At 43.3% G+C, this 69,607-nt stretch overlaps 3 protein-coding genes across 10 annotated transcripts in view; 1 reads left to right on the top strand and 2 right to left on the bottom strand.

Moving 5' to 3' along the window:
* Nucleotides 1-5,469: 5,469 nt before the first annotated feature.
* STK26 (serine/threonine kinase 26) lies at nt 5,470-42,685 on the top strand. Of its 2 annotated transcripts, none has more exons than XM_039572268.1 (12): nt 5,470-5,725; nt 5,923-6,047; nt 20,697-20,927; nt 33,346-33,402; nt 35,074-35,182; nt 35,274-35,431; nt 37,890-38,075; nt 38,729-38,877; nt 39,517-39,610; nt 40,088-40,150; nt 40,241-40,377; nt 40,785-42,685. In XM_039572268.1, exons 1-12 carry the CDS (start codon nt 5,722-5,724, stop codon nt 40,807-40,809), a joined length of 1,338 nt encoding a protein of 445 aa, XP_039428202.1. In that variant the 5' UTR covers nt 5,470-5,721; the 3' UTR covers nt 40,810-42,685. The 2 variants fall into 2 exon arrangements, with proteins under 2 accessions (XP_039428202.1, XP_039428201.1); XM_039572267.1 differs by having other exon boundaries at nt 5,557-5,817.
* Nucleotides 42,686-45,405: 2,720 nt separating this feature from the next.
* Nucleotides 45,406-60,746, bottom strand: FRMD7 (FERM domain containing 7). 6 transcript variants are annotated; one of them, XM_019287748.1, is made up of 12 exons: nt 57,137-60,746; nt 53,051-53,155; nt 52,661-52,703; nt 51,371-51,404; nt 50,617-50,714; nt 50,374-50,488; nt 50,033-50,180; nt 48,795-48,890; nt 48,346-48,509; nt 48,052-48,120; nt 47,880-47,955; nt 45,406-47,713 (listed from the first exon to the last, which is right to left on the bottom strand). In XM_019287748.1, the coding sequence occupies exons 1-12, from the start codon at nt 57,191-57,193 to the stop codon at nt 46,679-46,681; spliced, it is 2,040 nt and encodes a 679-aa protein (XP_019143293.1). In that variant the 5' UTR covers nt 57,194-60,746; the 3' UTR covers nt 45,406-46,678. The 6 variants fall into 6 exon arrangements, with proteins under 6 accessions (XP_019143293.1, XP_010400971.1, XP_019143290.1 ...); XM_010402669.2 differs by having other exon boundaries at nt 51,371-51,449; XM_019287749.1 differs by lacking the exon at nt 57,137-60,746 and having other exon boundaries at nt 46,937-47,081; nt 47,185-47,713; nt 51,371-51,449; nt 53,051-57,126.
* A 6,657-nt stretch (nt 60,747-67,403) lies between these two features.
* RAP2C (RAP2C, member of RAS oncogene family) overlaps nt 67,404-69,607 on the bottom strand; it is a 10,869-nt gene continuing 8,665 nt past the window's right edge. For both annotated transcript variants that reach the window (XM_039572010.1, XM_019287797.2), the window contains one exon: nt 67,404-69,607. This exon is cut by the window's right edge and continues 295 nt beyond it. The gene's annotated coding sequence lies outside the window, so the exon portion shown is untranslated.

Below are 69,607 nucleotides of genomic sequence, written 5' to 3' on the forward strand. Positions count from 1 at the left end.
GCAAGCTTTGCTGAAATTCTGGTTTCCTGCTATGGGGGGAAATTAGAGCAGGGAAGAATTATTTAAAATTACAAAATATATTTGCAAACAGGGGGAAGAATGTATGAGAACAATCATTTGAGAACAATGTTCTCTGATATTAAACTAGTGAATTGGATATAATTACGTATAAATACATATATGTGTGTCTCCGTGTGTGTGTATTTAGAGATGTTTGGTTTATTTTAGAGATGGAAGTGTAAATAGAGTATATTTGTAATAAAGAGGTCAGAAACAAAACACTAGCCCCATCTCACTTACCTTGCAATCTTGGAAGCACAGGACTATCCTACAGAAGATCATCTTCTTTAAGCCAAATATTGTATTGAAATAAAAAGTTAACTGGCACAAGGATTTTTTGTGTTGAAGGTGGAAAGGTTGCCCTTGAACTTGTGAACAGTCCATTCAATTTATCATAAACCTTAAGAACATAGTGACTCAACATTCACCAGACTGGTACAATACACATGCACTATCAGCTTAGTACCCTCACAAAGACAACTCACTGATTTTTTTCCTGGTTATGGAAAATTAAAGATTATGTCAATGCAAAATTTGTGTGCTACAAACTCATCTAGTACCATGGGCACCGTGTCTACCGGTCCTGTTAACAAGTAGCTCTGCCTACCATTGCAAGGCAGTTCCTCCCATCTCAGCCGAGTACTTTGACCAAATTTTAACCCTCCAGGCTGAAACTTCCGCATGGAACAGGCCAATCATGCAAGGACAAAGCCCATCCATCACAGTAGCTCATCTCTGGCTGGAGCCAGTGGAAGGGGCTCAGGGAAGTAGCTAAGAATGGAGTGAGCAGGGGCAGTGCTTGCACTTGCCTGAAGGGATTTGCTGCACACCTACTTCCTCAACCAGAGGTGCTGGTTTTATAAACAGTATTTCACAATGTTAGGGTTTTTTTTTTCCTTCCATTAAACTGTCCAGTCATTTTTGGCCTGTAGCAAATAGTCCACCAGCTTAACTATACCCTGTGTGAAGAAGTGCATTCTTTTGTTTGTTTTGAACTTGGCATCTACTTGTTTGATTTAATGATCTTTCGTCCTTACATTGAAGGAGATGGTGAACCAGCATCCTTCACCCACCTTTTCCATCCTAGGCATTTACCTCAGCCTGATTATTTTCCTTAAAAGTACAGGAAGTGTCAATTAAAAAATAGTTCAGCCATTTCTAAGAGGAAGATTGCAAGAAGATGTATAATTTTGCCCTGCTAAGAAATATCATTTTGCTCCCTTGCTTCTGAGGGAGGACGTGGACTGTGGTGAAGGCATCATCCTTGTGTGAAGGATGTGCCATTGTTGTCTCTGGAGAAATTGGATGTTTTTGCTATATCACTTGAAAATCTCCATTTTTTAACACTTAGTTGGCACTGGCAGACTTGGGCAGCTGAATTATCTAAATAATCCATTTGTGCTGGAGGAGCCCTGTGCACCTGGTATCCTACAGAACAACTGAGCTGCCTCCTCTGGGGGAACCCAGAGCTACAGAGGCTGTGGGGAAGGTGGGATACTGAGAATACTAGAGAATGAGGGGAGACAAGATGTATTCTGGGCATGGGAATGAAGGTGGTGAGCAGAAGTGAATGTACTATGGTACTGATTCTAGTCCAGCTGTAAGGCTCTATAACTTTAAATTATTTATTGGATACAGAGATATCAAAGTTCTAATAAGGGATTGACAAGGACTGCATTTATCTCCCATGTTAGTGAGTATCAGCAGCTTCTAGTGGCAGTGCTGGAAATTCTGAAGGTCCTAAATAAGTTGCCTTGAAGACAAAGTGATTTCCCTAATGCCCGTGAAACAGAGACTGATTTATGTCAAAGAATTGAGAAATTATATCCTTACAAAAGCATTTTAATTCTTCCTTTTACATCCCTGATGTTCTCATTAATAAAATAAATGTGGTTCTTTTTTTTCCCCAATCCCAATCAACTTTTAACTTCCACAATATCTTTGGCAAGTTGTTTCAGATTTAAAAGCATGAAAGTCATTGGAAGTTACCATTTTGGGATGCTGTATTCCACTTTTATGGGATAACCCTTTAGCTGTGCTGCTTGTATTGAGAGAAAGGTGCCAGGCAGGACAATTGTGGGTACCTTTAAATGCATTGCATGGGATTGTCACCACAAGCCGAGGTCAGTGCAACACCAGCCAGTGGAACTTTGCAAAGGCACTGAAGGGTTTGGAATACCCAGATCCATCCTGATACATAGAAGCTGGGCATTATATTTTCTAGAGAGATGTGTGAGTTTGCATCAGCTCTGCTAGAACCAGATCAGACACCTGTTCCCTTCCTCCCCCCAGCACATCACTATGAGGAGTCCCTGGAGTCTGTAAAATGCAGTATTTTTCTGCTTAGCACTCTAAGTAATTTCATTTTATTCATTTATGTTTGAAAGTTTGAAAGACATTTCTACCACTTTTTGTGGTAGGTATAAAGCAACTAACGTGGTGCAGGTACTCTCCAAAAGCTCCATGGTTTTGATAGCTCCCTGCAGTCTTCTGATGTAAAAACAGTTTTATTTTCACACCAGCAACGCAAAAATAGTAGTTTAAAAACATGAAACAGTTGAAGGTCTGACTTGGGTCACATTGCCACTGTAAGGCCTTGAGAGCTGTCCTACGTGAATTATAGACACATTCTAGGTCTTGGAAAACAGCAGCACCAGGTATTTAAACAGCAAGCTGGGAGGGAGCATGGAAGGTCTTTCATAGAGCAGTATCAGCAACTGACCACCTGTCTTTCTTAATGCACAAACTAGAATTTGCTAATTACAGAGGGGCATACAATATTACAGCCCTTTTCTTAGATGTTATGGTGCCAGTCTACCTCGCTTCACAGCCTGGCTCAATTATTCAGTCATTGCATGACCAGCTGATTACTTAAGATTCCCTGATATTTTCCTCCCTGGCTTTGCTCACCATGTCATTCCTGGGCTTTCTGACCTGCCTTTTCACAGGATGTTTTTCTCTGTGTTTTTGTCACTGCAGTTCCTTTGGCCAACCAGCCGTGGGTGGGAGACAGTTACAGATATAATTACTGGGGAGAATACCTTATCACATGCTTCACAGTTGTCCTGCAAGAGCAGAAGCAGAACTCTCTTAAATAAATCTGTTACAGTCCCTTTCATGTTACATTAAGCTGCATGCAAGTCAGAAATGTATAAAAGGCCAAAAGTCTCAGTATATGGCCCCAAAATAGGAAGAATGGATTGGCAATTCGTATTCTCTGGTACAAAGTAAACAGGGAGAAAATATGTGAGGGAGAGTATAACTTCAAGACAAGGCTGAGACAAACAGCAGGAATCTGGAGAGAAAAATCAAGGTGATAGATGGATAGAAAGAGAAAAGCAAAGCCTCAGAACCAGAAGAGGAGCAGCAGGTCTGCAATGCAGCAGCAGTATGAAATAAAAATCCTCCTATTTTATTTGTCAGGATTTTTTCAGGGCTCATGTTCTAAAGATTATTAAAAGGTAGAAGGAGAAGTGATTTAAATATGTTTGAGCAGAATCAGAAGTACCATGAGTGAATATTCATTCACTTATTTGCTGAACCGCTGTACATAATTAAGAAAGCTTTTTGTCAGTAGAAATCCCCATTTCTTCCCAGAGGTTTATAATAGAAAACATGTTTGAATTTAAGTATATGGTATAAACTTTCAGAAAAGTTCACCTTAAACATTCCACACATTAAAATGAACTCCAGGCATTTTACTTAGATGTAAAACTAGCACACAGAAGCCTTTTAAAGTCATGCTATTTTTTTAAAAAAGGTGCAGAAGAAAGTAAATATTTTAGCAACAGTAAAGGCTTAACAAACTGGCAAGTTGGAAAAAAAATATTCCACCATAATCCACAAGCTCGTCCTTTACAAACATTACCATTTGTTTTTTGGTTTAAACCACAGTGAGTTAAGGATGGAAAGACTGCCTAACTTTGAAATTCTTGGCTTCAGCCTATTTTAACACAACCTTACCTTAAACAGAGGTGTTTTGTGTTCCTTGCCACAGTGCAACATTCTTCTGAGTCCTAAGGGAGGGAGACCGCCTGCTGTCACATCCTTTCTGAAGAGACCCACCCTCTCAGCAGGATAGCTCTGGTATGGCCAGCAATCCAACACCTCCAGCTTACCTTACTTTTTATTGGCTTTTAGACCTAGAAACCTATGAACTTGAGGGAAGTCCTTGCATACCCATGAAGATATTTGTGATGGATCCATGTGATTTCTATAGTCTTGCTCAGAGGGCTGCAGGGAAAACCAGTGCCATAAAAGATGTCAGTTTGAGCTTTGCTTGAGTAACTGGCAAAACTTTCCTGTACAGGAACATGAATCACACATGCGAATAGGTGACTCATGCATGAATGGGGAAAAGTCACTTCAAAACACTGTTATTTTCCCCTCTTCAGGCCCTGGTAGAATGTTGGGGGCAGCCCACCTCATCAGAAAAGCAGGTACTGGTGAGGGACAGAGGTGTCTGTTGGGAGAGCCCTGCAGCAGCCAGTGCAGGGTGGGGAGAGCTGGCCAAGGAAGGGGGAACACTACTGGTGAGCCAACCACCCTGAACTGGGAGCTGAACCTCCAAAGATGAACTGGGCCTGCCCTCAACACCTCCACCAAAGCTGGCTGCCAGAAGCACCCCTGGAACAAGAAGACATCGCCACTTTTGTCACAAAAGCAAGTAAACCCCATCAAATATCCCCTCAGTTATTTGCACCCTGTTACTACCCTGTGTCTCCAGGGTGCAGGACACAGGGATACAGGGGTGATGGGGTGTTGGGGGCACCGGGGCCAGGGAGAAACTGCTGTGACTGTGCAGGAGGGACCCCATGATAGCACCCGAGGGGTCGGCATTACCACTGGTGAGGCCACACCTAGAGTGCTGTGTCCAGTTCTGGGTCCTTCAATTCAGAAAGGACATTGAGGTGCTGGAGCAGGTACAGAGAAGAGCAACAGAACTGGTGAACCATCTAGAGCACAAGTCCGATGAGGAGCCCGTGAGGGAACCGGGGGTGTTTGGCCTGGAGAAAGGACACTCAGGGGGGACCTTATTGCTCTGTGCAACTCCCTGACAGGAAGGTGTAGCCTAGGTGGGTGTAGGGCTCTTCCCTCGGGGAACCAGCGACAGGACAAGGGGACAGAATCTTAGCTGTGCCAGGGGGGATTTAGGTTGGACATTAGAAATAATTTCTTCACAGAAGGGGTGATTAGACATTGGAACAGGCTGCCCAGGGAGGTGGTAGAGTCACCGTCCCGTAAAGGAAAGGTTGAACGTAGCATTCAGTGCCATGGTCGGGTCCACAAGGTGGTGTTGGGCCATAGGTTGAACTCGATGACCTCACAAGTCTTTTCCAACCTATTTGTTGGTGATTCTGTGACAGCGCGGGCCCCCACAACCCCGAGCCCAGGGTGTGCTGACGCTGAGCGGTCTCCGTTATCCCTCCCTCCGCCGTGCCCAGGCCTGGCCCGCCCGAGGAGGCGGGCACTGTGACGCCGTGGCCGTGGGGCGGCTCCGCCCCGCGAGGCCGGAGCCGAGAAGGAAGCAGTTGCTGCACAGCAGCAGCCGCCTGCAGCCGGAGCCCGATATGGCGCTCTGAGCTAGCCCCGGCCGCGCCGAGAGCCGCCACCCCGGGGTCCCCGAGCAACCGCCCCCGCGTCGGGACCGGGGAGCGGGGCATGGGTAGGGCCGCTGCGGGGAGCCCGGCGGGCAGGGGACAGTGGCGCTAGCGACCCCCGCCCGCCCTTCGCGCAGCGCAGCCCCGCGGCCGCGAGGTGAGGAGCCGGCGGCGGGCGGGGGCCGGCGGGCAGGGCGGGGAGGGAAGGAGGGAGCGCGGCCCGCGCTGAAGCCGCCGCCTTCCCACCGCTTTGTCCTTCCAGGCCCCGCCGCCGCCGCCGCCCAAGAGAAAGAGGCCGAGATCGGGGAGCAGCGGGCGGCGCCCGCCCGGCCGCCGCAGCCCGCCATGGCCCACTCGCCCGTGGCGGTGCAAGTGCCCGGCATGCAGGTGAGCTTCGCGCCGGGCCCAAAATGGAGGCGACGGGCCCGGCCCTAGGCCCGGCTCCGGAAGCGGCGCTTGCGGCCCGCACCGGGCGGAGCCGCCGCCGGGGCACGGGGGGCTACGGGTGGGCGAAGCCGAGCGGTACCGCGAGGAGGTCGCGTTCGGCCTGGAGGGAGGCCGGACCGCTCGCCTCGCCGAGGGAGGCAAGGAGGGAAGCAGGGGCTGCTCCGAGGTAACGGGAGGCTTCGGGGGCCGCGTACCTGTACCCCGGCGGGGGAGAAGAGATTCTCCTCCCTCCCTGGCCCCTTTGTTCAGGGATGGCCGCGCCGCATCCAGGAGCACGTAAGAGCCTCTAAAACTGATTAAAGGCGAAGTGAAGTTAATCGCAGGGTGTGTGGGTGCGCTGTAAATGACATACCAGGCACGCTGGCAGGCCGACCTGCTGCAGGACTTCCCCACCAACCTGCCGTTGGGCTTGTAGTGCAGCTTCCCGGAGAACCTTGGGATTCATCTGCCAGGTCTGGTGGGGACAGAGCGCTGGGGAACATCGTCTGTCAGCAACCTGCAGCTCTCCTCGCCTGGGAATGAGGCCTGGTGTCATTTTTGTCATTTGTCTTACCTGCTTAGAAAACAAACAAGTTGATGTGTTAATGGCTTCCATAGGAAAGATGGAATACCTCTGACTCTTCATTCTACTCCACTGGACAATCTGATACAAGTTTGGCCAGAGATCTTTATCAACATAAAGGAGCTTAGAACCCATCTCATTTCACTGTTCATTTTTGCTTGTCAGATACTGGCAGCCCCTTCAGTGTTTCGAGCATTCTCTTAACTTCTGGGATAGTCATACCTGTATAACATGGGAGGTTTTTTCACTTCAGATAACACAGAAATATTTATTATACATCTCCATGTATGTGAGAGATACAGTAGAGAGTTCAGGAGGCTTCAGAACAGAAAGCTAACATATCTCATGGTCAGGTAACTTTATGACTTCTAGAAAGTGTAGAATTGATGTATAAATGGTATTTGTATATTAATTTAGGCCAGTTACAGTGCTATGGTTTAGTTTAACTTTCTCATTTCTAATAATTTTTAGGTTTTCTGAAATCTGTTAAATTATGGTCTCTCACTGACTGACTTTCTGTTTCTATAAGAGGACACAAGCCACATCTTCTCAGCCTACTTGTTCCATTGTGTCAGAGTAATGGTTGTATTAGAACATCCTAAAGAATTTTTGTGATAAAAGATTTAAAGGCTTTAGCTTGAGCCTCTTTATTTACATCCTCTGGGCTTTCTAGTGTGTTTGTATTTGGGAAACTTCTGTTTCAACATTCTAGTTTGACAATTTCCTATTTTTATATCTGCTTAATGTATTGCTGTCCTGTTTTCCATAACTGCTGTCACAAAAGGGCCTTGAAATTATTTAAGGTTCTGTTTTTCCATTGTTATACCAATAAACTTTATCTTGATAGTGTTCTTATCCCCACTAGTATTGTTATTAGTGTAACCCACAGCCCTTAACATATATCAGTATGTTAAAAACATTTTTAAAAACTATTAGATAGGTACAGATGCATAGAATTAAACCACAATTTTTTTTCCTTTGTGACTTTTTTTTAAATGAAGATGATTAGACAAGTCCTGAAACCTTTAGAATACAAAGAAATAGAATTTGGTGTGATATTAATCTGCTCATCCTTCTTCTAGAAGAGTCATAATACAGAGTGTTTTAATTTTAAAAAAACCCTAAAACTGATGCAACAACAGTGTGGCAGTCTGAGGCAGAAGAGTTCCTTCCTTTGGGTTTTTTTAACCTATCTGGACTGTTCAGTTGGGATCATCTAAGTGATGGTAAAAGCATCCCTGCTTCTGCTCAGTGTTAAAGTAAATGTGTGGTGGTTGATTAAGAAGGAACAGGTTCTTCTGTGATGGAAGATCTAATAGTTATGTTAAAATTATGACTGTGGGAAAGTGCCTGTAATGTGAAACCTCGTTTTGTAATCTGTTGAGGGAAGGTTTTATTGAATATAACAGTTGGAAATGGAATTTGTCAGAGAATGTCACAAGTTTGAAGTTTTCAGCTTTATTGTCACCTTATGCTTTCCCTTACATTTCATTATACAAAAAGTATCAAGAAAAATCCAGAAATAAACATGTTATGTAATTTGCATACTCCAAAAACATGGCTTAATGAAGAGTCAGGTCCCCTTTAAAAAAACCTCAAATATGGAAAATTACAGAAAGTCACACAGAGTTATTTTGGTGGACTTGGAGCCTGACTTTATTCCCCTGGCAGCAGTGGCAGACCCAGAGGTAGTATTATCAGTTGCCCTTATGAGCAGTTACAGAGCCATTTGTTTATGTAGTGGTTACATTCTGTTTAACCTGTCTTGTGTCCCTAACAAAATGAAATTTTATACCTAACAATTCTTGCCTCTGCAAATAACTTCTTAAACACATGCATTTTCCTTGCTCCTTTGGAAAGGCTTCACTTGATCCAGTTGTACAGTGTTAACTTACCCAGCTACTGAAATCAAAGTGCTCAGTGTATGTATAAAATGAGTGGTCTGAAGATGAACATGATACCCCAAGTTATGGCATTTTACACAGAATCCAAGATGAGATAGAAAATGGAAAGGATGGTGAGCACAGTTAAGGTGTCCTGGTTATAGGAAGCATAGTTTGCAGTGAGCTTGATTGTCAGGTTTGAGGTTTTATTCAGTAATGTCGCAGTAACTTTGTTCCTTGGGATAGAAATAAAACTTGCTCTTTGTCTGGAATGCTTTGGGGATCTCACAGGGAGAAACCTGTTCACCAGCACTATCTTCAAGGAATCCAGCTGAACTCCTACGGAACATTTCTGGATACAGCTTCTGAGATGTTGCTGTCTGTGTCTTTGCCAGCCCAGGTGCTGAAAACAGCTGGAGTGAAGGTGGTGTTGGACCCCGTATTATTAGTCCTACACAAGTGCTTTTATATTGCCCAGCAGGCAGAGTACATAGTTCAGACCGTTGTTTGTTTCAAGTGATCGGAACATTTCAAGTATGTCCGTCATTTCAGATTGATGTGTTTCTGATGAACTTATGTTCTTGGCAGCATCTCACACAATGCTCCAAAACTCTTTACAGATAAAAGAGGTTGGAAACTGTTCACCTGCAAGTGAGTAACAATTAACCTTCCTAAGTTGGATAGGGTGGCTACTTTTCAATATGTCAGCATTTAAATTTTGTAAACTAGTCTGTAAACTTGATGGAGCATCACTCAACTAATAAATGCCTTTTGTAGCTGGTAGAGTTTAAATGTATAAACTTGCCCTTTTCCTATTCTAATTTGTCATGCAAACCCTTAAGTCTGTGAAATATTAATTTATTAACTGATGGAAGTGTTGTTTCTTCTCATTTGCATTTTTTGTTAGTATGTGTGTCTTTGGAACCTGGTTTGGGGGTTTATGTCCCGTTATCTCTGCTATCCTACTCATCTAAACACTTTCTTTTCTCATGGCTTTGTTTGTATCTCCTGATCCTGTATGACAGTAGTTTTGAGCACAGCCAGAAAGGTTGTTTAGACCTGCTCTCCATCTGTTTTTATTAGCATTCACTATCTTGCAATAAAGAGCCTAACTTCCTCTAAAAGTGGAGCAGCCAGGAGCACGTGACGTATCAGCCAGTGTACTCTTGATTCACAACTGAAGGATTGCTTGATGAAATGAAAACTTGGATGTCAAGGTGAGCTTTGCTCTCTGTGCTGCTGGTTAAGAGTGGCTGTAGGGTGCTGCTCACTGAATGGCCTGAGCGTGGAAGCTGGAGAGTCCCTCCCTGCAGGCTGCTCAGGGGCAGATCAGTTACTGCCTAGTTGGATGGGTGGAGAAAGATTAAAGGATAGGTACCGTTTAATTTTGTAAATGGTCTTTTTCATAGCCCTAGTAAAAACCCCACATTTTCTCTTAACTTAGTGCACATCTAGAAGTGTGTGGTACCTAAAGCTAGTCGGGAAGTGTGTCAGATTTCTAGTAAACCTTATGCATTGAAGTTAAAAAAATATGGCTTCTGTTAAAAGCAACCAGTCTGTTACTGTAAAATACTTAAATGTTTAGTAGGTGCGTGTTAGAGGAACTTAAACCTTTGAAGAAAGATCCATTCAAAGTTCTTTTAATTTATTCCTCTGCTAGGACCTGAGCTGTATCCAGATGCTTCTGCAGTGAATTTGAAAAGGCTTTAAACTTTTATTATTTAGCAACATGTCTTACTGAAGGGAAACTGGAAAGTCTAGCACTCACGGGACACTGGGAGACTTCCCTCAGTGCCTAGAAAACTGGTTTCTTTTGATTAAGTTGATGTGGACTGTGATGTTTTTTCCAGTTTCAGTTCCTTGATTGGTACTTTGAGCCACAGTGCAGGTAGACTGCAGGAAGACAATATTTTAAGCCTTAAGGAGAGCATGCCTTATTGCTGCTTGAGGCAGATCTGCTTTAAAGTATTTGTGGAATTCAACACTGCAGTTGTTCCTTTCCTGGTTGTGTAGGACCTACAAGCTATATTGTATCTAGTAGTAGCTTGCTGAATCAGCTCAGGCTTTATTAGCTGAACGTGGTTCTTCCGTCTTATGCCTTGTGGTAAGTTACTCTGGTGACAGGAAAAGTAGGGCTCAGTCATCCTTGTACTGTCTTACTGCTGTCAAAGGAGTAGACAGAGCTCTGAAAAGTATTTGGAACATGGGAGCTGTGCAGGTATAATCATCTGGAATTCAGCAGATGCTTTTACCAGGGTTAAAAGCAAAAGTCCAGTGCTATAGTAGTATTTTTTGTGCATATTTTACAATTCTATAGACACATTATGTGCTTTGACTTGGAATTCAGAGGCAAATCAGCTGAAACTGGAGAGAGCACGTAAACCAACGCACCTTAATCTGTGTGCTGTTTTGTACCATCATACACTGTCAATGTTGAGCAGAGAATAATATTCCCCCAAAGATAAAAACATGACATCTGAAAAGAGAGTTCTGACTTCTAAAATTATAGAATTGTTATTTTATTCTGATTTTAACACTTAAAATATTTGCACTGGCTGTTTTTGAACTCCAGTGTCTCAGCTGTACAGGTCCTGATGAAAGTTGTGTCTTGCTTTTCTCCTTTTTCTCCAAAAGGAGAATGTATAGCAAGCAATAGCTCAGGAATATATTGCAATTTTTTATTTAGGTGCTTGTTTTGAGAGGAGGAATGTTTCTTTATATACAGAAACTTGGTGGCACCCCAGGAAGAGTATATATGAGTGTGCCTCTGCAACAGCATTTGTCCTATGAGACCTGTGAAATGTATTAGTGAAGATAGGCAAGAGTAGTAGCCTCAGTTTTCAGTCACCTCTAAAAGTGAAAGGATGAATTTTAAAACCAGTAGTAAAAGTACCACTTGTTTGCTCTTTAAGTGACTGTCTTCAGATTTAGAAGTCATGAAATTTCATTTATTCTTAGGGACATTTCATCTTTCATTTATTCTTAAGGGACTGAATTTAATAACTGACAAAAGGGTTCAGGAATGGGTTTTGGGAAGATGAGGTTGGAGATGAACAGTACAAAGTTGGTTTTGAAATGCTTCTGTGACAAATATTTTTTGTCATGCTGTAGTGTCTGCGTGTATGTTGTCTTTGAAGAAATAAAGAGTTGGTGAGGTATCTATCATGTCAGGAGTCACTGTTCCAAATCCTGCTATTTCTTTCTTACAATAATTGGAAATCAAATTCCTTCCTAATACTGCCTCACTGGTATTCACTCTAAAGAACTGTCATTTGTTCTTTAAATTTAAACCTTCTTGCAGTTCTTCTGGAACATGTCTGTTCTGCTGATTAGATGAGGATCACTGAGCACACTCCTTAGCTCTGAAGGAGAAGCTTAAATCTCCTGGGAAGGGTGCCCACCTGGTGATACTGAAATCTCCTCTGCCAGAGAATTGGTAGTCAAATAAATTTGTCAAAAAGAACTGAATCAGAGAAACTATTAATACAGGTGCTGACAAGGTAGCAGTAGCTTGCTGGTCTCATTCTTCCTCATACTTTGTGTATGTGTTTTTGCAGGGATGGGCTATATTGATTAGGTCCGTAGCTTGGGAAAGAGAATGGCTTCAACTTAGTTCGTTCTTCATAAGGAAAACTTTGAAGAGTTGCACAGAACTGCAGTTTTTGAAATTGTGTTGCTAATATCTGGATTTGAATGATCTTGATTGAGGCAGCATATCTGAAAAAGCTTTGTGACAAAGTCTGTCATGGTTCTGCGTGAATTCTCTGGGCATTGATGAAGGAAAAATGAATGAGAAATGTGCAGAAATCTACAGGTTTCACACTTGAGCTTAGGAAGGGGAAGTCTGAGAGCCCAGAGTGGCTTCACTGTTTACATGAACCAGAATTCAAGAACCATGTGTTCAGTCCTGGAGAATGGTTTTTTTTCCTGTTTCCCTCTGCTCCCCATCTTTTGCAGGCTTTCCTCTCAGCGGAGTACTGTTACATGTTCCGAGTATCTGAATAATGTTGACTGGGGGAGGATCAGAGGGTGTGCATGCTTTGCAAGATGTCAAGTTGTGTTTCAATGGAAGCTTCTGTGTTGGGAGCTGAATGCAGAATAATAAAAACACTGTACAGCTTGAAGTGACCATGAGCGTTGTAGCATGCCTAAATGTAAAACACAATAAAAAAGATTGAATTTCTACTGATGGAGATCAGTTAAAAACATAGAGAATTATGAGGGGACCAAAATGTTCTTGCTGTTGATCTCTCACCTAGGAAAGTGTCATCTGGCAGCTGGTCATAGCAAGAACATTGTTACATTCCTGCACAGCTTTATTCTAGTCTAGCTGGCAAGAAGAATCTGATTCCTTTTTTTTTTTTACAGGGTGTTTCTTTTCCTCCCCTCCTCCTTCCCCTTTCGTTTTATGTAATGAGATGCTTTGCCATGCTATGAATGAGCTGCAAAGTAATTGAAAAAGGAGTTTCCTGAAACTGGCAGGTTGGTTCTGGCAGCAGAGATGTCTTGCTTTCTTTGTAGCTCATTTTGGGGCTGTATTTCTGGTTTTTCATTGTCTGCTTTTTGTAACTTCAGGTCCAGTATCATTGATATGATCAAGGGCCAGTGTTCAAGAAGAGAGTACAGCTTTCAAGCTTGTGGTCCTCTAGCCTTGGGGAGAAGACAGAAACCTAGGATTCTAGTAGACTGGTGTGTTTGCCTTCCTTTCTCCAAATGGTCCCTCACCAAATTAAAGGAATGGCGATACCCTCTAAGTGTGGGGTCCCACTTAAGGTTTATTGCAGGCAGTCACTATGCCTGAAGACTTCAGTTACCTGTGGTAACTAAAGTTGTGGCCTGCTCTTCAGCCCACCCACACTGTGGTTTGGAGCCATCCTTTTTCAACTAGCGTGTTTGTGCCTCACTTTAATTTTGTTTAGACTGAAAATAAGTAATGACTTCTTCACTGGAGAGATTTAGCAAAAGTACTAACGTGTTATACTTGAGGTCTTTTTACTACTTTTTAGTTTATGAACTGGCAAGTTTAAAACCTGGATTTTGTTGTTTAAAACCTTATCTTTGTTCTAGCTGGCTTATAGTATGATTCTAATCTTATTTACAGGCAGAAAATCTGTGTATCAAGTCCTAACTTTACACAGAAGAAATGCTAAAATGGCTTCTAGAGTGAGAAGGCCTGTCAAATTTATGTAGGAGTTGCCACTTAGCTGTATTTAAATATTAGGAAAATTGTTGAAATGCTGTAATGATATAGTTTATTGCTGGCAGAGTTCTGACGTGGTTATTCCTTGAAATAGGTGTGGCAAAAATAAAAAAAAAAAAAGTTTGTGTACTGATAAGCAGGCTGGTGCTGAAAGGAAAGGCACACTGCTAAAAGTAGGCTGCAGCCCATAAATGGTTATTTTTCCATATTCCTGTTAGATGTGGCCTTTGAGATCTCTCTGCAGAGTGGGTTTTTCAAAGCAGTTCTTAAAATGGAGAGGTTACAAGTGTTCTTTAATGAGAAATTGCAGTAGTCCTTTATGTTCTGACTTCTAATTCAGGTTCATTCATTGAGGTGGGTTAGTTACTCATTTAGCTGTCACTTATACTGTACTGTTCAACAGAGAAGATGAAACTTGTTGTGAAAGATCAGTTTGTTGAACTGTTAACAAATGCAGAGCAGAGTTAGTTGGAACACTGGGACATCACAGAACCTGTTGATTTCTTGAACTGATTTCTTTCTCCATTTCAGGATGTCCATACTTCTAGCTAGAAAACATTCTAGCCACTCACATCTTTCTCAAATCGAAGTAAAGACTCAATCATGTAATTTTTGTGTCCCTCCCCCTGCCTTAATTTCTCTGAATTTTTTAATAGGCTATGCTCCTCAGACATGTGAACAGACTGGAGATCATGCAACTATATGCAGTGGTTTGAGGACTTTTTAAAAATATGCTAGGTAGTTAAAAGGTATTGATACACAGAATAGAAATCAAGTGTGACTCCGTTTGAAGTGTAGGATGTCAGTTATAGAGAAACTCACTGTCATGAGAAATTTCTCAGTTTCCTTTCCTCAGTGCAGAGTACTCTTTATAAATAATTGGTGTAAATTTTTTTAATTGCAAAGAGCTAATCTTTGGGACATATGGTATTAGTCTTTTTTTGTGCTTATTTACACTTTTTCCTAAGCTGCTTTATGTTGTGTGAAAAAAAAGCTAAGAACAGAGGAAGTGAGTTCAGTGGTTTCCATTTTCAGCAGCTTGCATCTGCCACAGGTCAGAGATGGTTTGAATATGAAGGTAATTCTTTCCTTAAAAATCTGACAATAGGTGGATTTGAATGCTGATTTTAGAGTTTTGATAGTCATATACATTTTCAAGCAGCTCACCCTATGGCTAACTTGATAAAAACAAAGCCACTTATGTTTTTGCTTACTATTTTTGCTTTTATATGAAGTTTTCCAGGTTATCACTAAAAATGGCAGTGAGTCTTGGCCTTGTCAGATAAGAGAGATGTTTCATAAAGGGTGTAACAGAAGTCAGGTCCCTTTTAAGGACAGTGAAACCCAGATCTAGTTTTTACTACCCACTGAGTAGAAAAGCTTCTAGATAATGTAAAAGTTTGATAAAATCAAATTATTTTGTTGTTAAAATAATTTTCTCTGCATATGTATCATACAGTTCCAGTAAATATAATCAAATCCTGGTATCTGAGTCTTGAACAGGACTGCAGGGCAGCATTAGAGTTTATTTGCATGCCAAAGTAGCTGAAAACAGAAGTGTGTGTGTTCAAGATGGAGAAAAAGAGATGTCTAGAGGTTCCACCCTTGTCTTGAATGTCAGCAGGTTCATTTTTTCTTATTCTTTGTAAGTAATAATGAATCTGCACCTGTGCCTTCATTAACTTCAATCTACTTAAATTTTTATGTATACACACACCCCCACCACCTATGGCACTGTTTCTGTGAGTAACTTTCCTTATGCAGGTAAAATATGAAAATATATGTAATTTATGTAAATAAATATTGTTATATGATTTAACATGCATGATGTATAATGTGTGTGCATATATATATAATATCTGAAACTACATGCAGATACTCTATGGAAAGAGATAAGAAGAATGTATCTGTCGATTAAGACATTACTCTTAAGAATTTCTGTAGCCTATCAGGTTTGTCTTTCTTACTCCCTCTTAATTTTATTTTTGGGGGGTCTGAACAGAAGAAAAATTTAAGAGGTTCTTTATTATCTGAGAATATGTAAATGCCTGCAAATGGAATTGCTTGAAAATACAGTCTTTTAAACACAGGTAAATCTGATGGCTTCCAAAGCTACCAGGACCTGTTAGGGTGCCATAGTAGTGGGTGCTCGAAAAACATGAGTAAACACTCTGTGGTCTTCTCTTACCAACCTTTTATAAAATCATTTAAACTAATTATTTTATCTTTATTTAATGCTTATTTGGGTAATGTCTCCCAGTGTAGGTGAGCTGTTCTGTAGCACTGCTACAATTCTAAGGGAACTTCTGTTCCAGATAAAGCCTGGGAGATGCTTGAAAGTCCTGTTAGTGTAACAGCATTTCTCAGGTTTTAGAAATACTGTTAAGACAAGAGGATGTATGTTCTCACGTTGACAGACTACTTAGAAGAAATCTCACAAGACTGTTAAAATACTTGCTTTAGGAATCCTAGAGGATGTTAGGTGATTGATTTTGTTAGAATCAAGGCATTAGTTCAGTCTGTCCAAGATTCTTTCAAGTTTTGCTTTTTCATTCAATTGTATTCAGTACCTTTGAATGAAATTCATTAATATGCATTTTCAGAAGACCTGTTTCTGTCAAAGAGCTGTCCCGCACCAACAGATTCAGACAAAGCCTGACACACTGTTTCTTCTAATTTGGTCTATTAGATGTCTGTATAATCTTGGAAGTTACATATTCAGTATGTTTTAAGTTTCTTTTAAAGGAAGAATTCAGAATTTGAAGAACAGGTACATGACAGGGTCAGAAGCAGAAAGGTGAATCATCAAGTCAGTGTTGTAGCAGAACACAGCCAGGACATTCCTTCAGAAACACATGTTTATTGGAATCAAAGGAAAGTGCTTATATAAGCCAGATTGGCACAATACTTGATGCAACATCTGGCAAAAATTACGTTTTAAAAAAAAAAAGTATGCTGGCAAAAATTATGCTATAGTGTTTTTTATTTGGGGCTTCTGGGCGGGTGGTCAGACTGGATGACTTCCTCTCTTTGGAGCCAGATTGTGTGACTTTCTGTGTGCACATACATATGTGTATAAACAGATACAGTGATGGCACAAGGTTGGATAAGAGAGTTTTCCTGAAGGCTCCAGGCTGTGCGGTTGTACTGGGCTGGTGAAGTGGCATACTTGGAAGCAGTGCAGAGGGCTTGTCTTGTCACACTCATGCTGGTGCTTTTAGTCACAATGGTGAGAACGGAGCTGGCATGTGAATGTGCCTGTGCTTGTCATACTTGTTGCTGCTTTTGTCTATAGAACCAGGCTTAGGGAGGGGAAGAGCAAGACATTCTCTGCCTGATTTGTGCACTTACAAGGTGTTATCTTTGGAGAGGTGATGATGGAGTCCATATACTGTCTATTGTGTTGTTACCATCTGCTGCCCAACAGATATGACTTCCCATGGAAACCAGTATTTATTTTTAAAAAAGTTATTCATGCAGGCATCTTTTAAAGCTTTTTTCCATTTCAGTGAAAGATCTGTGAAAAAACAAGGAATAACAATGGGTGGTTTTGCTCAGGAGTGTTAATAGTGTTAAAATTCTCAATTTGTACCATATTAGAAGCTTAGCTGACAGCTGTGTTGCAGAAATTTACTGGTATGTATTGAGGGTGTGTATACACACATATACGCTTCTGTTTATATAAAATACATCTTCATCCTTTTCTGTACATTTGTTTACAGAGCAGTCTTTTAAAGTTTTGTTTTGTTTTCATCAGTTATAGAAAAACATTCCTGTAGAACAATAGGCTGAAAGACAAGGAAATTAAGAAACGTAAAAGCAAATATGTTTCAAAATGCAGTCTTTGTACTATGGCCATGTTTTAAATTATGTAGTTTTACAAGTTTGAAGTCATTCCATAGGACATTATCTCAATACTAGCTGTAGTTGGTCAGAAATATTTGTCTTTATCCTGGAGTGTCCTACAGTGCTTTGTCAGCCTCGGTGAGTAGCAGAAGCTGTAAAGCTGACTTTGCTTGCTGTGAGTGGATTTTCTGAGAATAGAAAGATGTGACTGTTTCCTCAAGTAGTCTCTCACAGTTTGTTCTCCTCTGATGCCCCTCTGTTCCACCTCCTCCTCCCAGAGATGTACATGGAGTTCTGCAGCATTGGGAAGTCCATCCATGACTGATCTCTCCCTGTACTCCAGCACTCACACATAAGGTACAAAAGCATCAGGAGTTGTTGGAAGATGAAATAGCCTTTAAAGCTCTGATTCATCTGAAGTAGCTCGGGGGAGAAAATTTGTAGGCCTGGTTTGTTCTGTTGATGGTGGTTGAGTGGGTGTATAGGATGGAGTGATGTGCTTTTCTGCTGAGGAGCCCAGAGGAGTTTTCTGTTTAACCATGCAAAATCCAGGTGTTGCCCTTTGAGGTGATCAGACATTTGTAAAGGGCTGGATTAGCTGAGTAGGTCTGTGATTAAATTGCTTTTCTTTTATCTGACTGGAAGTGTTTAACAGGTTTAATCTAAAATCAACAACAGCTATTAGTATGAATGACTCCTGAAATCCCAGATTCCAAGTGTGTCTTAAATTGAAGCTAGTTTTTGTAAAGATGAGTATTTAAGCATCAATAAAAAGTTTTGCCAGTCATCTCTCTTAACTTGTTTCTTGGAAACTGTGTGTCTCTGTTCATTGTAAATGGAGAACTATCAGTTAATTATTCCTTATTGTAACTAATGCAGTTGAGAAACGATTCCTGGCTAGACGACAGTTTGGCATCTTACCTGGCAGCAGGGAAAGGCTGGGTGGCAGTCGCTGCTGCTTTTGCTACACCTGTCCCTACAAAAAATTTTTGGAGCACTCATGAAAATAGATTTTAAATCCAGATTTTTTTTTTTTAATGGTTTCTAGTCTTAGCGATGAAATGATGGCAGGAGCTGGTGCAGTAGTGTATGGCAATGTGTCTGTCTTTGGACAGTCTGAAGATTTACTGGTGTTCTGGGACCATTTTAGCTAAAAGTTTTATGAGCACCTCAAGCCTTCAGTAATTTTCTTTCCCAATATAACAATATTAGTTCTCCCAGGTTTCAGGCCAAATAGGCCCCCCCCTTTTTTTTTTTTTTAAATTTGCTTTGGTTGTGTATTTGTTCATCTTTTGGATCTTTCACTGTCTCTATCAACAGAAGAAAATACATTTTTTTTGTTTAACTATTTCTAGGAGTTGTTTGTTTTTAATGGAGCAGAGTAGCGATGAGCTCCTTGTAGACAAAGGGGAAATTCCTCATTCCTCTTGTAATGTGCTTCTCAGGAGCAGCAGTGTGTCTTGTCTGTTTGCAAAATCTAGAAATCTTACCTCCACAGATCAGTATGAATCTGCTGTACTAATTCATGTTCCCTCCTCTTGTGATAGCAGAAATAACAGCTTGGTATATGTGAGCAGTGAACTGATTCAGCTGAAAATAAACCTGGCAAATCATATAGTTAATTCTTAGCTAAATCTGTTTCCTGATTCTTTCACCTTATTGTTGAATACATTTTGGTTCTGGTCAAAGGGAAGAAGCAACAATAAGGGCCCAGGTGTAAGAAAATGGGACTGTCTATTTTGGACTAGCTTAAAGTACTAAAATATCTTTTTCCCAGTAAAGATTTTCTCATGAATTTTCAAGAACACCAATGTAAAGTTGTTTTCTGGAGTTTCATGTTGATACTTGAGTATTTGGTTATGTAGGGTAATCTGTGCTTTAGGTTAAATGTCTTCTTTCAAACCTGCCGCTTCTTTTGCTGGTTCTGACTTTTGGAATGTGAGAAAGATGCAGAGCAAAGCATCTCTTCCGTATTTTCAAAACTTCTTACTGAATTAGAGGGCTTTTTTCAGGCAGGGATGTTTCTTTATTCAGCTCTGATTTGTGCAGTCAGTTGCCCAGTTCTGATAGCAGTAAGGTGTTTAATTGTGTTGCTCTTCAAAACATGGGCTGTTCTGTTCTTTTGGTGTGTCTGTCTGACCTCTTCAGAATGTTTCTCAGTAAACTTTTGTACTCTGGTCTGAAGTTCTGTGTTCTTAAACTGTGGAGCGTGTCATCCTCGTCCTTCAAAAGTCACTGATCTGATGTTTGGATATGCAAGGTTCTCTAAGCAGCCACATGGCATGCTTTATCTTGAAGGGAAAATGAGAATTTGCTCCTTCTTTGTTGCCCTCCTGACTACTTGAGTGAAGCTAAGAAATTTAAAATACTTGTATAATAACCAGTCTGGTGATTTTAAGAGTAGTTACTCAGCAGAGATTGCAAACCAGTGGTGTCCTCAGCAGCGTTTTGCTTCTGTGTGCACGTATGGTGGTAGCAGTCAGTTCTGATCGGTGCCGTGGGTTCAGTACTCCATGACAGCCTTCTTATTTCTTTGATGAACATCTTTCAGTTCCTTTGGCTCATCTTTCTGTCAGCACTTTTAACTGCCCCAAAGACACCTAGTCTTACCTGATCTTGGAATCTGCCATCCTCTCCCAACCACCCCTCACTGGGTTACGTGACAGGGAGCTGTGCCTGCCTCAGGCTCTTGGCCAGGTGGGAAGTCCAGCCTTTTCTGCCTGGGTGATAATGGTGGTCCTGTGCCAGTAATTGCATTCCCCAGTCTTCTGAATTACTGCACAGACAGGATTAATGTTAAGAACAGCTCTATTCTTTCATTTTAAAGGGTTGTTATGTGAGGAAGTGAAATGAGGTTTGTACCTGATTTCCTCCCTGGTAAGGCTCACTTACCTTAGACAGAATTGCATAATGTATGTTCTGTAACTAATAGCTGAATTAGAAGTTAGTGTGTGGGAAATAACTTTATCTAATGCAGCCATTCTGGTGGTGGTAAATGTGGCTGATGTGCCTCTTGGGAAGTAAGGCTAATAACTTGGAAGTAACTTAGGCAACTTGTGTCTTTTTTCCCTTCCTTTTTTTTTTTTTTCTTTTTCTAGAACCATAGAGCAGACCCAGAAGAACTATTCACAAAACTGGAACGCATTGGGAAAGGCTCCTTTGGTGAGGTCTTCAAAGGAATTGATAATCGGACACAGCAAGTGGTTGCCATAAAAATCATAGACCTTGAGGAAGCAGAAGATGAAATAGAAGATATACAGCAAGAGATAACTGTTTTAAGTCAGTGCGATAGTCCTTATGTAACAAAATACTATGGATCTTATTTAAAGGTAATGTATAGTATTTCACAAAGATTTGCTAGAATGCTGCTAGGAAAAACATCTAAAATTAAGGAAGATTTATCATGCCAACTTGGCATTTTTAGTAGGTTTTTATTTTTCTTTGAACAGAGTTTTCCACTTCATTTTTCTCCTTTTGCTGCTTGCTCTTTGTGGCTGGGATTTGCACAAAATGGCTACAGAATGAACAGCGTTGATAAAGGATTGTTTTTGCCATTGCTTTTGGACCTTGGTTTTCTCTCTTCCCTCCACAATCCCTAGCATAATTTTGTGGCCTTTCTGAGCAAGAAAAATATACCTTTGTAGTTACAGAAACAAAAGTTGTTCCTGGTGTGGAAAGAAACCCTGCACCATGTAAAATGTGTTGGCAGTTATGCAGCTTAGTAGGCCTGAGACAAAGTAACACTGACATCAGCAGAGTTACGTAACCACTGTGTAAAATGTTATCTAAGGCATAACTTAGCAAACAAAAATGAAAACCTACAGAAGACCAAAATGTTGAGTAAGACTTTTCACCTTAGATAATGCATAAGTGTTTTTCACTGCAGACGTATTTTAGGTGACTTTTAAAAAATCCCTAAAACTATTTGATAAAAGCTAAAGTTTTAATGATAGTTTGAAGTATATTGAGTGTCCGGGAGGGGTTATTTGCTTGTGTTTGGTTTTTTTGTTAGTTTTGGTATGTTTGCTTCAGTTTGGGAGGTTTTTCTGGTTGGTTTTGTTTTGTGGTGCTTGGTCTCCCTCTCAGCATTTCTGCTTTCTTAAGGTGTAGTGGGGTTTTCTATAGTTTAAAGACAGATTTCTGGTAAGTGTTCTCTGTGTCACACTTGTGCTTTATCTTTCAGTGATACGTAGAAGTATTTGCAGAATTTATTTAGTAATGTTCTTTGTAGATGTTTTTTCCTGTTTAAATTGCAAATGTATTCAATTTTTTATATTTTTATAGTAAGTGGGCAAGTTATTTTTCCAATATATCAGGTATATTTAGTATACTCCAAATGCTACCTTCTCATTTTGGCTAATGCAAGACAGTTATAATGGCTTTGCTGTTCACTTAGAGTTCTTCATATGCAAGTAAACATACAAATTGCCATTGATATCCCATTTTTGCTTCTCTTTATTGGGCTCAATCAGTGGGACTTTTGTGTTGTTTGTTATTAAGTAATAAAGGTCTGAGAAGTAGGATTTACTTTCTGGCATCACACTATATTAGAACAAGCAGGTTCGTCTCAAGATAACTTTGAATTCAACTAGTAAGGTTCCCCTGGAGCAGTGCACAAATGGTACTGCAGATCCAGATGTGATCAGTAGTTTTTACAGTCCTTTATTTTCTGTGATGAGGTAAGTCCTAAATTCTATTCTCCTGAATATCTATCCTTTCAACTTTGTGCTGTAAAAGCCCAGTTGTTTGCCTTGAAGTACAAACAGGTCAAAGTAACTCTTGGAAAGTGTTTTTACTTGGAAGAGGCTGTCCTGGGTTGCAGTGTATTCTATTACCATCCTCATGAGCTGTTGAAATCAGGTGGGGCAGTGTTTCCTTGCCTCCTCCCCCCAGACTATCTTGCTGTTAATGGCCCATCAATGCCCTGCCGAATGACTCATAGGTAACTCCCTCTGGACCATCTTCTGTTAATGAGCCTAATCAACACTTGGCCTCATGACTCATTACCCCATTGTGAGATGCTCCACCCAGAGGGAGGAACCAACCATCCATCATGGATATAATCTGAGATGCTGAACACCAGAGACAACCCTTCCACTGGCTTTCCAGAGGACAGGAGCTACACAGCCACCACTGGACCTTCTGAGGAAGAGCAGACCCTTTTCTACAGGATCACCGCTTCAGAGGACTGCAGCCACCATTCTACCAGACTGCTACCACCACCCTGACGAACAGGGAGTCAGGTTGTATCTTGACTCTGTCAGTTTGAACCAGTGTTTTCTTTTAGTTTTTTTCCTTTTATTTCCCTATTAAATTGTTATTCGGACTTGGTGCCTCCCACTGGTTTGTTTTCAGACTAGTACATGTTTTGGCACCCAGTGTGGGGCTTGCTCTGAGAGAAAGTCAGAACTACAATTTTGTATTAACAGAAACCTATTCACCATGGTGCTGAGCTTGTCTATATGGATACTGTATCTTGCTCTCTATATTTTTCCTCACATGGGGAACTACCTGCCTGTTGTATTACTCCTGTTAAAACCAGGGAATAGTATGAGAATTGCTTTATTCGTTTATTATGTCTATAGCATAATAATAACCTGCGAGGCGATGAATACCATTCAGAATATATACTCAATTTTGTTTGGCTGTCCGAGTCTGGGTTCCTGTGTCTGGGATCTCCTCAACAATCGCACCTAGCCCCTGGTGGGAGGAGTAGAGAGTGGTTTCTTCCAGCCTTTCAGGCCAGGCACAGCAGTTTTTGAAAATATTGAATTCCCTCTGGATGTCAAAGACGGCATAAACTTGCTGTCAGTTCTGCTTTGTCTTCTCTGTACAGCCTGCACCAAGTACACCATGCTTAGAATAAGAGCTATGGCACAGCATCCTCAGGATGAGGGAGGGAAAAAGAGCAGAGCAACAAACACCGTGTCTACACAGACTGTCACAGAGAATAAAGAAACCAAACTCAAAGCAACAGCGTCCATGTCTACGCAGACTGACACAGAGGAGAAAGGAACCAAACGCAAAGCAACAGTGTCCATCTCTACACAGACTGACACAGAGGAGAAAGAACCCAGATGCAAGACCACAGCGTCCATGTCCATGCAGACTGACACAGAGGAGAAAGAAACCAAAGGCGCTGTCAGCATCTCCACACAAACTGTCACTGAACCAGAACAGCCTAAACCGATTGCAGTTGCTCCTGTTCAGAAGAAGAAATCAAAAAGCAAATCAGTCCACATAGTGACTGACAAGGATGCAGCAGGACCTTCGCACCCAGCAGAAGAGGCAGAGCCAGAGATCATCACTCGGTTGCTATCCCTGGGTGAGCTGCGCGACCTGCGAAGGGAATTCACCTGCCAGACAAATGAGTCCATCCTGACCTGGCTGCTCCGCATCTGGGACGCTGCAGCCAATGACACCATTCTGGATGGAAGTGAGGCCAGGCAGCTGGGATCTCTGTCCCTGGATGTGGTCATTGACCAGGGGATCGGGAGAACCCAAGAAACTCTCAGCCTCTGGCGGCGACTGCTGACAAGTGTAAGGGACAGGTACCTTTGTAAAGAAGACCTCCAGGTGCACCAAGGAAAATGGAGCACAATGGAACAAGGTATCCGGTGCCTGAGGGAATTGGCTGTGCTGGAGATCATTTTCTCAGAAGACGAGAGATTTCCTAAGAGCCCAGATGGTGTCCAGTGCACATCAGGGATGTGGTTGAGGTTCGCACGCCTTGGACCAGAGGATGTACTCCCGTTACCTGGCAACGCTGCAATGGAGGGAAGGCGAGGACAGGGTGGGCGTCTTGGTGAACAAACTAAGGATTTATGAGGACACCGTCACAGCCCCGTTTCGCACCCATGTCTCGTCCGTGGAAAGAAGGCTGGCTGAGCAAGTCCGGAGCTTGATTAAAGAAGGCCATCAGAAACTGGAAAAGGAACTGAAGGAAGAGATTTACCACATCTCCCCAGAGCCAACAAGAGTCTCTGCCATTAGGAGCAGGCATCCCCCAACCAGGGAGAGAGGATACACCCCACGAGGTAATCTCTGGTTTTTCCTTCAGGAACATGGAGAGGACATGAATAAGTGGCATGGAAAACCCACCTCCTCTTTAGCAGCCAGGGTACGTGAACTAAAAAGAGGGACAACTACCACAAGAAGCTCATCCAGAGTCAACGCTGCTCTGGTCTGTTGTGCACAGAACTCCAGATGGTATAGGAATAATAGTATGACTGATCCTCTTGAAGGGACCTCAGGAACATATTCACTAGAGGGAAGCAACGTGTACCATGACCAGGAGTAGAGGGGCCCTGCCTCTAGCGAGGTAGAGGAAAGGGATAATCGGATTTTTTGGACTGTGTGGATCTGATGGCCTGGCACATCTGACCCACAAAAATACACGGCTTTGGTTGGCACCGGCGCTCAATGTACTCTGATACCATCAAGGTATGTGGGAGCAGAACCAATTTCCATTTCTGGGGTGACAGGAGGATCCCAGCAATTGACTGTACTGGAAGCTGAAGTGAGTTTAACTGGGAACGAGTGGCAGAAACACCCCATCGTGACTGGCCCGGAGGCCCCGTGCATTCTTGGCATAGACTATCTCAGAAATGGATATTTCAAGGACCCAAAAGGACATCGTTGGGCTTTTGGGATAGCTGCTGTGGAGACAGAAGATACCAGACAACTGAGTACACTGCCTGGCCTTTCAGATGACCCCTCTGCCGTGGGACTGCTAAGAGTTGAAGAACAACAGGTGCCAATAGCCACAGCAACAGTACACCATCAGCAATACCGCACCGACAAGAGACTCTGTGGTTCCCGTCCATGAGATGATTCGTAAACTGGAGAGCCAAGGGGTGGTCAGCAAGGCCTGTTCACCTTTCAACAGCCCTATATGGCCAGTGCGTAAGTCCAGCGGAGAATGGAGGCTGACGGTGGACTACCGTGGCCTGAATGAGGTCACGCCACCATTGAGCGCCGCTGTGCCGGACATGTTGGAACTTCAGTACGAGCTGCAGTCCAAAGCAGCGAAGTGGTACTCCACTATTGACATTGCCAATGCCTTCTTCTCCATTCCTTTGGCAGCAGAATGCAGGCCCCAGTTTGCTTTCACCTGGAGGGGCGTGCAGTACACCTGGAACCGACTGCCCCAGGGGTGGAAGCACAGTCCCACCATTTGCCATGGACTGATCCAGACTGCACTAGAAAAGGGTGAGGCTCCAGAACATCTGCAGTACATTGATGACATCATCGTGTGGGGAAACACAGCAAAGGAAGTATTTGAGAAAGGAGAGAAAATCATCCAGATTCTCCTGGAAGCCGGCTTTGCCATCAAAAGGAGCAAAGTCAAGGGACCTGCCCGAGAGATCCAGTTCCTGGGAGTAAAGTGGCAAGATGGACGACGTCAGATTCCCACCGAGGTCATCAATAAGATCACAGCAATGTCTCCACCGACCAACAAGAAGGAAACACAAGCTTTCCTAGGCGCTATAGGTTTCTGGAGAATGCACATTCCCGAGTACAGCCAGTTTGTGAGCCCTCTTTACCTGGTTACCCAAAAGAAGAATGATTTCCACTGGGGCCCTGAACAGCAGCAAGCCTTCGCCCAGATCAAGCAGGAAATCGCTCACACTGTAGCCCTTGGCCCAGTCAGGACAGGACTAGAGGTGAAGAACGTGCTCTGCTCTGCAGCCGGGAGCAATGGTCTGTCCTGGAGCCTCTGGCAGAAGGTGCCTGGTGAGACTTGGGGTCGACCACTGGGATTCTGGAGCCGAAGCTACAGAGGATCTGAAGCCAACTACACTCCCACAGAGAAGGAAATCTTGGCCGCCTATGAAGGAGTTCAAGCTGCCTCAGAGGTAATTGGCACTGAAGCACAGTTGCTTCTCGCATCCCGACTACCGGTGCTGGGTTGGATGTTCAAGGGAAAGGTTCCATCCACGCATCACGCCACCAACACTACATGGAGCAAATGGATTGCTCTCATCACACAGCGTGCCTGTATTGGAAACCCAAATCGCCCTGGGATTCTGGAAATTATAACAAACTGGCTGGAAGGTGACACTTCTGGGTTATCTTCTGAAGAAGAGGAAGAGCAAGTGACTCGTGCTGAGGAAGCCCCACCATATAATGAGCTACCGGAGACTGAAAGACATTATGCCCTCTTCACTGATGGTTCCTGCCGAATTGTAGGCGCTAACCAGAAGTGGAAAGCTGCAGTATGGAGTCCCACACGACGAGTTGCACAAGCTACCAAGGGACAAGGTGGATCAAGTCAGCAGAGCTTAAAGCCGTCCAGCTGGCTTTGGATATTGCTGAACAAGAGAAGTGGCCGAGGCTCTATCTCTACACCGACTCGTGGATGGTAGCTAGTGCTCTGTGGGGATGGCTGGATCGCTGGAGAAAGGCCAACTGGCAGCGCAGACGGAAACCCATCTGGGCTGCTGAGATTTGGCAGGACATCGCCACCCGAGTAGAGAAGCTGACCGTGAAGGTTCAACATGTGGATGCGCATGTACCCAGGAGTCAGGCTAATGAAGAACATCGCAACAACGAGCAGGTGGACTGAGCTGCCAAGGTGAAAGTATCTCAAGTGGATCTGGACTGGCAGCACAAGGGAGAGTTATTCCTAGCTTGTTGGGCCCATGATGCCTCTGGTCATCAGGGGAGAGATGCAACATACCGTGCCCGTGACCGAGGGGTGGACCTTACTATGGACAGCATCTCACAGGTCATCCACAGTTGTGAGACCTGTGCTGCAATCAAACAGGCCAAGCAGGTGAAGCCTCCGTGGTACGGTGGACGATGGTCAAAGTACAGGTATGGGGAAGCCTGGCAAGTTGACTACATTACCGTTCCCCAAACCCGCCAAGGCAAGCGCTACATGTTGACCATGGTTGAAGCAACCACTGGATGGCTGGAGACCTACCCTGTGCCTCATCCTACAGCCTAGAACACCATCCTGGGCCTGGAAAAGCAAGTCCTGTGGAGACATGGCACCCCTGACAGGATTGAGTCAGACAACGGGACTCATTTTAAGAACAGCCTCATCAACACCTGGGCTAGAGAACACGGTATTGAATGGATATATCCTATCCCTTATCATGCACCGGCTGCTGGAAAAGTTGAACGCTGCAATGGACTACTTAAAACCACCCTAAAGGCACTTGGTGGGGAGGACCTTAAAAAATTGGGACCTGAAGTTAGCAAAGGCCACATGGATGGTCAATACCCGAGGGTGCATCAATCGAGCTGGCCCTGCCGAATCTGAACCCTTGCACACAGAGAATGGAGATAAGAGTCCCTGTGGTACACCTGAGAGGTATTTTAGGAAAGACTGTTTGGATTAATCCCACCTCAGGCAAAGGCAAACCCATCCGTGGGATTGTCTTTGCTCAAGGACCTGGTTACACTTGGTGGGTAATGCAGAAAGATGGGGAAAGCCATTGTGTACCACAAGGAGACCTAATCTTAGGTGAGAACTGTGTGTAGGGTTTCATTGTATATATATTTGTGTGTGTGTAGAGTTTAAGGAAGGTATTGATTTGGGATGAAGTAGATGGTAATAGAATAAGGGGTGGATAATGTCCTGGGTTGCGGTGTATTCTATCACCATCCTCATGAGCTGTTGAAATCAGGTGGGGCAGTGTTTCCTTGCCTCCTCCCCCCAGACTATCTTGCTGTTAATGGCCCATCAATGCCCTGCCGAATGACTCATAGGTAACTCCCTCCGGACTATCTTCTGTTAACGAGCCTAATCAACACTTGGCCTCATGACTCATTACCCCATTGTGAGATGCTCCACCCAGAGGGAGGAACCAACCATCCATCATGGATATAATCTGAGATGCTGAACACCAGAGACAACCCTTCCACTGGCTTTCCAGAGGACAGGAGCTACACAGCCACCACTGGACCTTCTGAGGAAGAGCAGACCCTTTTCTACAGGATCACCGCTTCAGAGGACTGCAGCCACCATTCTACCAGACTGCTACCACCACCCTGACGAACAGGGAGTCAGGTTGTATCTTGACTCTGTCAGTTTGAACCAGTGTTTTCTTTTAGTTTTTTTCCTTTTATTTCCCTATTAAATTGTTATTCAGACTTGGTGCCTCCCACTGGTTTGTTTTCAAACTAGTACAGAGGCTTTGCTTGGAAAAGTGTTTTGTGAAATCTCAGCATTAAAGAGTGATTTCAGCAGCTATAAATGGAGGAATTAAGCTGTGTGAGGATTTGTTTTGTTTCTTCTTTGTTTTCTGGGGGGTGGGGAGTGGAAAAAGCTTTGTAAGTTATGGATTGACTAGGGAAAGAAAATAGTCTTTTCATTATTTGCAGCAATATAGATGTGGAAAGTAAAGTCTAGTTATTCTATCAGTGCTAAATAACTTTTGAATTTTGCTTAGGTTTTTTTATTTTTTAAAAATTCGTGGTGAGTGTAGAATCATGTTAATGCTGCAGTACTCTCCTCACCACTCTGTGGGTTCTTTCCATTTCTGTTCTAAATGGATAAATTCTGAAAGATTAATGCTGATCTCTTGTTTACTTTTCATGCTTGTAAAGTTTTTGGGGAGGGAAAATTTCCATGCATGGAGATTGGGGAGGTGTTTGTGGAATTTTGGTTACTTTCCCATTCCTTTAAGAAATTCCTCTTAAAAAAACCCAACCAACCAACCAAACACAAACAAACCCTAAAAAGTTGTTCACAGGAATGTTTTTCATCCCAGAGTATCATGGTAGGTAATTCTGCTTCTTGCTGTTCCCCAAGTAAATGAATAAAAATGTCCACAAATAAATACCTTTAATTCTGTAATTAAAAGTAAATAAAGCAACTTCTAAAGTAGTATCTTCTGCCTAAATTGTTCTTAGATTAGATTAATCCCTGGTTGCTAGTTCAGGATCTTTCAGCTTGAGACTGAGACTCCTCAGGGGAAAGAGGGTATTGGTTTTGTTCAATGTGCAAAGAATCTTTTATTCTGCCTTTTCATTTTTGTAATAACAGGTATTTTGAGAGTTGTGTCTGTCTCCTTTTTTGTTTTTCACTTAATTGCTCTAGCTGTTAACTTTATATTAGCTATTTCTTTGAGAGTGACAGTCAGCCTAACTATTAAGCTAAGTGCAGTACTTCATTCAGGATTTCATCTTCCTGTACATTGTAAATATCTCTTTGAAACAATGAAATGAGTACAGTTATGTACCAAATGACTGTATAATTAAAAATTAAAGAATATTGAGGTTAAATTCTGAAAATTAAGACATCTTATTTTTTACAAAGCTGAGTCCTAGGCTGCAGAGATCAGAAGCCGTTTGCCATGGATATAACTGGTGTGAAGTTCATATTTACAGTGGTCCCATATGTTTGTTGCTGGACACTTCTGTTTATGTATAAAGATCACTGAAAAATTCCTAGAAATACCTTTTAAGATAATGGTTAAAAAGAGCATAAGGTAAATAGAAGGTATTTAAAAATTTAAGATACCTGTTTTTTTCCTTTGCATCTTTATTTACAGGGAAACAAAACAGTTGAGCCAGTGTGCTGTGTTTCAGATCATGCTTATGGACTAGAAATAGTTTATTAAAGTGTATTAATCATGCATGGAGCTCTCTCTGAAGCTGTAGAAATGCCATTAGAAATGTTTGTAATTTTCCACTGTTCAAAGAGACTTAGTGTTTTCCTGACTAAATACCAAAGTAAACCCTCAATGCAAAGGCATTCAGCTTGCCTACAGCACTTACTGATGTTTATCTAGTTCAGTAATCTAGATCTGTCTTAAGTCTTTAAATTTTACTAGTTTTTACTTTGAAGAAATCACAGCTGAGACCATGTGTTGGCTTCAAGTTTAGCATGTAAGTGTCGGTTCATCCAACTGAACTGTAGCGGAACATCTTCTGTTGTAACTTACTCTGGTTTTCTAATCAATTTTAACTAATCTTTGAGTAAGCAGATTGTTCTTGTCATCATTTTGAGTTTTCCCTCCAGCAAGATAGTTGATAGCTAAAAGTTGTTACGGCTAAAACATGAAAGAAGAGATGTAGTTGTGAGGGGGTTCTAATTGCAAACATTTCAGATGAGAGATTTTATTTTTTTTTACACTCTGTTCTACATAGTCTGTATCTTGACAATTTCTTTGCACTTCAGGATGCAAAGGCAGCCTTGTGGCTGTTGGAGATGGTGGAGTGGCCCAGTCACAGGGAGCCTGGGGCTTGCCAGCTGCGTGCAGGCTCTCCGAGATGCCCCTGCTGCTGAAAGGCAGAAGGCAGGAGTGTCTCTTTCAATTACTTGATTTACTAACTTGTAACTTAGTCAGCTCAGCTGATGCTGTGTAAGTTACGCTCACATTCTGCAGCCTAGCTGTTCATTAGCTACAGCTTGTATATCCAACTTGTAAATGTGATTTTTAAAAGTGTGGACAGTCCCTTAATAGTTTCCTAGCAGTGCAATGTTACTTGTCTGTTATCAGGTATTTTAATCTATAAAACCTCATCATTGGTACAAGATGGCGAGGTCTGCTTCCCTGAGGTTCTTGTGATAAAGTTGATGCCAGTTTTCAGTTACTGTGACACAAAAAGGTACAAAACCCCCATATCATGGTAATGTGGGATATCTTGAAGTTCAAATGGGAGTTTCCCATTGAATTAACCTTAAAGCTTAGGCATTAGTAATTTTTTCCTAAATTTTTGTTGCATGTCTGGCAAGATCAGTAGTGTTTTCTAAACATGCGGGTAGGTGGTGTGCAAACATATATACAGTCAAAGAATGCACCTTAATAAACACATTTGCGTACAATAATAAAATGTTTTACCTTTATATCATGCCTTTCACTAATGTGTGTAGAATCATATAAGCTTCAGCTGTATTGCAGCTTTTGTGGCCGTAAGATAATTTAAGTCCTGATAGAGGTATTTGTTCATATTTGTAGAAGGTCAGGATCTAAATTTGTCTCCTCATCCCCTATTGCACTTTGATTGCGATTAACATCTCAATAAATAAACCACTGGGTGTGGAGGGTACCCTGGATAAGTTAGGTTGGATAGCTGAAGTGAGTGTTTTCCTCCAGCTTAATGGCTTGTCAAAATGCATTACTCCCCTACCAGTTCAAGCAAGAAAAAGATTAAAAGTTACTGTAGTTCTGGCATGTTCTGGTTACACAAATTTGGTAAGCTTGATGAAGTGCTTCAGCTGGATTTCCCAACGGTACCATAGAGATAAATCTCTTGATGACTGGAATTCCATGATTGTTTTCCTTATTTGTGTCATTTAGACCAAGGTTTTCAATATCTAGCCTTGTAGCTATTACAGCCACCTGAGCTTGCTCTTTTCTTCTGCAGTTAAAACAAACCTGAAGTTACTGTCAGCTTTTCAGATTCGAATATGGAGAAATCCTCCTGTAGCATCCAAAGACTTCCATCAGAATTGTGCAGCACTTTGTGCAGCAAAGCTTTGTGACAATCTAAAGATAGTGGTTGTTCTGCCCTGTCTATTTATACTTGGCTGACAGAAAATAGCTAGGAAAAAGGTTATTCATGCCTGGCTAGAAAATGTCCACACCAAGTTACAGTGGATAGTAGCAATTTCTTTGAGACATTATTTGAGAAACAGTACTTATTCATTTTCACCCTGTACTGTTTTCAAGTAATAGTCAAGTCCTCCAAACATGTCTGGTAACCACAATGTTTGCCTTGAACAGGAGTTCCTTGCAGGTCTTCTGAGCTGACAAAGTTGGGCTTTATAAAAACTGCTAAAATTAGCCAGCCCTTCCCTGCTGAGATCATAATATTGGAATAGACTCTCATAAATTATGTGGTTTTTAAATTCAGTGTAAATCTAACAGAGCACACTTTGTTAGGATGATTGGATGTGGTGTTTTCAGAAATTGCACCTTTATTTGCTTGCTGAGTTTTCTTGAGGTTTCCATCCCTGGGCAGGCCATAGGGTGGGAAAGTATACAATGAAGAATGCAAGAGGCTTTAAAGAGTACTCCTGCCCTGAGCTTGTGCTCTGCTGTGAGGAACTAGCACTGGTAAGTATTTGCTGGAAACTTACACAGTGTGTGTGATACTTCACCAGCTGTGGTCCAATTGAGTATTTTTAATTACTGGGTTTTATTTTAAATAAAGAAATACATTTATTCACAGAATTTTCTGAAATAGTAGCCCATAGATTCATATTTGAGTTTTGCCTAGAATGTGAGGGGACTCTGGCAGGCAAGTAGTCTGTAGATTTGCTACCAATGTTTCCAGTTTTATTTCTATGAACCAGCCACCTTTTGCAGTGACAAGCTGAGGACAAAGTCATCACCTAGAAATCAATGTTAGAAGAATTTGTCAGTTCTGGAGGTTGATACATCTCCACAGAGGAAGTGCAGAAACTCAGGTATTTGCAAGGTCCACTTTAAATAATTATTTGTATTTAATTAAAACTTAAACCACCACCTAATCACTTCTTTCTCCTGTAAGTTCTGTTCCTTTAAGTGAAATCATTTTAGATATTATTTAGCAGAAATTGGTTAGTAGTAATGGTGTTTTTTCATTGCTTTTTAAATACAGAAGTCAAACATATTAATTAATATTTTAGACTTCACAGGAGCTGTGTGATCATTCTACAAGAAGTAATTGCATACAACTAGGTGATCAACAAGACTCTGTATTTGCCTTCTCCTAAGAGTGTGCTGGTAGTCTATTGAAATATATAAAATATATATATATAATTTTTTATGGCAGCCTTCAACTTCTCTCATGCCTTCTTTACAGGGCACAAAACTATGGATAATAATGGAATACTTGGGTGGCGGGTCAGCTTTGGATCTTGTAAGTATATATATATTTTTTTTGCAATGTAAGTATCAGTGAACTTTATTTCATTGTGTTTTTATATCACTTTATAAAAATAAGTACCTGGAGGCAGCTGATACTACATCAGTGCTATGTGGTAATGCTCCAAAAAGTGTGAATTTGAATGGTAGTTCTGTCACATTGAATTCATGTTAATTTTTCTATTTTACTTTTTGTCTCTAAGCATTAGGAAGCATCCATTTGTTCTCAGTCAAATGAAGCAATGGTTTCTTTTAGTTTGAGAAGTTCTTTTCTTGCTGTATGTGGTGGGGGTTTGGGTTTGGGGTCCTCTGTCTATCACTTTCCACCTCCTCCAAGTAGAATTCATTACGCTTAGGTAAAAAATGTTTCCTTTAGGTTTGGATCTCAGGAATGAATGAAGAGTGTGTCCACAGCCACAGTTAATTTTAACTGGTTAAAACGTGTTGGGTTTTCCATGTTCAGGTATTTTCAGTTAAGCATGAAAGTGCCTTTTACTTCAGGTAGTGTTGGCATTCATGGAGGGTGTAGCCTGGAGAGTGCACAAGTGCAGTCCACTGAGTGTGGATGTGGTTTCCCCATGGTTTCGGTGCAGCTCTGCCTCAGTAATGCTACAGACCCACCCTTTCCTGTAAGATAATATAGCTCAGTCTTTGTGTGATTCAGAAGGGAAAATATCATGTCTTCACTATTATCAAATGGTGATAATTACGTATTTGCTAACTGGGGTCCTGTCTGCGAGAGTTGAAGTATGTGCTTGACTTCACAACTCTATTTAAAATTCTTTATGAAATTACATCGCATCAACTCATCAAAAGCATAGTAATTAGGTGTAGCATGTGGTAGTTTGTAGCTCTAGAACTTGGCCCTGAGCGGGATGTGAGGTATTCTTTGACCCTTTTGAGTAATTGATTGTATTCTGTGGAGTGTCAGAAACAGGGAAATAGTTTTTACTTGTGCCAGTTTAAATCACTGAACCTGTAAAAGAATAAAATCTTAGAAGAGTAAAATTTAAGTTTTGCCTCATTTGCCTCACTTTGCCTGGCCATAATTTCATGGTGTTTTGGTGCTGTGTCGTTGGTATTTTTTTAATCACTCACCTTAATTTCTTCTGTTTTATTTGCATAGCTTTCAAATGTGCAAAGCTTACACTTAATCCATACTACCAGCTTTATAGTGGCATGTTAGGTTCTTGATACAAAAGCAGACATGGAATCAAAAATGCTGGGACAAGTAAAAACTGCATCATTAAATTCAAAACCCACAGTCAACAGATTAATCTGTTTTGAAATAAACTGGTTTTCTTAATTTACTTAATCTAAATTACAAAATTCAGTCTGCCATGTTTGCTGCCTGTAGGGACATACAACTTTGTGGAAAGTTAGTTATTGCTTGTCTTGTGCTTTGAATGCTGAGGGGAACACAGTGTATGTTCAAGGAGTAACAGCATTTTCAGTGTATTGGCACTGATGTGGAGGAGATGTGAAGGTGATCATTCCAGTGGCACCTATTTCAATTAGAATAATTACATATTGCATTGAATATTTCATTAATTTTGTTAGTTCTTTACTTTAAAAACATGTTTCAATTTTAAGATTTAATTTAGTCAAAGCAAGGCAAAAATTAGATACAAGACTAAAATGATTTTAATGCATCTTCTTTCTGAAGCTGCGAGCAGGCCCATTTGATGAGTTCCAGATTGCTACTATGCTAAAGGAAATCTTGAAAGGCCTTGACTACCTACACTCAGAGAAGAAAATTCACAGGGACATAAAAGGTGTGCAACATTTCAAGTGTTTCTTTGTTAAAGCCTTTAAAAACTGTAAAACAGTGTTCTAATTTTGTTATCATGCTATTTCCCTTGCCAGCTGCCAATGTCTTGTTATCAGAGCAAGGTGATGTTAAGCTTGCTGATTTTGGAGTTGCTGGGCAGCTAACAGACACACAAATTAAGAGAAATACCTTTGTTGGAACCCCGTTTTGGATGGCCCCTGAAGTTATTCAGCAGTCAGCATATGATTCAAAAGTAAGTACGAGAGTAGAACATACTTTTTTTGTATCTGGTTATCCAACAGCATTTATTTTAATTTTTTGCTTTTAGCTCTATCAGTATGGAGGGGGAGGGGGGAAGTAGATTTGAAATTACAGGATTTCAAATAATAAAATTAAAAGTAGGATTAAATTGGTTTTATACAGTCATTACATGTCATTGTGCTCAGGTGCAAAGTCACCAAGTAAAATGGTGATGTCGTGTGTCTCTTTCAGAGCAGCTCCCTGGATGTAGGGTGGTTGGTTGATTTGGTTTCAATTCGATGTTTTGCATTTAATTCAAACAGTAATAAAGTATTCACAAAATAAAATGCCACCAGGACATGGCAGTTTATTTAAAGCCAAGATGGCAGCCGAAATGTTAATTTCTTCTCAGATTTTAATACACAGCTCTGGGTATAATTTCTCAAATAGTATTTCTGAGGATCCATGTAATGCTGAAAATTTTAGCACAGGTCTTGAGAAGGTAAAGAGTAACTTGGTGGCTGTGGCTTTGGTACCTTTGCCTTTCTTTGTCGTGAGAGCTCTTGATGGATGACTAATCGCGAAGGAGAGTTTTCCTATGTGAACTAGCAGTGGAAAAGCAGAGTTCTTCCATGTTTTTCTGAGAGTTGAGAACTGGTGCTGGAAATGACAATAAGGAGGTAACAGTCCCCTCTTCTGTGTGTCAAACCACAAGATGTCCTAGAACATGTGGCTGGTGAAATGGCAGTATGTTTCAGTCTGGCATTGGACTTTACACACTCTGTAGACAAAACCTTAAATAGGAGCAAGAGAATAAAAATCTGGTATGTGTGAAGTAATACTTTCTTACTGCTTTTTCTCAAATAGTAAACATGAAACTGTACTTATGTGATGTGCATATAAAGAAAAAACTGTTGGATATCTGAAGTGTCCTGAAAACATTCACACTCCAAAAGACTTTCCTGGGATCATTCAGACTTGAAGGAATTTGTGTACTTGTCACAACGCTTCTTGCTGATAAGTTGGAATTCTCCTCTTTAGGGTTCCAGTGGTCCCACTGTAATGTGTTTTGTAGGACATTTTGGAAAAGCCCTCTACCCTGCTTTAAAAATATGTGTTGGCCAGCCAGATGGGGAAGAATTCCTCTTCTGCTTGCCCTGTGTATACATCAGCTTTATCACCCCTTCATTTATATTTTCCCAGCAACCTAATCTTTTGTCTTCCATATCTCCTCAGTATGTTGCAAGACCAATGTCTTCCCCCTTTTTTTCCATGCCAGTAGTCTGATGGGAGAGCACAGAAGATACAAGCCTTTGGTAGGAGAGATGAAGAATTTGGATAGGATACACTTAAATTTCTAGACTAATACTGATGACTGTTTTGGTATCTGTACTGAATTTTAATCTTTCTTCTTTCTACTCCAAAATGATGGGAAATAAACTAGAAATTCATACATTTTAGTAGTGTCAGAGATTTGTAAGCCCCATCTCTTCTTTCAAATAATTTTGCTCCAATTGGTTATGTATTTCAGTAATAAACAGTGAGTTAGTTTAATTCTTTGCTATAAAGTACAGCTATTTTAGGTCTTGTGAACAGAAGAGGAGTATTGGAGAGATGCAAATTGTAATCCTTGTTTACTCTATGGGCAGTTTTGGTTTATGATTCTGTGCCAAGTGTACTCAACTATTGCCAAACGCTTTTTAGTGAGAAACACCTTTAGTGATCTAAATAGCTATTGTAGCTCATCTAAAAAGATGCAAGTAATAATATATTTCTTTTGGGAAAAAAAATCAAAATCAGAAAAGAATTTTAGAATAGTAGTATTTTATGTATCATATCAAAATATCATACTACGTTTTGATACAAAGAATTTGTTTATAATGCTTGCTTTTAGCTAAAATAAATGGTACTTCATTATTCTTCTGTGACTTACATTGTGAACTTGGTGTTTCAAGTCTAACTAGTTGTCAATAATTCTCCAGCTAAATTCATCAAGCAGTCAGTTAGGAAAGAAATTAAGTGATCCCCTGCTGGATTTGATTCAGCTTTCTGCCTTGTTCCTTTAGAGTGAGCTGTCAAACAAGGTTGGATACCTAAACAAACTCTGAATTAGACATAGGAAATTTGTGGTAGTTTGTTGCTAATATATGGAAAAAATCAAAGGAAGATCAATATTTCTGAAGCTTTTCCAAAAGTGTGTAAATTTAGGTAGCCGTTTAATTTGCTGGCAGTGTTAGAATACCAGCTGCAACAAAAGTGATGATCTAGATGTTTGTTATTAAAGAATTAAGTCAGCCAGGTCTTCGTGAGTCAAGATTTCCTGAAGTGTTAGAAAGGAATGTTTGCATTATGTACTTAGATCAACATTAATTTTGTTATATAGGTGCATTATATGTGAATATTTCAGTTATTAAATACTTAGTTATGACAGCCCATAATTTTGTACTAACAGTCCCTTTTCCCTCTCTCAGGCTGACATCTGGTCACTGGGCATCACTGCAATTGAACTGGCCAAGGGGGAGCCTCCCAACTCAGATATGCATCCAATGAGAGTTCTGTTCCTCATTCCGAAAAACAATCCTCCCACTTTATTAGGAGACTTCAGTAAACCTTTTAAAGAATTCATTGATGCATGTCTGAATAAGGACCCAACATTTGTGAGTAGATAAACGTGTGTGTGTGTGTGTGTGTGTGTAAAGATGTTTCAGTTTTGTTTGCTGCTCTCCTGTGCTTGTGAAATATTTTGCTGGTGTTGTGCATCATCAGTGATTGAAGTAATTTTAGAGACTATAACCTATAAACTATAACTATAAATTTAGAGACCACTGTAAATTTTAGTGATGCTTTTTAATATCTGTTTCTATCCTAGTTTGTTTTGTTTAAAATACTCAAAAGAAGGAGGGAGACTGCTGAAAGAAATTACAGTGGCAGAGGCAGATTCCTAAAATGCACTCTAAACTAGGATAATATCAGAAGAGAAGTTTGAACAGAGGAGAAAATCATCTGAAATCCTTTTCTCCAGCACAGCTTTTGCTGTCTGAATTCAGCTTACAAGGAAATGTTGCTTTGGAGAGTTTTCATTAGTCATTTTCCTGGGTGTGGCCTTCTAACATAGAAGGATAAGCTGTGTAGTCTATGGATGACTTGATTGTATTTTTAGCGTGGTCGTAAACGTGGATTACTGGCTTTTCTGACTTCCTGTTTATACAAGTTAGCTCTAGAAGTCTGTTGTATTTCTAAATCTCCCCTATTAGCATTTAAAATCATGAAATGTTAGCATAACATTAAATATATAAAGTGTTTCTTGCAGCGCCCCACTGCAAAAGAACTTCTGAAGCACAAATTCATTATGAAAAATGCCAAGAAGACTTCCTATCTGACAGAACTGATTGATAGGTTTAAGAGATGGAAAGCAGAAGGACATAGTAGTGACGAAAGTGATTCCGATGGTTCAGATTCGTAAGTTTATATTCAGTTTAGGTTTTTTTGTTTAGATAATGTTCTTTAAGTAGGTTTGCTGCAACTTTTCTGTGTAATAACACCATTTCTGTACACCTGTCTCTGTTCCTTTTTTTTACTGTCTTCTTCTAAAAAAAACCTCTTGTATGATCCTAAAGATTAACATATAAGTCAAGCCGTGTGCTTGTTACCTCTTTAAAATTTCTCTCTTTGAAATCAATTTCAGTTCTGTTTAAGTGCTATTTATTTCCTAGTCTGAGGCTAGTGGTTGTACCAAAACCACTGAATCACAATTAGAGACATTGCAGAGCAAGGTTGAGGTGCATGAAGAAATTTGCACAATGCCTGTGGAACAACATGATTTCTGTAAGTCTCTTGCTTTTCTGGCTATCAGATAACTCTTTCAAATGGTATGCCATGGGAGAAGGTAAGCCATGTGGGTAGATAACATCTTCTGTTTGCTTTGATCACATTTCAATTTATTCAGCCTCTTTTAAAGTTCAGTTAATGTTTCAATACATGTTTTTCTTCTTATTTTAAGGACTATGGAACTAATCCTGTTATGTATTTGGGTTACCTGTGCTTGCTTGGTGTCATGTTATGGCTAGTATTATGTACATCATCTCCTTTTTTCTTCAGGGAGTCCAGCAACAAAGAAAATAATTCTCACCCTGAGTGGAGCTTTACTACCGTTCGGAAGAAGCCGGATGCAAAGAAGCTCCAGAATGGGACGGTAAGTACAGACAGGGGAGTTCTTCTTTCTAACTGCTGGTTCTGAAGCCTATTTAAGGAAAATAGTCATAAAACTTAGTAACTTCACTTTCCATTAGAACTGACTGGTATTTTTGCAGTTCAAGAGATAATGCATGTTAGAGATATTTCCTCTGCCATGTCAGCCTCAAATGCAAAATATACTGCAGATGAACTGTAGATCCATTCATAGAGATGGGAATTTTAGAGACTCTTTCTAGTGAGGAAAAACTGAACTGTTTTTCTGATGCTGTATGACATTGTTTGAGATGTGTCATCAGGCATCTATTTCAACATCCTGTAACATTTGTTGATGTATTGTGCCTTTGTGGGTTTTGTAATATATTTTAAGCACTTTGTTAAATTTAACTCAACTTCCAAAATCACATGTGCTGTGTTAGAGGCAGTGTGTATGTTGTATGGGAATATGCTGATGTAATCCTTATTTGTTAACTTCTAGGATCAGGATCTTGTTAAAACCCTGAGTTGTTTAACTATGATAATCACACCTGTGTTTGCTGAGGTAAGTGTTGGTGTAAAAATCTTCTTTGAAAGTATTAGCCAAATGTCTAACAACTTTCCTGACTTTTATCTTTTTTGGTTTGCTCCTCAGCTCAAGCAGCAGGACACAAATAATGCTAACAGAAAGAAAGCAATTGAGGAACTTGAGAAAAGCATCAATGTGGCAGAAGCAACGTGTCCAGGGATCACAGATAAGATGGTGAAGAAACTTATGGAGAAATTTCAGAAGTAAGTAGTTCAGTGATAAGGGAAAGATCTGCTGTGTCCAGTGCTTTAAACCTTTAGCTTTGTAGTTATAGGTAACACTTCTGTTTGAGACTTAAACTAATAGTGACTATTTACTGTATCTGGTCTTGAAGTGCTGCAGCTTTACTGTAGTTGCTATATCTTGCTGCTTTAATTTAGCCTGCAGGTTTCTCTTAAGCATATTTACAGGCAGTAGGGGAGATAGAATCTTTTTCTTACCTCTTTTAGGAATGTTTTCTTGAGAATGTCACTTCTGGTGGGTTTTTTCCTATGAACCATTGAGATGAAGGCACATACTAGTTTAGTGATGCAGAAGTATTTATGTGCTGTTTGCCTAACTGAAACAATATAATTAACAATTTTTTTTTACTTGCATTTTTTATCTGTAGATTTTCTGTTAATGACTCATCCTAAGAAACTTCACACAATTGACTGCTGTATTGTATGGACCCAGTGAAACCCACCAAAACTACTTCAGGCTTGGCAGTGCTTAGCTCATGAGCTCCTTGTGCCTTTTGGATCTTTGCAACATATTGATGGTGATTGAGGATTTGAAAGAACCTACTCAACTATTCTGTGGCAGTGCACATGGTTTTATATTTTCAGGAAATTATTTTGTAAAGAACAACTTTTAATATTGTAGTTTCACCCGTTTAATCTGATAAATGTTGAGGTGCAGTTTTGCTTTTAGAAATAACCATTACTTTAGTTAATAGAATGTTCAAGTACAGTATGTTTTGATGCTATTTTGTTCCTGTACGTGGAGTTGTACAGCTCTTTTATATTCATGAGTTAAACTTTTGTAAATCACTAACAAGCTTCAGAGAAAAATAGCTTTTTCACAAGCGTATTCAAAACATGTAGTGGCAAGGGTATTGCTGTAGCACCTGCTTCAACCAGCATGAAAAACAAACCTGCAACAGTATCTCTTAATTCTGATTTGGTACAGTATTTTAGGCAGCTCTATGATTAAATATATTTGAGAGCAATATGTCAATAGTTTGCAGGTGATATGTAGCAACAGGTCTATCCTGATGTACAGTCTGTGTATTACCTTTTAGAACAGGTTTTGAAGTAGTAACTCAATCTTATATCATCATGGTAGGAAAATTTAGAGCAATACAGTTGAGGGGGTGAGGCTTTTGGCAATAATGGACAAAACCTGAAGTCCAATTTAACTTAATTTTTTTCCTCTGAGTATACATGCCTGGGTGGAAGGGAGCCAGAGAAGCCGAGCGTCACATGTTACATACCTCACACGCAGGTATCGGTGTAACACCAGCGTTCTGTTGTGGTGGTGTTGTTTCTCCTGTAATATATTTATACACATTTTTGTTCTGAGATACATTAAATACCATGCATCAACATAATTTGTTTATAATTCTCTGAAAGTGTATTTTAAATATGTATTTACCAGTTAATATGCAAATACCTGAGTTATAGATATTCTTTCACAAAAAGGTAGTACTGTGCAGTACAGAGTGATTTTTTTCATAAAAAGTAGGTAAGACTATAAAGTTGCTTTCAGTTATATATTTATGGTACTGCTAGATGGGTAATCTCTTCTGTTGTTTTGTTTTGATTTGGTTTTTTCCCTTTTTCAACCCAGTATGTATATTATGCTGAAGTTTTGAACTGGGGTTGTTTTTCAGTATTTAGCTGTGGAACTGTTGGTGTAAATTTATTTTTGATAAAGGCTGAGTGTGTTTATTTTATGGTTCAGACCTGCACATTTTGTTTTTGCACAAAAGTAATTTTAATGAATCTGAAATTTATCTGCCAAATATTGAAAAAGTAATGGTGTGCAAGTAAATACTGCATTTTTCCTCAAATGTTGCCATTACATCATTTTTATATAAAGGACACTCGTGAGAGATGGTGGTTAGATATGCCAAGGACAATTATTTTCAATGGTGCCTACACTGTAAAAAAATTACTTTTAACTCCTTGTTTTAATTTTTAAAAAAAGTTTCTGTTTAAAACTTTCATCTGCTATATAACTGAAATTCAATTAGAATTTATATCTGAGAAAAAAGCCTGGAAATAGTTTTTGAAAACAATAATGTTATGGATTAAATAAATATTTTTATAAATGTAAAAGCAGCAAAAGTTGTAAATACAGTTGATCTGAAGATTTACAAAATAACTGCATCACAGAAACAAATTGTAGTGCTCCTCTAGCTTCTGTAGTTGTTAGTCTTGTAAATCTGTTTATAGATGAGGCTCATTTCAATGTTTTTGGGGGTTTTAAATGGTTTAAAAATAAATATTTAAGTTCCGCAAACTTTCACGAGCTTGTTCTGTTGTGCATCATTTTTTTCTGGATTTCAACAGCTGTGCAGAGGTGTGGATGTGTCTGTCACAGACTTGTGTTCTGAGAAGGGTGTTCCCTGCGTGGGTGCTTTGCAAAGCTCTGGGTGTCCCACGCGGTCCTTGTGCAGAGGACACCTGCCAGCTGCTATGCCCCAGGGAATGGATGGAGCAGTCCTGGGGTTCTGTTTGGTTACTTTTCTAGAGGGGAGACCCCAGGATGTGTGAGCTCAGACAGGTATGTCCAGCAGTGCCACCACGGCAGCAATGTTACAGCTCTGACTGCCTTTGGCCTTGGCATGGGGCTGTGAAGGGTCACAAAGGCCTGTGCCACAGCTCTCTCAACTTTGACCTCAGCACCCTCAACACAAATCTCACTTGAGGGAGCTCCATATAAATTTTTCAGAATTAAAAACATGTTTTTACTTCCATGTCACTTCCCTTAAGGTGTTCTTTTTCTGTGAGAGTCTGAGGGAAGAGCTGATGGGAATTCCTCCTGAGTTTCTAACTGGTGGCTCTACCCTGTTGACACGGGATCTTTAATCTGTGCAACTCCATTAATAATTCTGGGTAGGTGGGATTAGCAAATGACACAGGAAATTGGAACGTGACATGTTTGAGATACAGCTGTAATTAGTTGCTGAACTATGGTGCCTTTTCTTTTCCTGTGGAATGAGTGGGATGTATACCTACCTCGTGGGACAGCATGGGAAAAACTCACCCACATGTGTGCAAAACAGACTCATTCTCATGTAGCACAGTCCATTCAAGAAGGTTTTTTTCACTGTGCTGCATATGCCTGAAGTCTCTGTGCCTCTTAAGTTTATAATTAGCTCCTAAGAAGGGATGTCTGTATTGCTGGTTCCAGAGAAGAGCTGTCTTTTACCCAGGTGTTAATTATTGATGAACTGTGTAACTTAATCAGCAGTATTCTGTTGCTGGCAGATACCTAATGGAAAGATAGATCAGAATATTAATGCAGGATCCATCTTCTTGCTCGTTTGGTTTGCCAGGCTTCCTGCTGTAGATTGAGAAGAATTGTTGCTGAAGTAATCTTACCAAAGTAGTCTGAATTGCAGAATAGAGAAATGTGTTTGTTCTTGGGTAGATGAGTCCTTTATCAATGCAACCATTCTTTAAGCCCTTGGTCTCTGACCCCTCTATTCATTTCTGTGCAGTCAGTGTAGTGTCATCACACCTGCTGTTGCCTTGGAATGTCGACAGCTGAGTAGGAGAATGTGTAGGTTTTAATGTGTTTGCACAAAGTTTAGCAATTGTTAAAAGTCTGATTTTTATCACACTTTTTTATGACTTAACACTGGAATAAAATTATTTTCCTCTTTGAAAAGTTTTAGTGGTATGTATGTTGGCTTATTTCATAGCTTTATCTATTTTGTCTAAACCTTTATCTGTTTTATATAAACCAGTTACTTCTCTCTGAATGCACTGAGTAGCTTAATGTTTTCACACTGTGACACTGCTGTGCCTTCTCCCCTTCAATAATCCTTTGTGCAAGGACTATAACAGTTTACATTTTCCAGGTACTGCTGTTTGTCTTTTACCACCAGCAAACCAGATCTTTCCACATCCTCTCTCCATCCTTCTTTTTTCTTCCCTAGGGAAACACAGTCGCTTCAACAGATGTCCTTATCTTGGGGGTGAATAGGGCTGAGGAAGGACCGAGGGGAAAGACTTGGTCAAGGGTTGTTTCCGTTGTTCCTTGACAAGTAAGCCACTGCTTACTGGGATTGTTCCTTAATTTTAGTCAGTCCCAAGAAAGTGGCTTACACAATGAATTCAGCTCGGAGATGTCAATTTGTGTCTCTTACTGACAAGCTGCTTTGTGCTCTGCTATTGTTGACCATGTGTAGGATGTGCTGAGGCACAGTGCTCATGCTGTGCCCCAGTGCTCCCTAGTCCATGGAAAAACCGAAAAATAGTTCCCAAGTCCTTGTTTCTTCCTCTTGATGCTGTTTTCCCAGCATAGTCTTGAAGACCAGACCTGGCAGTTCCTGAAGATTTGGGCAGGGTGTTTGTACAATTTCTCATGGTGGGAAGATGTCTGCTCTGGGACATGCTCAAGGTAAAGCTGACCTGGGCCAGCCCTCACCTGTGTATCCACATGCTTTGAGGAGCTAACAGGGATTGTGGGATAGATCCCAGGGCTGTGTGCAGCCTGTGTTTGAAATATTGCTGGTTTTTTAACCCTCTACCAAATTGTGCCCACAGACTGCCATTCTTAAATGTTGTAATGAATGGTGATTCAAAGCTCTTTCCAAGGTACAGAGCTTTGGGAATGGGGAAGAAACAACCCTCTAGCCAGAAAGATTATCCCTTTTTTCAATAGAACATCTGCCAGAGCAGCATGAGGGATCACTGCAGGTCATAGCTTCAGCACAGGGTAACTAGGAGAAAAACCTTAAAATGTACTCACTTGTTGGGCTAATGCATTTCTTTGGGCAACCAACCAAGAATGTGGCCGTTTCCAGCAGCGTTCAGGGATCTCCACAAGTCTCCCCAGTTGCTGGGACAGCACAGGCACAGAGGGAGCTAGGAAGCAGAGCAAGAGAGGGAAACCAGCACCTTGGAGCACTGAGGGCTGCCCAGGAACTGGGGAGCGCAGGGCAAGGTGTGCTGTGGGTGTGCCTGCAGGACTGGGGAGTGCAGATTTCACAGGGCAGAATGAGGAACTGAAAACTCCTGTGTGAACAACTGTTTTTTATTGTCCACCTTCTAAAACAAAGGACAGCAGAGTGCGCAGGACCCATACGCCCGCTTCTTTTTGCATTTTAATCTATTTTTTTTGTCCCAGCTTCCTTGTTTCTGAAATCTTTCTAGCAGGGCTGCAGTGGTTTCTCCACCGTGGATTTTCTTGGCTGTCCCTCTGCTTACAGTCATGTCCTACAAAGACTTACAGGGTTGTTCTTAAAGAAAATTATCAAGATCCTCCTATAAAATCTTAGGGAGGTGTCATCATTCTCAAAATTTCTCAGTAGATTTAATGTAGGTTTAGGGTAATAGTAAGTTTTTGTAATAAAAGTATTTCCAAGAAGGTGCCTGTTCCTTTCCTACCTGCTCCTGATATCTTTATCCTGATATCTTTCTCCTGCTGCTTAACTGAGGACTGATTTGGGGCAGTAAAGGACCCCAAAAAACCCCCTTATGCATCTCTCTCCCTCAAATTTAAGCAGAGCACTGGGGTACTGGGGCTGTCACAGTGCTGCCAGGAGCTGATGGCTGATGAGCTTAAGCAAAGCACAGCTCTACAGTATGAACCCACTTCTCAGTGCTCACCATGGGGTGCTTCTAAAAGCTTGACAAGTGCTGCTCAGATGTTTGTGGGGAGGATAATCCATTAAACTGTCCAGGGAGAAGACAGCCACACAGCCTTGTCTTTGAGTACCAGGTGCCCCCTGCAGCACTGGAGGGAGGTGAGGCAAGTGGAGGAGATGGGCTCTGTGCTGGGGTTTTTTCCCTGTCTGCATGGCATCAGCTCTAGGAGCAGCCTCTCATGAACATCCTGCTCCTCTCCAAAAAGGCCTGAAACACCCTCCCTCCAGTGTGCTTCCCTGGAGCTGGGAAAAGCAGCAGCTGAAACTATTCTGTGAGAAGTCTCTTTTTCTCCCTCCCCCTCAAAGAAGACTCCAGCAGCTGAGCTCCAAGCATCATCTTGGGCAGGACATAAGGGCTTAGCAGGGCTTTAGGCGATCCCTGGCCTCTGTGGCTGAAGCAAGACTCCCCCTCTCAAAGTGTGGTGGCAGAGGCAAACCACCTTCCAAGTGTGGTACAGGGGTTGAATACTTCTGAACACACCCTGATGTCCATTAACACATCCTCTATAGCTAAGAGCACTCACACAACACAATCCCATCAATGTTTCATAAGCTGTAAGCAGACCCACAAACAGTGTCACCATTCTTTGACCCTGGGTCAGCACCAGCCACCTTTGCTCCTTCTGTCTGGTGTCAGGGATCTAGGTGAAATACTTGGAGGCCCCTCTGGAAACCCTCTCTTCAGCAGTGCTGGTGGCAAAGGACACCTCCTCATCCTCCTCATCCAGTTGGAGACTGCCCGAGGAGAGCCGCACGCGGGCCATGGGTGAGCGCAGCACGCGGCCGTACAGGGAGCAGTAGTCAGTGGCCAGCAGGTCCGAGTCAGAGTCACTGGACTCAGTGCTGCTGCCCAGGTAGCGCTCAGTGGAGTGCCGTGGCCGTGGAGCCAGCCCTTGCTGGGCTGGGACGTGCCAATAAACACCCCCTTTCCGGCTGCTCAGTGCGGGGCACGGCCCCAGGGGCCTGAACTCGGAGCCATAGGTGAAGCAGATGGTTTTCATGTCTGACTGGCTCCAAGACCGCTTGGGAGGCTGCTCCTGAAGGCTGTAATCAAAGGAGTGAGCCAGTGACCTGTTCTTCCCCATCATGCTTGTGCCCATAGCTGTGCCTATAGCCTCACAATGGAACTGCCCAGCCTGGGTCTCACCTGGGCTCTGTCGAGGGGGTTTTGCTGCTACGGGGTTGCCTGCACCAGCCTGTCCTGCTGTGTCCTCACCAGAAGCTGGTACAGGGCATGGAGACTGCAGGGCCCTGTCCAGATAAAAGAGCACTGGCGGGGCCGGGGCCACCATGGGTAGGGGACAGGGTGTATCCATGTACACCAGCGGCCGGGTGCTCACCTCCCGCATGTTGCCCACAGAGGTGCTTTTACTGTTCCCAGTGAACTGGTGGTGGGGCCGAAAGGATGTCAAGGGATTCCTGGCTGCGAAGAAGTCGATGGGCTCCCATGCCCGCTCCATCTCCAGCTCAGCGTAGAGCAGGGGGAAAGCAGACGAGCTTTTGGAGTGGGGCAGGAAAGTGGGGGATGCTTCAGTCTTGGAGTGCTCCAGCTCAGTGGCAAACCTCACCTCCATGGTGGAGCTCCGACGCTGGCTGTCCAGGGTGGGCTCAGAGGCATGCACTCCATTGGCGTGGTACGAGCCCCGGCTGCCGTAGGCCAGGCGCAGCTCCTCCACCTGGGTGGGGCACAGAGGGGTGGGTGCCAGATGGGTGCCCAGAGCAGGATGGGAAGAGAGCACCCAGAGCTGAGGGTCTGGCTTGGCCTGCAGCTGAGCTCCTCCAGCTGGGGCAGCAATGCCAAGACCTCAGCACGGAAATATTGTTGATGCCATGGAGACTTACCTGCTTTGATACATCTGTCAGAAGGTCTGGGGAGGAGCGGCACTGCCTCTCATCGTAGCGGGATGTGCAGTGCTTCCTGCAGTACAAGAGCATGGGTGGATGTATGGCCAGGAGGGTCCTTCCCCTCTTCCCAGTCCCCTCAGGCACTGCCCCCACTCCATGCCCTCAGTACCTCTCAAAGGGCAGGCTCTTTATCTTAGCCTTCCTCCCGTGCTCCAGCAGCTGCCGCTGAGTCCTCCCACTGCAGCATGGAGGGAGAAATGTGAGCAGCACCATCAGCACCAGCCCTGGGTAGGCCTTGTGCCCCACATGAGGGGATGCAGCAGGACTGAGGCAGGGGTGTCTCCAGGAGAAGTAGCTGTTATCACCCCCTCGGATTCAGCCAGGGCTAACATAAAGGGGAGGCTCAGAGACATCCCCAGACCCTTCCTGGCCCCAGCAATTCGGTTTTCCCCTGGGAATTTACCTGTAGCGGAAGCTGGAGCCTTTGCTGCACAGAAGGGCTTTGGGCTTTGACTTGGGCTCTTCAGAGAGCCTGAAGAAGGCATGGTACTCCACACATGTCTTCCAGAAGGCCTTGCAGGTGTCCCGGCTCGCCATAGTGAACTCCAGTGTGTCCTTGCACAGCGCCTGTGTGCCAGAGACAGGACAGCCGGTGTCAGGGGCACGGGACAAGCTCTGCCATTTGCCCTCCTGAACCCCTAAAGGGTCATGTGGGCTGTCAGTGGCTCCAGGCAGTGCACTGTCACATCGCTGGGGACACAGGACTAGCACATGTCACACTCAAGGAGAAGGAGCATCACCCATGAGCAGCAGGAATGGATTTTATGCAAAATTGGGGACTTTGTGTGGCTGACCTTCCATCCACAGCTGTCTGCTCCTGAGCCCAGCAGCTGCCTGTGGCGTGGTACTTACAGAGATGTTTGCATGGAGCTTGATGAGAAAATGCTTCCTCTTGAAACTCAGTTTGCGAATTTTGGACCAGTTGAAGGTGTTGATCTTTGTATTGCCCTGCAAGAACAAACACAGCAGTTATAGCTGGATGGAGCAACCTATAAATACAGAAATGCAGTGGGCCAAGGCCTGAGCTCACAGGACACTGCATGAAACTCCAATGCAGCTCTTGGACCTGCTGGTGTCTGGGGAAAGGGTGTTGGGATTTGGTGTTGACCACCTCATCAGCTGGCTCTACAAGTAGAAATTGAGGTTCAGGGCTTAACTCTGCCTGCTGAAGCTCTTTGCAAAACTCCAGGATGCTAAGACAAACCTCAGAGAGGTCAAGGCAGGGAGTCCTATCTGTGCCAGCTCAAATGTCATGGCAGAATCACCCCTCCAAAGAAATAAGATTCTCCCCTCCCTTGCTGGGAAGTGTAGCAGTGCTCAGCTCACCCCCACACCTTTAGACCTGCTTTAAGCAGGCTGCAAGCACACTTTATCCTGTTACCATTTTGCAATAAGTTAGATGCAGCTACAAAACACTGTCATGGGAGAACCGGGATAAATTGTGTTACTCCACTCTGTGGCACCAGGACTCTCTCAGCTTTCTGGGAGAGCCCAGATTTTAATGGACTCACAAATGCTCTAAGCATGCGTGAGGGGCATTTATGGCTCTGAAAAAATAACCGGGTCTGGCAGCACTAATTACAAACAGCAGACCCACAGCTAGGTTTTATGTTTGGTATATTTTTCTTTTTGCTGTGACAAGATGTTCCCAGGTTGAAATCAGCTGGTGTAGGAGCAGAGCACTGCCTCGTGCTGGCTATGAGGAAGTCTGTATTTACTGTGCAGTTCGGCTGTGATTACAGCGTGACGTAATTGCACAGACGTGGGAGGCTATTTTTGCTGGAAGATTCCATGGTGAACACATGTGACAGAGCCATGGAACATGTGCTCACACGGCCACCACTCTCATGGGACAAGGGCCAGCAGAGCTGGGGAAGGTTCAGTGACACACAGTGGGTGCTGGGGGACAGTGGGGCTGAGCCCCACAGCCACATCCCAGAGCATCACCTTCACCCCCGAGGTCTGTGGAACACATGCCCTCTTGTAGGATTTGAGAGAGTCTGGAGCACTCTAAGCGGAGAAGGGTCACCTCCAGCTGGAGAGGCCACCCCGCCTGGGTGCTGGCAGCCACCCCTGAACCCCGGGGTCACCTGCAACACCAGCACTCCCATGTGTGTCACAGCCAGGTTGATCTGTGTCCCCTCGCCATCACTGGCGGGGTGCGGGCGGATTCCGTACATCTCCAGCTTCCTGGCCACGTCCAGCAGCTGAATGTCCGACTCGGCAGGCGTCTTCCCTCTGGAGACACGAACGCACAGGAAGCAACATGAGTGAGAAGGCAGATGCTGAAATGGGCTGAAAAAAATGCCATTTTGTATGTGCTGGCATCACACCCACCCCACTGCCCGCCTTGCCTGCTGATGGGAACATCCTGTCAGCAGACTCCATCAGGGGATTTGTGTGAATGGCAGTGGTATGGAGCAGCCCTTACCTGTGTCTCCGGTGGTAGTGCATGATCTTCTTGTCTAGGTACTCCTGGTTGGGCAGGTACCTGTGTGTGGCCAGGTGCTGCTGGTCTGTCTCCTCATGGAAGTCACCCACCTCGGCTTTGGGGACACAGGGAGAGCATGGATTAGACTGTGAGGGGTCAGTGCAGTGGGAACCCCTGGCTACACAGCCAAAGCCTGTCCCCAGGGAAGGGGCACTGTCCCTGCAGGCACTTGCTTGCCCTTACACTGCAACAGGTGGGAGATGATCAGCGCCGTGCTCTTGTCACTACAGGGCAGCCGCCCCTGTGCCAGGTCCTTCTTGATCTGGAGGGTGAAGAGGTACCTGTAGAGAGGGACAGGAGCATGCCCTGGGGGGAACTGGGTGCTGGGCTGAACCACGAGGGCCATGCCTGTTCCCATGTCTCAACCCATGGGATACGCGTCCACAGGGTCACAGGAGGAGCATGCAGCCCCTGCAGAAGGCTGCAGCTGGGCACCACCATGACCAGTACATCCCTGTACATTGAAATGTTCATTAGTAGATTTCAGAATTAACATTCCTTTCTGTTTTGGAGGGCATTTGCCTCTCTTTGGGCTGACGTTCTGCAGAAGCACTGTCTTGGTTTTATTCTTAGTCCCTGTTTGCAATGCTTTCTCTAAAATTGTAAGAGCTAACAATGTAATTTTTAAAAATAAAACTGTTCTTTCAGAACACAGGTTGAGGCAGGAGCTGGACTGAGCAGTCAGACTCTGTGCCCAACTGCTAAAGCATTTGGCAGTAAACAAATTGCAGCCTCATAAGACAGCTGATCTTTCAAGTGGACTGTGTTTAAAAACAGAGGATCAAGAAAAGATATCCTCTGGTTTTGTTCTGTAAACAGTATACTTAGGATACTTAGGATAATCACTGCTCACAGACAGGCTGCGGTGGATAAAGAATTAACACACTGCAAAAACACAGAACTGTGTGGTAAGAAAGTAATAAAACAAGTGCTGTACCTGGTCAGTTCTTCTCTCAGGTGGCCAGGGTCCACTGGGAAAAATTTCACCATAAATTTGAAAAGAACCTCCTTAGGATCTTAAAACACAACATCTTCATAAGTTTTCTTTTACATGTCTATTGAGAACATTTACAACTCTCTTTACACATGCTGCCTCCTTACAGAGTAAATTAATCTGGACCCTTACAAACTTACAGACTGCCCCCCATCCCCAAAACCAGCCTGCCCAGGCCCCCAGTATTACCAGTGGACGAAAATAGGGATTTCTATATCTAAAGAGTACTAAAGAGAAAATGCCTCAGCAATTCTTTAAATTGCAAAAATGCCTGTTGGGAGGGGGTTTCCATGAAATGGTGCCAGGGAGCATGGCCAGAGCCTTGGTGTAATTGCCATCACTGAGGCTGTGTGTTAAACTCAGCCCTCCAAACACTTGAGGTGCAACAGCTCCTATAGGAGGCTGCTTGGGCAAAGGTTTTTTGTGGGATGAGTGAGAACAAGCAGCCAAGCCCAAGGCAAAGTGCGTGGAGGGAGGGAGGCAATTATGCAAGCACTGACTGCCACAAAACACCCAGAAGGCACATGGTAAAGGAAATAGGTGCCTGAAATAATTCCAATTGTGGTGCACCCAGAAAGAGAAGGCTCCTTATCAGGCTTTCCTCTTTCAGGGAAATTCATGCAAACACTGTTCTGCAGCCTCCCCATGGCAAAGACTGGGTTCATGGCCTCAAGCTCTCAGTCACCTCCCAGCCATTGTGTACTTGGGGAAAATATTACAGGGATGGAAAGAGGCCTGTGCTGAAAGGGGCACTATGTTAACACTGGTCAAGGCCAGGAATTCAGGTCAGGCTCTGCAGCATCTCTGTGGGGCTGGGGAGGAGTGGCAGAGCCTGCGGGGCACAGGGGGGACCCTGCCTTATGCAGGTGCCTGGGCTGCTCTGAGCTGCAAAGGGAAAAGGAGGGCATGCAGGAGCAGCGCCTGTCACACTGCCAGCATGGCCATGCAGGCACTCAGCCACCCCTGCTCCTCTGCCAAGCTGTCAGGTTATGAACAGCTCCAGCCTAAAAGGGTGCAGATACCAGATTGCAAAGGCAGTGGTATTTCCACGGGATTTTGTATGGACTGAGGTGTCCTTGCAAACAGTCCTGCCCAACCTCACCCTCTAAAATGAGCTCAGGTGTGTGCTGGAAGCTAGAGATCCTGTCCCCAAGCAACAACATTGCATGAATGTGTCTGTGCTAGACTGTCATTGGTAGTGATTTAGAAGAATTCTATTCTTGAAATACTTACTTTTGACTTGCTTTGTTATGGGTTTTAGTGGTTCCAACCAGACCTGAAATGAAGCAGTGAAGAGCTGGGTGAATAAACAGCACAACCGATGGGGAATAAAAGTCGCAGCACCATGGTGGAATGCAAAATGAAACTGTTGGCCAGCTTGGCTGCTGTGACAAGTGTCCTGCTGGGCAGCCACACAGGGATGGCTATGGATAGACCCCACGAGCTGTAGATATCACTGGGGCTTGTGATGCCCCTCCTAACTCCCATCTTCAAGGTTTTTCTGCCATCATACCAAAACTTTCTATTTAAGTTCTCCATTTGGAATTTCAGGGAGGTGCTAACAATCCCCCAGCCATGCAGGCGATGGCTGCTCTGGGGCCCTGCACTGCTGGCTGCACTCACCTGGTTCCCAGCCTGGCTGTGAAACTCCAGCCCGAAGTACTCCCTCTCTGCAAGGTTGAGGTGGCTGCAGGTGAGGTTGAAGAGCGCTTTCCCACAGGATTTTTGCTGGCAAACAAACACAGCACAGAAGCAACAGGTTAGGCAATGCTGATAGCAGCCATGATGGGATTTCAGAGAGACAGGGAGAAGCTTCAGCTCCCTGCCTTCAACCCCTTTCCTGACCATGTAGCAGCAATACCTTACTCAATAAATGCTGTTGTCTTCAGCATGTACAATAGGACAACTGCATGCTGTGTTCCCTGCTTTTGGGAATCAGATTCCTTCCCATCACTTCTCTCCCTTATTAACGTAAACCAGAAAGGAAAGCAAGAGAAAAGAAACCTTGTTTTGACTCACTGTTTGCAACTATCACTGTCTGGGCAGTTCTGTCCCTGGCAAACCAGTGAGTGATCCCCAGGACCATCACCTGCCTGAACCAGGGACAGCCGTGGCAAACGTGCTTAATTAAGAGCCAACAGGAGCAGACCTCAAACATGTGCAGTGAGTCCGTGTGCCCCAACAACCGGGGATGAGCTACTATTATGGTTAATGGTGATTAACAGCAACAGGACCAGAAATCCTGTGCCATGGGCTCTGAGTCATCCATGAGTTTTAGCAATATGAATTAAGTGGCACTACATGCTGATAAGGGAGGCCAGGATGTAGTTATTCCCAGTAAACAGAAGCACTTGGAGGGTGTTTTCTTGACTTGTTGCCGTGCTGTATGACACAGCTGGAGAACAAACCAGGAGACCCCTGACTCTGGAAAATGCTCCAGACAGCACCAAAAATTAAGATGGCAGTGACCCACCCCATCAAAACCCTGATATGCCTTCATCAGTTTGTCAAAAGCAGACCAAAAAGAAGTATGGGTTATTGCAAAAAGCAAGCTGAAGCAGAGAGGCCAGGTTAGACAGCTGCTAAATTATGGCATTTTGGGTGATGGAGGGGAAGAGAGGCTGCGGCTCCCTGTGGCAGTGGCTGTTCCCAGCAAGGACTGGAGGGACCTGGCTTCTGGTGGCGATGCGCACTAATAACCACCTTTCAGGGCTTCTTCTGGCATGAAATTGCAGTCTCTGTGCTGAAAGGCTGCAGAAAGGTGATAGCGTAATAACAGTACTCGTTCTGCAGCACTCCTGGTTCTCCTCAAAATTACTGGATCACAAGGGTAATTAAAACAACTATAAATGTTTATTTCCAAGCTAGCATTTTCTAGCATGAAAGGCCTTGGCCTTTGTCAGGCAGCCAGGAAGGACAAGCACTACTGGGTTATTACCTACCATATGTCTGCTGGGAGCAACCCACTCTGCTCCAAGCCCACCACTACCCAGGGCAAGCACCATGGGACAGGAACAGTCCCAAACCCAGGAAAACCTGCTCACTGGGAGACATAGCCCTGCTGCTGCAGGGGCTGCTTTAGAAGCAGCCTTTCTCTTGTAGAGGGTTGCTTGCAGGTGTCCTGTCCCGGATTTTGGGGTGCTGAGGCCAGTGCTGCCTAAAGCACTGGGGTACAGTGATGCTCAGCAGCATCAGCCGTGCATTGCACCAAGTGAGAGAGGTGGGTGCTGTGCTGGAGGAGCACAGTGCAAGGCAGAAGCATGATGTGTGGAGCTGTTCGTCCCATGTCCAAGCCTACATGTGCCTCAGAGAATGATGCAGGACCAGGTGAGCAACCACAGGCAGAAACCTCAGAGTAGAAGGTGAAAATGAGAGGCTGCACCGGCTCCTCCTCTCCTCGGTGAAAGCATCTGGGACTGTGAGCAGAATCAGAAAGCCAGAGGCACTTCCAGAGGTAGATAGCAACATGGGACACACACACGACCCTGTGCCCAGAGGGACTCTGGCAGCACCTGCAGTCCAACGGCAAAGCCCCTATCTGTAGCGTTCCCCATAGGACAGGCTGCTACACCCAGGTCTGTAGTTTAAGAGTGAGCAACAGCTCGTGGGATTTGGTGTGATCTTTTCCCACCACCCTGGGAGATGCCTGCCCTAACAGGTGTGCTGCAGCCAGCACATGGTGTCACGCACCAAAAGCCCTAAGGCTCCCTGTGCCCTCGCTCCTCTGCCACCAGCCCCACACACCTCCTTGTCAAGGAATTTCCAGCTTTACAAGGGACACATGACCACAGGAGACTCTGTCCTTCACTCAGCCTCAGCAACTGGTTTTTCTGGGCTTGTTTGGTTTGCCTAGCAGCATCCCAGGCTCAGCCATGGGGTGCTCAGCAGGGAGGACACAGTGGGGATGTTCAGAGATCTGCCAAGCCCCTTCCTTCCCCTGCCCTGGGGGCTCAGACCTGTCATCCTGGGAACCAACTCCAGTGCTCAGCTGAAAGAAATCCTGGGAACTCAGCAGTCCCAACTGTCAGCAAGGATGCAGATGAAGGCAGAAGCCTTCCTGGGTCAGCATCCAGCACCAGGAGAGGAACTTATTCTCATGCAAAGCAGCCTGGAAATGAGACCTTGCTGCACATGCCAGCAGCTGTGACACCCATGTGAGGCAGGTAGAGATGTTTACACTGAGCATGAGGTGCAGGGGGAATCAGGCCTGCTGTGTTTTCTCTCTTTTGTCCTTTTCCCTCCCATTATACTGAAGTACTCCACATTCAAAAGAGCTTTCTAAAGTCAGAAGGGGTTTAGGAAGAGTTGCTTAAAATATCTGCTCAAAACTTAGCCCAAAGCAGTCCTTTTGTACTGGAGAAGTCACTAATTCAGCTATTCATTTGTTGTACCCACACAGCAGCAAATGCATGAAATGCCTAAAAGGGGTTTCCAATACCATTGCATGCTAAAAAAGGAAATGACCAGGACTTCCTCTAATGGAAGCGATTTGCTGCACTAACATGTTGTGCAGAGCTATAGTGCTGTGTTTCAAGCAAATAAGAAAACAGAGATGGAAAAAAATGCAGCAACATTGTACCAGCAGCATCTTTTAAATTGTGTCTCACTATGACCTGATCTAATCAATGGGGGGAGGAGGGGAAGGCATTTTAAATTGACTAGTCTCATTTTTAAGCTGTCTCCTGGACTAGGATAGATTAATTAAACTAAATCAAACAATTTCCATACTGTATCAAGGGATGGAATTGCTTTATAATCCACTTTTTTGCAAAATACTATCACAAAGAAATGGAGCTGTATATCCAAGAGAGCAGTTTTCAGGCTGTGCTATAAACCAGAGAACAAGGACCATATCAGAAAAGCAACAAAACTTGACAAAAAGCCTGTTTTGTATTAAACACTCTGGTCCCACAGGAGATGCAGGTAAGTACTAGAATAAATCTACTTGAATTAGCTAATTCAATTAGCTACTGTGATTATCAAACCCTAACCAACAGTAAATGTCCAATCACACTTGTAAAAAGATGCTTCCAACACACAGTCAAGACATATCTGCTTTTAGTTATATCTATACACATATGCATAAATCTAACACCATAGATATTAATACCTAACATTCTAAACCCAGTTCAGAGCTACCATTTGTTAAATGTGAATTATTATTCACAGTGTGTTGTAGGACACTGCCATGCAGAAAATAAGATACAGCTGAGGATTTTTCCTCAGCTATTCACAAAACCACACAGTTTTCTTTTTCAACTGAATGCCCAGGAAGAGATGTGTGCAGATGTTTCTTGCCAGGGATAACTTGGACAAATATGCTATTTTTATTCTGTTCCCAGACTTTACTTTCTTGCTGAATGTTTACCCTGGCAACCAGATAAATGAGAGAACTCAACACTTGTCAAGACCATCACTTCATATTAACTGATTTACTAAAGATGACACCAGATAAGTAAAAGCCATTCCTCCTTCTTCATAAATAATGCCAATAACAGAGGAGCGTAGGAGTGTGTTGATACCAAAAAACCACTTACCAATTAGTACTATAACCTTTCATTTTGAATTTGAGATTGGTTTTCTTGTTTGTTTGCTGGTGTTTTTTTAAAGCTGAAAACCAGAAGCTATAAGAGACCATGCAATTATTGAGAGCAGCAATGACTTATTAATTAACACCAAAAAACCAGTAAGAATATGATACCCACTTACATCAACTACAAAGATCTTCTGTGAATCATCCAGGAACTGAACTTTCAGGTGCAGCATCCTCGAGCATGCAGCTGGGTGTGTGGCAGGCACGGCAGTTCTAGCGGTGTGAGCCAGGAGCTGGGAAGGAAGCCCTGACTGCTCTTGCACACATAATTCCCTCTCAGCTGGATGGAGAAGGCTGCAGTCACAGATGTGGAGCAGATGCTGGAGCAGACAAGCTGACTGCCTAAAAACTAATTCAAAAATACCGCAACAAACCAATACCTACCTTGGTTTAAATGTCACCACTGCAATAAAGGATGTTTTCTGCCTGTGAATTATGGGTGTACTAATTAGGGGGAAGATTGGCAGTAATGGGGCTGAGATAAACACTGGGCTGGGATAAACAGCTGGTAGTGAGCAATGCAAGGGCAAAGCAACCCATGCTTGGTACCACAGGGTTAGGGGAGAAGAGCTGAGCATCTCTCCTGCCAAAGTCACCCAGCAGTGAGTGTCACCTTTGCTCTGCTCTAGTTAAGGCACACTGGGAGAGCAGCTGGCTGGCAGCTGTCCTGGCTCCATGGGGTGGGCAGATCATGTCCTGTCCACTGAGCGATGTGTCAATGGGCTGATGTACTTCACCAGAGAGTGGAAAATGTTTCCAGCTGGACTCAAAACCAGTTGTGAGTCCTTCCTGGAGAGGCAGAGGATAACCTGCTCCTAATTCCCAGCTCACATCCTGGTTGAGCAGCTTAGTGAAGTCTCATAAGCCTTTGAGACAACCTGGTTCCCAATTCAAATCTGAAAAGCCCATGTCCCCACTCATCAGCTCGTCCTCGGGGTGCCAGAGCCAGCCACCCACCCTCAGACCCCCAGGCTCAGCCCAGGCTGCTGTGGGCAGCCTCGCTTCATGTGGTGGTGAGAACATTTGTGCTGCTTCTCTGCCCCAGGTGCTGCAGGGCCACGATGAGCTGTCTGACCCCCCTGGCTCCTCTCACCCATCAGAGACCCCCTCACTGAGCTTCTGGGTGAAAGCAGCCTTTGGGCAGCAGCCCCCATTTTCAGAAAGAAATGCACTGAGCCGTGCCAAAGGCAGGCACTGGACTGTCATAGGGGATCATTATTGTTGCTGCTGGAAAAAGTCACAACCACACATGATCCTGTGGGACCCAGAGTGATAGAAACACAGCTTGGCAAATCAAAAAAGCTGCATTTAGAGCTCCCTTGCCTGCTTCTGCTGAAACTTCCACTGTAAGTCACTCCAGACCATTCGCCATGGCCTCTCTTACACTTCCCTAATATTCCTGGGGTTGTCAGGACAGACACTGTCAGGGCAACATAATACCTTGTCATCTCTGGTGCAGAGAAAACAAACATAGAGGTTTTATCCACAGAAAAAATGTATAAGTCTTCTGCTAACCAGGACAAAAAGGAGCCTGAAAGTCAAAGCCAACCTGCTGTTCCCTGCAAAGCTGCTCCACAAAGCAGATGAGTCCATCAAGCTCCACTGCCAGGACGGGATGGCTATGGCCCACATGCCAGCACCATGTCAAGGACCAAATTTCCAGCGCTGCACGTGGCCCTGGGGTCTGAGCTCTTTGTGTCAGGAGAAGGGCAGCATCACGTACAAACCATCCGGGGGAGCTGTGAGTGTACTTTCCCTCTGCAGTTTAAAATGTTTGTGCTGTCAAACATTGACAGGCACCAAGGAGAAGAGCAGCTCTCCTGAGTGGCTCTCACATCACAGGCACAGCTCCGCACTGGGAGCACAGCAGGGACACTGGACTGGCAGAAGGGATGTATGGGGGTGCAATAGAGGACCCCCCAAAGCCCAGAAGAAGCCAAGTCTCTCTGCTACAGGCTTTCCTGGCATGCCAGGGGTGCTGACCCTGGATTCCACAGATGCTGTTAGAAGCTGGGCACTGGCCAGTCAGGTTGTGGGTGGCAAAAACCAGTTTATTTCACTACCTTGCTATGAAGGAATAAGGCTGTGTTGGGTTAAACAGGACCTCTGGCCACCTAATAAAGCTATCCATGGACACAGCATGGAGACAGCAGCAGCAAACAGGATCAAACTACATAAACAAGAACTTTTTGGCATAGGATACTAAAGGACAGCAAGAAGACATGTGGAACAAGCAAGGTTTCCTTGGGGCATGAAGATTGTTGCTGTCCAAGCAGAGGAGAAACCTATTTTACCCCCATCTATCTCCTTCTGGAGGTGACTTGGGGGCCAGCCAGAACAGCACACAAGGGGAGCACCAGGAGTAATTCCAGCTCCTGGCCTGAGCCAGTGCCAAAGTCCAGCCTGGTATGTATGTCCTCCTTATCTGCAGGGGCAGGGAATAATGTGAAAACAGTGCAGGAAAGCACAGAACCCATGAAGGGCAAGCGCAACCATAGTGGCAGGTGGGGAGAGGATCCCAAGCAGCAGCACCAGAGCATGGTGGGGCCTGAGCAGCAGCATGTTGGAGTGAGTTCTGCTTCAGGGCAGCTTGCTCAGCCAGCTCAGCCGTTGTTTTTAAATACTCTGGACCTTGCTATCACCATCCTGCATTGCACCAGCTCTCCCAGGAAGGACTTTCTTCCACGGAGTGCATCTGACCCCGTATTAGGCCGGATGCATTGGCTCAGGGTCTTCTTGAGCCTCTCATATACCCTGCAGCTGGCTGGGATGGACTGAGCAGAGCAAGAAATAAGAACTTTCCTTCCTCCCAAACCGTATTGCCCCTTTTTCCAAGGAGAATACTCACATCGACGTTTGGGGATTTCTCCTTTGATCCCTATTGGTGTTGGGGTGAGGGCAGCCCACAGGACACGGCAGAGAGCTGAGCACTATAGCTACACCCTGCAGAGCCTCCCAGAATGGTGAGCCATTGTCACTGGGCAGAGAGTGAGCGAGTTCAGCTGCTGTTCTGGCTTGGGCCTGGGGATGGGTAAGGAAATGCCCCAAACATCCCCATTGCCTCCCCAGAGAGGAGCAGGCTGTGAGAGAAGAAGCTCTGGGAGAGAAGGGACGTAACATGCTACCCCAGCATCACTGCAGCTCTGTGCATTGCTGTCCCTTGGGCTTTGCCATGTTTATCTTTAAATTGGGTTTAGAGGAAAGGAAATGAAAATGGACAGATAAAGTCATTGAATAGAGATCTGCCAGGGGATTTTAAACTGTCCAAGAGGCAAGAACCCACACCCAGCTCGTTGCTGAGCAGAGAGAAGTGCACACTCAAAATGCCAGACAGGACTTGCCCAGGTAGACTTTAGTCACCTGTGATCTTTCATACACTCACATTTCACCTCCTCTTCCTCAACTGGAGCTGCCAGGAGAACATCCACGTTCCCTCCTCACCCAGCCATAACTCCCCCAACTGCAGGGGCAGGGAGCAACCCACCTCTTGGCTGCATCACTGAGAGCAGGCTCTGGCACAGCCAAAGTCCTTCTAAACAGCTCCAGGCTCCCACAGGATATCCCACCTGGTTAATGAATCCAAGGCATGGCACCGACACTGTAAACAGGAACATTTCTTTCCAGAATAGGGTACCTTCCACATTCCTGCTGCCACTCCAGGAGGAATGTCTTCACTCTCAGCTGAGGTCCCAGCTTAAGAACAATTGGTTTAAACTTTTTATAAAATATACCCCTAAAAAAGTATTTTCAAAAAACAAAGCCTGAAAAAATTGAGTTTGTTTAGCTAAAAAGAGAAGAAAGGAACAACAATCACCTGATTGACGCAGGGCCACTCCAGAAGAATGGATCAGCTGTGTTCCCAAGCTAAAGAGAAAATGAAGATTTGCTGGAAATTGCAGGGAGGATGTGAGTTAGGTCCTAGGAAAGACCCTTAAACTGTGAGGCAGAAAAATACCGGAGGAAGCTGGAAAAACTAGGGTTGTGCCTGTTAGGGACAGTCCAGGGACATGGTCCTTCCTTTAAACCTTTAACAATGATCATTGTTTTACATTTACTCCACAAATCACATTATATCTTCAGCATATCTCAACAGTTAGAGCTGACTCGCCATGTCCTGCCCTTCTAAAAACTTCTGCCCCAAAATTATTTCTTGACTATAATAAACAATGATACATTTACATTTTCATCAAATTTTGCTTGCCAACTATCTGACATCACTGTGCTGAAACTCATTACTCATAAGTAATCGCTGGGAAAACGGAAATAATTGCATTTTTTTATTTTGTGTTTTGGTGGGTTTCACCCATTAGCGTCCTACTACAGGATAAGACTTCTCTGAGCAGCATTTCGGTATCAGAAGGTGACATTATGCAGCAGCGTTTTCCTCTCAGGTTTGTCCCAGTCCCACCCAAGGCAAAATTAATGCAAAATTAATCTCATGCCCGAGAAATCATAGAATAAAAGTAAATCTTATTCTTGTGATTATATTTTTATTTCAGCTTCAGCAGCTAAGGTAAGTGGCTCTTTTTACCTACCTGCAATAACAGAGTAGGAAATCCCAAATAACCTCGATTATGCACTAGACGCCAAGCATAACTGCAATTCCAGACACCTGAGACAAATTAACCCTAAGTGGAACCCTTTGAAGTCCCAAAGCCCTGAAATAAAAATTTATTTCCATTTCTGTTCTGTTTTCAACCTGCACCGCACAGTGTTTGACTCCCAGGGCCGGAGCACCGCCACACTCTGAGCCATACCACCCCAGGACAAGCCACTTGTTGTTTCCACGCTCCCTCCCGTGGTGTTGATGGTGCCCCACAACAAACACAGGACAGGACTCGGTGTGCAGGGATAAGCAGGTCAGTCCAGCAATCACACATTCCAGTGTGCATCCATGGGCGTTGCTGACTTTTCCTCCTTTTTCAGATTTTACATGCTATGTTAAAACTATTTTCAGGACTGCAGAAGGCAGCTTGCTGTAAGTAAATACAAATGACAACACAAGCTGTAGAAGAAACTAAATACCACCCTGACTCTGGTGATATCCAGAGATATCCACTTTATCTCATTTTTGATGTGCCAGTTGCACTCTTTTGTTGGCAGAGCTGTATAAAAAGCACCCTGTGATGTCTAATTCAAACAGGTCAAAGACATGAGAAGGCAATTTACGCAGCAAGAGAAAGCCCTCATAAATGTATTGAATCAAAGGAGCACTGATGCCTCCAAGGGACTTGGGCATCGCACAGGATTCAGTGATTTCCAGCGGGGGCGATGCACCTCACCACACCTGTGTAGCAGTGCACAGCACTGGGCTGGTACCTTTCTTTTTTGCTGTCCTTTATTTTTTCACACATCGCTGAGTCACTTGCTAAGAACTAGGAAGGATCCTAAGCCAACAGCTTTGTCTGCGGAAGATGCCAAATTGAGTCTGCAATGCCAGGTGAAGAGGCTGAATCCTAGTGGAAAGGATAGAGTTCTAAGGAACTATGCTGCTTATTTTCATGACAGATGTGGTTTCCCTCTTGGCTCAAGACAAATAACTCTGGTTGAGTAAGCCTTGATTACATCTAGACAAAGAAACACACATGTTCTCCAGGTACCTCCAAGGCCAATGGGTCAGACCCATTCCACCATATGGATCTTGATCCTGAGTTTTATTAACACTTCCCTCCCAGGTAGCCCCTCAACCCCCACTCCTTTTTGTCCTTTTGTTCTTCCTCAAAATATTCTTATCACACTTCAGTCCCACCAGGGTGCATCAAATTCCAGGAATACAGCTCACAGCAGAGGGAAAGGCATGTTAAAGCCACTCTTCCCAGCAGGCAGTGTGGAAGACAATAGAGCAGTATCCACCTGAAGCTGGGAGTTTGGTACTTTTGTAGTGATCAAAGGTGATCCCCACTTCATGGCTCCTCTTCCAGGGCCTTCTGGCAGGTAGTGGCAGCTACAAGACACACATATTTCCAAAACCAGGAAACATTACTACATTGTGACTGTCCCAAGGTCTCAGGGGTACATTCACAAAATCTTTCTAGATTATTAAACTGGGCCCCTTGATGGAGCCATTTGGATGGCCTGTGATCCTGTGCTGACAACGACTTCACAGGACAGACAGCTGAAAGGAAAGGAAGGCAGCTGGACACCCAATCACTTCTAACCACAGCCTGACACTGGGCAGGCCCTGCAGCTAAAATCTTTCTTCTAACCTATTAAAACATCTGTATTACTGAGATTAGACCTAGAGCATTTAGCAAGGCTGTGCTAACTCCTGGAACAATGAATGGAAAATAATGACAGGATCAGAAATGTGACTGTGGTCACAGAGATATGGCGTTGCAAGGGACTTTAGAGATCCCATGTGACAGCCCAACACACGAAGGCAGGAGCTACATACGCCTCACACACTCCTTCCTCCAGCAGTGGTTATCCAATACCATCTTTGAAAATCCTTCACAATCCCACATAGCTGCAACTTGCTCCAGCAGTTACCTGTGCTCTGTGAGCAGCTTTCTCTCTTTTCCAACATAAATCAGCTTTGCTGAAAATTCAGTTAATTCCTTCTTGTTTTCCCGCAGAAGCCAGGCTGTCAGTGATTACACAATCATTATTAATTTGAAGAAAAAGGGTCAAAGATCTATCCCAGCAGTAGGATGAATCCCATGCTGATGATTGATAATCCTATCTCCCAGTTCCCAAAAAAACAAGTAACCCTTAAGGAATGCCACAAACAGCGAGTGTATTTTCTCTTTTCTGGGCTGACCAAATAATTTAAACCTAATGTCAAGGTAGATCTTCTAAGGACATAAAACTGTATGAACTAGTCAGCTTAGCAGCAGGAAAAAAGAAACAATTTCTGGAAGAGCCAGAAATTTCCCAGAAAGCTGATTGTTTGCTTTACTGAGTTGCAGTCGTAATCAATTAAACCTTTCCGTAGAAGCATGAGTCTTAAGACTGAACAAGTTACACTGTAGTTTCACAAATGTATGAAATACTAATCCTTTTCATAAGTCTGAGAATTTTTCAACTTTGTTATTTAAGTTCTAGTCCACTTATTTATTTACATGCAAGAAGTCAGATTTCAAAATTATTGTACAACGCTGGTGCATCTGATTCCAAGCAAGTCCAAGCACCTCAACATCTCTAATACACCCTTCCCCATAGGCCCCAGGAGGGAAGCGCTACAGTTAGAATTTTTCTTCCCAGGCAAGAACAATTGAGGTCACCCAGTGACTGGCAGTCTTGTGGAGTCTCAAATCCCACGCAAGCCTTATTACTAGAAATATGCTTAAGAGGAAGTAAGGCACTACTAGAGAGCTGTCACAGCACACACAGACTGAGCCAACAGAACACCAAGGAGCACAGACATGCCACAAACCAAACAAACAGCAAAGCCCCTCCTTTGAGTGAGTATTTTACAGGTTCCGGCAACATAAGAGACTCTTTCCCGTCAATTATTGCAGTTATTGCTCCAGACCTTTTCAAGGGACTTGAAGAAAACCTCAGGTTTGATAGAGAGCACCAAAGGCAAGTAAGTTGATTCCAATACTAAATACACTGTTTCCACAGAGAACAAATTTCATCCCTTACAATCCTGCAATCAGCACTGTTACTGCCAGCCAAGCTCAATGCTGCCCTTGGCAGCACCAACAAACTACTACCAGTGGGACATCACCTCTGAATTAAACGCTGTGCTGTTTTACAACTCAGAGTCCTTCTTCTCTGCTCCTCGCAGCTGTATTGACCAGACAGAGATAAAAGCGGCTACATAAAAAACCCGAAACCCACATTATTTCACTTTCAGAGCGCAGAACATCGGGCCACGTCATCTCCTGACAGAGCCTGCCCGCAGCTCTAGGAGCTGTTCGCACTTCAGCCAGAGAGCGAGCGGTGACTCACCCAACCCCAGCAACTACCAGCAAACCCAGCAACCCGGGCTGCTGGCTTTCGAGCACAGATAACTCACACAGGTCAACACGTATTGCTTTGGAACTCGTATCTCATTTTAATTAAGACTAGACACTTCCACCTAGTTTCACACTGTAATGACAGCCCAGCCTCCTGGGGCAGATGGCCAGCATGCAGCTCCACATGAGGTGTAGCCGGTGGTTCACCCTCCACTCCGGCAGGGTCTCTGTCCTCGCTGTGGGGTTTTCTGTGGCTGTGAGTTGTACCCCAGCACACCCAGTCAGTCTGCAGAGCCCAGCTCTGCCCCAGGCAGTGACACAGCTACATCCCCGTGCTGGGTGGGGAGGCAGGGTGGGGACAGGCCTCTCGCCTGTGCTGCAACTGCCTCCTGCTCTCTGATGGCTCTGGGGGGACATCCCTGTCCTCTGGCTGTACAGGGGAAGCACGACACTGGGAGATTTCTGCAGGCACCTGTATAGCAAGAACTGGTACACCAAAGAAAAAGCTGCCACGAAACACTACATAAACAGCCCCAAAACCAGACAAAGCAACGTGACATTTCCACACCTATTTAACAAAGGATGCTACACAAGTCTGTGAAGCAGCAATCGATTTTACTCTCAGCACCAAGACTTTTGAAAGATAATAGCCTTGAATATGAATCTTATGTCCTTCCTCAAAATCCCCAACCGAGCCTGTATTATTACACTGTCACCTGGAAACAAAACAGTGGTCTAAGTCTCAGGGGCTTAACAGCTGTACTCGAATCACTTCCCAACCTCCAAGTGGAAACAGGAAGCAGCTTTCTTAGTTATACTGAGGGCCAAAAGGAATTGGGAGTATTACTGCTGCATTCTGACTTCTTCTAAACCACATGAGAAATCAGACTCAGACAGCAATGAACCCGATAGTTACATCTCAAAGCAGACTAGTCCTGAAGTGTCAGCTCCCACCCTCAGTGACACTAATGAGAACAGGGTATGCTTCACCCTCACCTCTCAGCTAGGTTAGGGAAGCAGACATTTCACCCAAAATCACTTAGAAGAGCACTCTGCTCTTCTCTATCATTTTCCTCTCAAGATGGAAACTACTTCTCATTTCAGCAAAGGAAGTGTGAGGAGGAAGAAGAAACAGCACAGAAACATACCTACAAGATAAGGCTAATGCTGTTTCAGCTGGAGGAGGGGTAAAGAACTGAGAGCTTCGGTGGATCGATACCGCGTTTGACCCTACTGGGTCTCCCATGGACCGCTTACGCGGCACTCTGCTAGTACCTACGCGTGCATACAATATCAGCTTCGCAGGTGGTTGTGAACAGCCGCTCACACAGACAATCTATGCACGAACCGGAGACAAAGAGGCGAAAGGGGTTCTCTGCATGCAATTCTGAGGCGTTTAATGGCAACACCCCAAAGGGACCAGAGGCAAGAAAGAACAACAACCAAAAGCCCGCGCCAGTTTTATCCCGAAAACTCCCAAAGGCAGGCAGAGCATCCAAAAACAATAGTCTGAGGGCTGGGGGGCAGAGGCAAGGTTGAATGACATAACAAGGGCCAATGGGAAAAGGGATGGGAGGGGGGAGAGGGCCAGCGACCAGCAGAATCTAGACAAAGGGAGAACTTTCCGGCACAGTGTCGTAAGGAGAGACCACTTTTAAGGCAACTTGAGGGGTGTAAAGTGGACTTAGCCACGGCAACAGAGGGGTGGTGAGCAGGCTACATGGTTTTTGCCTGTTTGCACATCACTGAGAACTGAAGGTACCAAGTTATCAAGTTTTTCTTAGATTGAAATCACATTTTACATCAATGCACAGCTTTAGTTACAAATGCAGTACTAAAGGTGAGTGCCAAGACTGTATGTCCTGAGGAACATGCACTTTTTGTTACAGGGCCCAGATGACAACCATTGACTTGGCAAATTCAGGGCTTTTACTGAACATTTAAGATAATTGTTATCAAATAGCTTTGGGCACTTTGATTTTCTGGAAAAATCTTGTGCCTCTCCTGTAGCAGAGCTCCAGGAGCATTCATTCCGCCAGGGTGGTGGAAAGACGTCAGCTCTGGCTGGAGGGCAGCTACAGACACTGCAAGGTGATGTCAGGACTTGTGGCCATCTTCACACACATAAAGCCTGTATGAAAACAAGAACGTTAAAGACTTGCACAAGACAAACACAGATTTCTTTTGAACAAAGCTCGATCACACTAGCCTGTGAGGAGGCTGCTCTGAACTGGCCCCCAGCTCAGGGAGTGCCTGCTTTGCACAGGAAAATGATGCTCCCACCTTCTCTCTCCTCAGAGCACCCAAAACTGTGAGCTGTACACCCTATTCCCCCACACGAGGACTCAGTCAAGACAATTCAGATGCGGTTACTGCATTTAGAATAACCAGGACCTCAAAAACAACCCATGAAACAAAAAGCAGCAGCAGGTTGTCAGCTCAGCCCATTCCAGAAGAAACTGAACACAGACTACTCACCCTGGTTTGGTAATACAGGTATCTATTTTATTAAAAAAGTTACAAACAGGTGGACTGTAGGGTTGTCTTACAAAATGACAAGAATGAATTCTACTGGAAAAATCTTTTTACAAAGCATTATAGGTAATTGTTCCATTTTTGCACTTGTTATTCAGGATTTCACCTATGACTGATAAAGATACAGTACATTAAGATACAAGATGTTAGGTTACATTTTTATTTGTAGAGCCCTACTGCAGTGATTTGAACAACTCCTAAACAGATGCCATAGTAAAGACAATACATATTGCATTTATTATTAGCCTTTTACTCTAATGAGCAACTTCACATGCAAACTATTGAGGAAGCCTAAATAAACTTTTGGTCCCTTTTCCCCCCCAAAGTGTGCTGATGAAACCATCTCTCATTTTCCCAGTCCTGTCACTCTAAGCTAGTTCAAGTTTAAGGTTTGTTTTTTGTTTTGTTTTGGGGGTTTTTTGGTTGTTTTGTTTTGTTTTTGTTTCTTTGTTTTTTTCTTTTTTTCCTTTTTTTTTTTTTGCTGAGGTCAATGAAAATGAACACTGCTTTGAAAACTACCCCTAGGAATGAACCACTGATCAATATCAACCAAATTTTTCCTTCTTAGACAAAGGAAAACTAGAATCTTTATGAATTACTTTCATATCCTATTACTTCCTTACAACCTACAAAAAAGATCAACAACCATCACTTTAAAAAAAAAATCTACTTTGAATACAAGGTTTGGTTTAGTTCTGATATTAAAGTGCAAACCTAAGTATTAGCCTTAGCCTGTTTATAAAGTTTGTACAAACAGGAAAAAAAATTCAAGTAACCCCACAGAAAAAAATCAGGTGTTTCAATAACCAGGCAGAAATCCTGGTGTCCTCCTCTTTTCAGGATTCAAATTCAACACTGAATGTAGACACAGAATCTTTATTTCTGCTAATATTGTAAAGTCAGCCTGCATTATTACCAAAAATCCACATTAATATTGAGATACTGTACCGGTGATCTTTTATTGTTTTAAATGCCATCATCCACAATACAATTTTTGAGTTTTAACCTCATATATCCATCACTGCTTTTACTGGAGCTTTTCTCATCGATATTTAGCTATTACAGGGAAAGAATGTACATTTCTAGAAGCATGTTCAAATGACTAAAGCTGGGCTCCTAAAAACCTAGAACTTTGGTGCAGTAGGTGAGCTGCAGTTATTAAATTTCTGCAAAAAAAAAATACACATTTTAAACCACTGCTAGAAAAAGCTCTCATGTATGCAACACATTAATAAAAGTGAACAAAAAGATTTCGTCTGTTCTTTGTACATTTTCATTCTGCTCTTTATACCTGTGTTATTGTCAAAATTTTCAAGTATTCAGAGAAAATGTTGATCAGGTAAACAATAAGGAAGGCAATGGCTGTTTAAAGCACACTTGCAGTTAGTATCACTGAAACCTGGTGCTTCTCCCCTTGTTACACCAACTTGTCTCTAATATTAACCTTGCTCATTGGGGAAAAAAAAAAACTAAAAAGCAACTTGTGACAGTGCAAGAAAAACTTTAACAAATATTGCTTTAAAATATTATTCAGAAAGACAAATATTAGAACTATAAAATGTAAAGTGATCTTATTTGCATTAGATTTTCATCTGCAGAGGTCTACTAGATGTCTCTTACTGCGCCAGGCAAAGCTGAGCTGACAGGTAGGCATAGAGCCCATTTTGAAGGATACATTATCCCTTTTCAAAGGCATAGAGAAGCTATTTGTAAACAAGCAAGTTTAGAAATTCAGTAGAAGGAAAAGTGTGCTGCCATTTTTCAATGCTACAATTGTCATTTTTGATTAAGAAACCCGAGACTGTGAGAAACATCAGCTGAGACTTTACATCTTATTCCAAACTGTCAAATCAGACTGGTTACAAACACATTGTCACAGCTGCATTTGCCAAGAAAAGGGATACTACATCCATACAACAGAGGTGCCTTCAGTATCTTTTCATGACACTGTCACACGTAAACAAAAAGTCTCAAATGACCAACTACATTGTAGAGAAAACCTTGCAAATAGAAATAAGCACTGATGCGAGGTAATATACAGAAGTAACCATTTGTTTAAGGCTCAATTTATTCTCCATTAAAACTCTCTTCTTTCAAAAGGCATTGAGTAGGTAATACTGAGTTTAAGTATTTAATAAATACAAGTTC

Source organism: Corvus cornix, chromosome 4A, assembly GCF_000738735.6.
Source record: "Corvus cornix cornix isolate S_Up_H32 chromosome 4A, ASM73873v5, whole genome shotgun sequence".
Taxonomy (NCBI): Eukaryota; Metazoa; Chordata; class Aves; order Passeriformes; family Corvidae; genus Corvus; species Corvus cornix.

Coding starts and splice junctions, on each gene's coding strand:
- STK26 (XM_039572268.1), top strand. Junction 33,403..35,073: donor GCGGGTCAGCTTTGGATCTT/GTAAGTATATAT, acceptor TTCTTTCTGAAG/CTGCGAGCAGGCCCATTTGA. Junction 40,151..40,240: donor TCACACCTGTGTTTGCTGAG/GTAAGTGTTGGT, acceptor TTTGCTCCTCAG/CTCAAGCAGCAGGACACAAA.
- FRMD7 (XM_019287744.1), bottom strand. CDS start 53,275: ATGGTCAGGAAAGGGGTTGAAGGCAGGGAGCTGAAGCTTCTCCCTGTC. Junction 50,489..50,616: donor CATCTCCCACCTGTTGCAGT/GTAAGGGCAAGC, acceptor GTGTCCCCAAAG/CCGAGGTGGGTGACTTCCAT. Junction 47,714..47,879: donor TGACAGATGTATCAAAGCAG/GTAAGTCTCCAT, acceptor TGCCCCACCCAG/GTGGAGGAGCTGCGCCTGGC.